Genomic DNA, 60,948 nt, shown 5'->3' on the forward strand with positions numbered 1-60,948 from the left:
TGATGTTACGTATGGAATTAAAATAAAGAAAAGCCTCCATCACCATCATTTCAGCTGGGGTGCTCAAACTTCTACGGAATGATAGCTTCATGTTATTGCAGAAAGTTCTACCATGTACAATAAAGGCTATACATTATCACAATACCAACAATTGTATTAAGAACAGAAAGTTCTTAAAGCTACACTATGGTTTTTTGTTAAAAATAACAAAATGTTACTAATGAGAGAGTGCAACAAAAATCCATCTTCCAAACCATGTCTTTAACCAAATACACTTTGATAAACCTATAATAATGATTTACATTTTAGAGCTGATTTCACGGGAAATTGCATACATACGTCATTCACCTGTGAGTGTTGACATCTGTGACGAGGAGGATGGCGTGGCCGGGCCGTGATGAACCACGTCCGGTGCTGAATCAGTTGATCAGCGGGAGAACGAGATAAGTGGCAGCCAGAGACGCCGGTTCAAGAGAGAGAGAGACACACACACATGGCTGTGTTGCATATGTGTCTGTTTGTCTTATGTTTTCTGTTGTTTTAAGTTGAGTTTTACATTAAACCTTACATTTACTGTTCAGCCGGTTCCTGGCTTTAACTGTTACAGTAGTGTCCCGAAAACTGGGAGGGAGGAGGAATGCACTGTCATGGAGTCCTTGCCGCTGCCATCCACCAGGGAAGCAGCCGCAGCCGTCTGCATGGGAACGGAGGAGTCGCTGCCGGCTGCCAAGAGCCGGAGGAACTGCGGCTATTTTCCGAGAAGGGGAGGAGCGGTTCCATCCACCAGGGCCTGGAGGATTGCATGTATAAAGATACATGCAGTTTTATTTTTTTACAAAAGTTACATAGTGTAGCTTTAAGTAATTATTCAAGACTAGTAAACAGTCACTAATAAAATAACAATAAAAAACAGCAATTAATAGAAATACATAAAAAATTATAGAAACAAATAAGATAATTCTGTGCTTTTTTTAACAGCTTTAAAAGTTTTTAACAGCAGTAGGCTATCAAGCATTCAAGTAAACATTCAGAATGAAATGTAAAAAAAAAAAACTTCTATTGGTCTTTACTGTATGATTATAATAAGTGAATACTTTTTAATGTTACCCAGTCAAGAGTACTAATTTTCTTGTTATAGTTGTTTGATTATTATAATGACACACAAGACAGAAGCAGGTCTTTTAGCTTACATTTATGCCAGGTGAGCGAGGCCTGAGAAATAATCAAGAGATTATTGAAAAAATATAAAAGCAAATCAAAATGATTCAAACTGAACCTAGATAATACACTGCAGTACAATGTATATGTATGCATGCAAGTAAACTCAATAAAATAAATAAAGAATTAATGAACTGTCAGACATTTTACCATTCTGTGTATATAGGTGCAAGCCTGCCGTCGGGGGTTACAAGGGTACATATGAGACCCAGGGAGGCCCATGCAAAGGTCTGTGGTTGACATATAATGGGATCAAGTACAACAATTTACTTACTGTCTTATATCACCGAAAATATAATGTATATGTTTACATGATAAATACATTAATTGTTATCATTAAAACACATTTCACCTTGTCATCTGATGCTGATCCCCATCCCCCCGCTGTTATTGTGAAAATGGTTCGGTCGAAACACCTGGCCAATCAGATGTTTCGGAACACACGATGTGCATTGAGCAGCTAACGTAAAGCGGGGACTGACTAGTGCCAAAATGCCTCACCATCTACCTAATTACAAAAATAAACGTCGCAATTGTCCTGCCTTGTAGGCAGTAGGCATGTAACTGTTTCAAAGTTTCATTATACCGTTTAAATATTCTCATTGACGGTATTGCATGAAGATAAAGACTTGATTTTTTCTGAACTTTTCTAAAATCCTAATCATTTTAATTAATACAGAATCTGCGACATTTAACCGTTATATGATGGGGGCCCATCATATAAACTTGGCTAGATAAAATAAATATTTTAATTGCGCCATCCTCATGGTGCATTAGACTGTCACTCAATTTTAAAGGTGACATGCAGGTGTCGTTAGCGCTGGGCATCAAGAGCACATCAGAAGTTCAGCACGAGCGCAACATATACAGACATTTACGGGCGAGCCTAAACCTTTTTTTCCGCTGTCTGGGATTACTTATAAAAGACCAACGAAGCACGATCAATGTTGATGGCTACCCAGTCTGCGGGAAACACTTCAAACCTTTGAAGTGTTAACCTGGGCAATAATCATTACAAATGCCTACAATTCAATTAAATAAATAATAAAATAACAATAACAAAATATATTTTTGTTATAATCATCTGACTGCTGTTCATGTTTCTTTTTTTTTTTTACCTTGTCGGATTAAGAGAGTGTCCTGATGTTCAATATAAAAAATTAAAGGATTAAAGTTGAAGAAATCCAAAATAACGTTCAAGAATTTGTTATAACCTAAATATTTATCTCTGTGTTTATCAGAAATAGCCTATTTTATAACCAAATATTGAACTGCTTTTAATATTATCAATGCACCTAAATACAACGAAACCCTAATACCGTGATTGCATGAGTTTTGTGACGGTTATCATACCGTTACACCCCTATTCGGCAGCAAAGACAGTGACAGGTCCACATGCACTTGACCCACGTGTGCGCAGTTTGATTGATATCAAACACAGCCCCTAGATGAAAGCCTTTCTTCACTGCCATTGGATACAATTATTTGATTGACATTTTAGATTTGTTTCCAGTGAGATATTATATAGTGACTTTGCTGTTGTAAACATTACTGTTGCTACTCTAGAAACAACATTCTTTAGCAATTATTTAGTAAAAAAATAAAATAAATATAAATAAATCATTAAGAGTAAGACAACGTTCTTTATTAGAATATTTGTTTTTTTGTATCCAATTGGGATGGGGGGGCCCAATTTGGAAAATGTTGTCCGCCTGTCCATAAATCCAGATGGCAGCCCTGTATTGTACAGTATAGACACAACATTAACCTATAACAATCAAGTGTGCTGATAAAGATGTAGTGCACATGACCGCCTGCTGTTGTCCTTGAAGCAGCAATAACAAAATTTGGCATAGGATCCTATAGATAACTTTATTTCCTGTGCAGAGGCGTTGCTGTTTCTCGCGGAAGAGACGCAGCCAATGTAAATCAGGCACCGCTCATGCTCACTGAGGGTGTGTGAACCCGGCGTTAATCAAAATCGTAATTGAAATAACATTTTGATTAATCGCCCAGCCCTTGCTGTGTGTATAGTAAACTTATTCTTCACTATGTATTGAGAGCGGGATTCATTGAATAAATTTATAAGTCATTCTAGCTTCCATGAATGTTTATTTTGTTCATATTTACACTTAGTACAGAAAACTATACTTTTGATTGGAAGGTGTTAGACACGAGATAATATCTGCTTTCTTGCCATTCAGCTTAGAAGCGATTCTCCTAATGCCTTTTTTGCAGAGTTGTGTCCTGATGACTAAATCATCAAAGCTTTTGGCTCCTTAGCAACAGTGAATGCTGCTTTTGGCCTGACATGCCCAGGCCACTCCCCCCATGCAGAGGGGCTGGTCCGGGATAGGGCAACCAGTAGCCGTCCCCTGTAAAGTTAGCCTTGAGGCTTTGCAATGGGGTTCAGTAAAGGCCCAGGCTGGAACTTGAACAGTCCTGTACGAGTATAGGCGTGTTTCAGGATGAGACAGCCCAAAAGTGTGCTGTCAGCAGCTTGAACTGTGCCAGATTCCTATGAGACAGACTACATTGCTGCAAGCCAGGAGTGTTATTGAAGGAGGAATTGCTGCATTTGATGGGAATTTTGGAGCAGGAAGGTTAGTGTTGGCAGTCTTCACATATGCACACAAACAGAGCAGCCAGTGCATTTAGTCTGGTGTAGTGTTTACCACTAATGGGATTGATCCTGAGACATGGAACTGTGAGTGCTGCAAGAGTCTGAATGGGATGGTGCTGAATTGATATTGTGCTTTCCCTGGTAAGGCTCTTTACTTTGATTTGTATTATTTCGTTTTTTGAAGAGATTTTCAATGACATGCTATCTGGAATAAGAAGAATTGCTAGGTTACAAACTTCCTTTATAGATCCTTGGTCAAATGTGTCCTGTCACAACTTCTATGTCATAGGCATTTGATTCTTGAGAGATTTGGTGTTTACCTTTGTTTTATTTGACTTCAATGTAAAATATAGGTTTGTTTGTTTTGCCATATGCCATTTGTGTTATGCCATAAACATATTAAGCATTTTATGTCCCCGCCATGGCAGGTTTCTGTGTAACTAAACATTTTTCCAGACAAGATTCCGCTGAATAGTCAGGCTACTTTAACGAGCAAGAAATAATTAATCACCCATTGTATTTCTCTACTGCTTTTTATACGTTGGACTTTTTATGTGAGTCCAACGTATCAATTTTATGTCCTTTAAAGGTTAAATAAGAGAAATCTATCAATAATTCTCCAGGCAGTGGTAATATATTAACAGAGGGATTCTTGTTTCTTTATTGTCCAGCCCTTGCATGAGCAGTCAGACTCTAAATGACTAAGCACAATGCAGGTTCCAAAGGTAACCTTTCACTCAGTCAGCAAACCAAGGAAGGAATTCAAACTCTGCTTTTGAAATTGAATCCTAGAGAAATGTAGAGCTTTTACATTTCAACAAACTTGTAATCATATTTTATCATTACACCTGGCATAAGATTGATTAACTTAATTAAGAAATTAGCTGCCAGTTGATGATTTAATAGTTTGACTGAAAACTGGCAATTAATATATTTGGTTATATCTTTGAGAGTGTGATTATTACTGCAAGTGATATCTGAAATCAAATCAACGCTCCTTTTAAGAATTTAAGATTCAGCATAATCATTGATGGATTTTTTACTTCTCTTTACTTTTAAAGGCCAAGTTTTCATAATCATTACAAATCAGAATTAGCTGATGATGAATATCTATTGGTCATTGAGTGCTGTTCATTCATGCAAATTCCAAATGAGAATTTCTGGACATTTTTGTACGATCACGCTTAACAAATAGGTTGTTTTTATTTGATTATATGTGACGTAATAAAATTAAACTAATAAAGTTGCTAAACATGAGGAGGATGATCCCTCTTCTAGAATGTGTTATAATTTGAGCCTGTAATTTAAAGCAACGCCCTACAGTCACCCAGTCACAAGGCCTGTTTACCTGGTGGCAGATCACAGTTCTATCATTTAGCACCAACAGAAACAACTCTTAGCTAAGCCATGTAAAAATAGGGTTATAAATTGTGTACATTTTGCTCCACAATCTCAGCGTTCTGTCAATAGTTCCACATTTAACGTGGCATGTCAGTTACTGATTATTCACATAATGTTAATGTAGTGGTTTTGTTGTTTCAAAAGACTGTCTGCAGCAGAGAGATTGTTTCTGCATCTGCATAAACTGGCCTCTCTCCTCATTGTGCTTGACAGAAGTGCATTAGTGCATGCAAGGCCTTTCCCTTAAAGTATGTCATGCCTCTTCCACTACTGTGGAGTATTGCAGTGATGTTAAGTTGAGGCGACAGATCCAAACAATAACTGATGAGAGATTCCAAGTCGGGTAGTCTGGTCCAAAGAAATGTATTAAAGCAACAGTTCACCCAAAAATGGAAACCAGTTTGACTTTCCTCCTCCTGTGGAACACAGAAGGTACTAAATTTTTTTAAATGTTTTGGTTTACCTTTATAATGTTTTCAAAGTCACTTCACTTCACACTTATTCACACTCACAGTATGGCAAGTAAATATTATTATACTCTATATAATGCTAATATATAAAAATCACGCAGATATGGGTCAGGAGCTTCATTTAATTTTCACATCAGCCATCAGAATGGGGAACAAATGTGATCTCAGTGATTTTGACCGTGGCATGATTTTTGGTTCCAGATGGGCTGGTTTGAGTGTTTCTGTATCTGCTAATCTCCTGGGAGTTTCATGCACAACAGTGTCTAGAAATTACTCAGAAAGGTGTCAGAAAAAAACATCCAGAGAGTGGAAGTGTAGATTAGAGAGGTCAACAGAGAATAGCCAGACTGTTTCGAGTAGGCAGAAACGCTACGGTAACTAATATAACTTCTCTGTACAATTGAGCAAAATAGCACCTCAGAATGCACAACATGTCAAACCTTGAGGCGAATGGGCTACAATAGCAGAAGACCATGTCGGGTTCCACTTCTGTCAACCAAGAACAGAAAGCAGGCTCACCAAAACTGAACCATTAAAAGACTGGAAAAACATAGCCTGGTCTGATGAATCTGGATTTCTGCTGAGGTACTCAGATGGTAGGCCCACTGCAGCCTCTGCTTTCTGTTCTTGGCTGACAGAAGTGGAACCCGACATGGTCTTCTGCTGTTGTAGCCCATTCGCCTCAAGGTTTGACATGTTGTGCATTCTGAGGTGCTATTTTGCTCACTACAATTATACAGAGGGATTATCAGAGTTGCTATAGCTTTCTGTCAGTTTGAACCAATTTGGCCATTCTCTGTTGAACTTTCCATCTGCAGAACTTCCACGTACTGGAGGTTTTTTGTTTTTGGCATCACTCCAAGTAAACTCTAGAGAATGTAGTGTGTGAAAAAAACAGGAGATCAGCAGTTATAGAAATACTGGCACCAACAATCATGCCATAGTCGGAATCACTGAAATCAAAACTAATTTCCCCATTCTGATGGTTGATGTGAATATGCTATATGCGAATATTAGATAATGTGACATAATCACATTAAGATGGAGGTGTACAGGTGTACCTAATAAAGTTATCTCTCTGTCGCACCACCATCCGCAGTCTGCCTTTATCACTCTTGGAGGCTTGACAAGCCTGATAAGGGGCTGGGTGTGTAAAATCACAACCCGGTCCCGCCCTATATATATCTGTCACATTATGATATATATATAGATTATAGAGTGCATCTGTTTTCTTTAAAACCTGTAATAACCTGAAGAGGCTGTAATGGTCATTGTGATAGATGTCATAAATCTGTGTGGCACATTTTTTCCTGCACAGTTTTTGAGTGTATATCCACAGAAAGTCCTCTGTGTTTGAAAAAAGGGCTTGTCTGCTGGGCTGTAATCTTACCATAACAGAGCTACAGCTGTCCCTTCTAAGTACAACAAGGTGTTTTCATTTGCACCCAGAACTGCTTAACTAAATATGTTTAGTCCCACTATCCCCTTACCAGTCTCCATCTGACTGATAATTTGTCTTAAACTCACAGCATGTTACATTCAGGCTACTAGAGTGCTCAGTTTCAGTAGTAACTTTCATTAATTGCCCTTTGAATAGACTAGATGCTCCTTCTCTGGTTACACTTTACTTACACTTAGTTTATAATTTGCTAACTTTTTGTTAACACCCTACCAAATACCAAGGATAATAATTGAAAGGTAATCTTTGGTCTCTTTGGGTTTCTCCCAAAAATAAACCATATTTTTGTTATATTAGTTACTAAGAATTTTCTAACAACCTTTTTTTTTTTTTACATTTATCATATTAAAACATTGTAAAACAAATGTTTTATTTCCACAATAAGAGGAGCTGGAAATTGATAACCTATGAGTAGCTGCTTTAATTTTTAATGGTGATTCTCAATAACATATAAAGAATTAAACAGGGTATCAAGTTCTCATGACTCAAAGTAACTGGTTAATGGATTATACAACATCTACACAAAGAGGATCATAATACTTATTTTGCAACCACCAACATCACAATAGGGTTCACAAATTGTTAGTGGCTGGGATGTGGTGTTGCTCTGTAGGTAATAGGCTTGTATCCCCTCTTTCAGATCTAGTGTCCATCCATCCATCCATCTTCAACCGCTTATCCGAAGTCGGGTCGCGGGGGCAGCTGCTCCAGCAGGGGGCCCCAAACTTCCCTATCCCGAGCCACATTAACCAGCTCTGACTGGGGGACCCCGAGGCGTTCCCAGGCCAGTTTGGAGATGTAATCTCTCCACCTAATCCTGGGTCTTCCCCGAGGCCTCCTCCCAGCTGGACGTGCCTGAAACACCTCCCTAGGGAGGCGGCCAGGGGGCATCCTTACCAGATGCCCAAACCACCTCAACTGACTCCTTTCGACGCAAAGGAGCAGCGGCTCTACTCCGAGCTCCTCACGGATGACTGAGCTCCTCACCCTATCTCTAAGGGAGAAGCCCGCCACCCTTCTGAGGAAGCCCATTTCGGCCACTTGTACTCGTGACCTAGTTCTTTCGGTCATGACCCAGCCTTCATGACCATAGGTGAGGGTAGGAACAAAAATTGACCGGTAGATCGAGAGCTTTGCCTTTCGGCTCAGCTCTCTTTTCGTGACAACGGTGCGATAGAGCGAGTGCAATTCTGTCCCCGCTGCCCCGATTCTCCGGCCAACCTCCCGCTCCATTGTCCCCTCACTCGTGAACAAGACCCCGAGGTACTTGAACTCCTTCACTTGGGGCAATACCTCCTTCCCTACCTGGAGTACGCACTGGTTTCAGCTCTAGTGTGTAATTTTTAAATCAGTGTTGACTTAAGCCCTTATTAATTAAAGATTTGGGAGAATATTAAATGTGCAACCTTTATAGCACAAGCAAAAAAGGTCTGAGCTGATCTACTAACAAAGTATTCTAAGATTAATAGCATGTCTTGGCAATTTTTGCAGGTTTCTGGAAATGAAAAATAATTTAGAGGCATGCCTTCAAATGTGCAAAAGGCCAGTGTCGATGAAAATGAAATAAATTGCACCGCAAAGCAATTTATCAAGCCTAAATGTCATTTCAGAAATGGAAACTACAAGAGCAAATTAATACAAATGAAAGGCAGGTTCTAATCTGATTTGCGCTGTGCATAATGCTGTGGAAAAACGATAGGTTACTTATTCTGCAACCCCAGATCTCTGAAACATCAAGTGGAGAGATCCACCTATTGGAGTAACCCTTGCTGAAGCATCCAATTGCACCAAGTCTGGCTTGATGGACAGAAGCACGTGTCCAGTGCCACTGTAAGGCCCTGCCCTTACCTGATGGGACAAAGCAACTGTGTACGCTACTTTTCTCAGTAACCATATTCGCTTCTCATGTAGAAAGCTTGGTGGATCTCCCCACTTAATGTTTCAGAGAACTGGGGTTACAGAATAGGTAACCTACGTGAGATATGGACAACCCCCATTTGCCCTCACTTCACATTAAGGTGCTGTCAGCCAGATGGATGGTCTCCTCATAAAGACGGTGCCTGACACATCCTATATAATAAAAGCAGGCTGTAAAACCCATCAACACTGCAAAATGGGTTAAAGGGTCATGCATTACAGTATGCTTAGTGTGTAACCTATAAGGTATAATGTACATTATACAAGGTTGTGGCAAGGGGGGGCATGGTCATGTGTCGGTCTGCGGAAGAGAGATAGAGTGAGGCTCGTCACCTGATTCACAATGATCTTTTGATGTCTCTCGTTATAGTGATGGCGGAGGGAGACTTAAGAGCCACGCCACAGCATCAGAGGGAGAGAGAGAGACCCGAGAGCACAGCAGCCAGAGTGCGCTACTGTATATACGTGTTTAAGTTTTTTTATAATGATGGTTACAGTCGTTTCAAGGAAAAATACATTGAAAATAAAGAACTGACCTTGAACTTGCTTTGTTGTCTCCTGACTCCTCCATTGCCCGAACTAAAGACTTTATTACAAAGGGCAAGGGCTATATGGGTGAATCTATTATGGGTTTGAATGCCTGAATGCACTACTGGGGTTCTGGCAACATCAAGTCAGTGGTACCTGACAAAAGTGTGGGGAGAAGTCCAACATGCAGCTGAACCATTGTCCTGCAGTGTGACCCCCTGAAACAGGGCATAGGATACAGCAATGCCTCTCATAGAATGGCCCCCAATGCCTGATGGAGGCTGTTGAGCTATATACCAAAGATGTTGCTTCCACAAGCCAATTGGAAAGGCATTGTTGTGAAATAGATTTACCCTTGTTGGGGGAAGCCCATAAAACAAAGAGCTGGTCTCCCTTCCTGATAACCTCAGTCCTACGCATATATTCTGTATATATATATATGGAACACAAAGGACATAAAGCATTCAGCTTCTCATCCTTCACAGCAGAGAAGGGGTGGGTGGAAAGCGTTGAGCACTAATACCTCAATTCTGAATTTAGGGAAGCACTTAGACTCAATCCAGCCTTTATTTCTAAGATAGATTTCTCCATTGCTGAGGAAAATGTTGAACAGAGAGTGCATGCAGATCACTGACACGCTTGGCTGATGCCAGTGCCAGGAGCATAGCTGTCTTGAATGACAATAACTTTCTTCAAGGGCTCAAAAGGCTGCTATGATGAGGCTTCCAGCACCATGGAGAGGTCCCACTAAGAAACAAGTATTTTAGTAACTTTCAATGAAAGGTGAGTACCCTTCATGTATCTATGAATGAGAAGAAGTTGCCCCACTACTGCGTCATTGAAGCCATATTGGCATGCATAAATAGCTGCCAGGTAAACCGTAAAGGAATAGTTCACCCAAAAATGAAAATTTGCTGATAATTTACTCACCCTCAGACCATCCATGATGTATCTGAGTTTCTTTCTTCATCAAAAATATTATTTCATCTGAAATAAAGGATGGTTATTTACTGCAGTAATTTTTTTTTTTATTATTATTTGGAAGAGATTATTTATTTTTTTTTTTTATATATTCTTTTGAAATTGGACCATTTTGATTTGCTTGGTCTCTGATCTGCGCAAGTTTCTATTCTCAATGACGTGCTTCCTGCCTCCTCCACGTGAAGCATGACCTTACCATCAGGCTGACGTCATCCCTCTCATGAGCGTGCGTTACAGAGATGTAAAGAAGCAAACATTTGTAGTTAAAAAGTATATAAGTTTTGTTTTGTTTCTAAAAATAACCAATCATTTGGGTTCAGAAGAACTTTATTTGTCGACAGGAGTCATGTGGATTATTTTGATGCACCCTAAATATGCATTTTGGACAGTCAAAACATTTAGTACATTCACTTGCATTGTTTAAAGGAGGCCTGAAATAAAATCCATGGTAGAAAATTATTTCTCTTTGTCCAAAAGTATGTCGCCGTCTGAATGCTGATATGACACCAAATGGTGTTTTTGGCGTTTGTTGCACCATTTCTCAAATTCCAGCCACTTACAATCATACAATGACCTCATGGATGAGGACCTGATATTTTGTGGTCAGGTTGGACATCTCACTGGCCAACCCCATAGCGCCACCCTGTCTGGGTGAGGATGGTATATTTCTCTGTTCGCCTAAGACAAGAGGTCTGTGCCCAGAGGGCATGGCTGGTTGCTATAAGAATGAGTGTCAAGCTCTGCTCCCTCACTCTGGCTAGAGTGGAAAAAATCAAGCTGAGGGGGAAAGGTATAGAGCAGCACATTGGAAGCATCCTTGTCCCTTAGCGATAAGAACATAGGATAGTGGGCATTTTCATGTGAGGCGAAGTGGTTCTGTAACAGCTGTGGCGTATTATTTAAGTCTGTAGATTTGACTGCTCCCAGCAGCTAAGCAATTTTCATAAATACATTTGATTGAAAAAGACGTGATAAAATGTGCTCACCGAAAAGTTTCTGTTTCAGGTTTTGGAGAGCAGTGTAACTGAAATATACCCAGAAAAGCTTAAACATGCCCTCTGCTGTCTGGAACTGGACCATAGATCACTTAAAGACAGATGATTCTGTTGCACACACCGCTGAGTGTTGTTAAACTCACCGCTGTGTTTTACACATAGAGTGCTCTGATTTTTTTGTCAAATCTGTCAGAAGACCAGATAAAAGTGATTGGCAGGCTGTATCGAATCACCCCTGGATTGTTAAATAGAAGGGATTTTACCATATAATAAACATATTTAAATTAATATATTTCATATTGAATAAAAATAAAATGGTATTTAGTGAGTACAGTACGTAAGTGTGCGTACACTTGGTTCAAGTTCCAAAAGCAAAAGCCTATTTTGTGTCCAAAATATTTGCATATGTAGTTATCACTTACAAATTGGCCATGATATGCACATGCAATTGCTTAAACATATTAGCACCCTTTATTTGGGATCTTTGGAAATCAGAGCCTAGCAGTATTGTTTGGAATTTCTGCACATTTATGTTTGTAACTTATATTTTTCAGGAACATCTGAATGGGCTTCAATACATAATCCTGTGCTCAAACTGGCGAGAAGATTGAATCTTTCTAAAACAAGAGTTCTGATGTGAAAATAACTCACAGCGGCAGGGGCTTGGAGACCACACTTGGAGCCATGAATCTTACTTTCTCTGTTGAGGACAAAAACGGAAATAACTTAATTTACTACTTTACAAGGATTCCCCTGGTTCAGTGAGACGTTCTAGCTGCTTAAGTGGTGGCAGTTCAGACAGTCCTCCTGATGTTGAAATGGAGGACTGTATAAGTGATCCCACTTCTGGGGAAAACCTAAAAATAAGGAAAACCATCGCCAGCACCACCTTAACTTGCACCGATAATGGAAAAACTTCCTCAAAGGAAGTGGTGAATTCAAGTGGCACAATTATTGCTGACCTTGTAAAGTCAAAGATTAACAATTGGAATCAGAATATGTCACTCTTAAAAGTGGACACTAAAACTAGTGATGTAGGAGCGACTGATTTTAAAGAAAGTGTCAGTGTTGAGACCAATGACAGGTGCTCAGAATCCTCTCCTGTCTGTGGAGAACGAGAGTTGTCTGAGGTGGACTCCAGCGAGCCATCACAGCGTGGCTCCAATGAGAATTGCTGCTCTGTGAGCTCTGGTGAGATGGTGATGGGGAGCAACAGTTTTGTCTTGCAAGAGACTGACCAACCACTAAGCATTTCTTTGCTTGGGGAGTCCAAGACCTCCTTGGATATTTCATCTGATTTTGGCATGGTGTTGGGTATGTTACCTGATGTTTGTGAGGGCCTTTGTGAAGATTATTCAGCCAAGGTGCCTGAGGGAGACCCAGAGAATCAGGGCTTGGAGCATACCTTTCTCCAACCAAACAATCATACCATTCTCATAGATGGGGATTTCTTTCAAATGCCTTTAGGTCTCTCTTACTGTCAAAGAGAAACAGAGGATAAGACCTTGCACCTGGGCTCTGAGCAAACTGAATTTGTGACACCTGTTCATCATCACAATATTCAAAAGTTGTCATGCAACACTGACAGATCGAACCACTCAACTCCAGCAGAGGGGAAGAAGTTGCTCCTCACAGCTTCTGAGGATTTAGACATATGTGGCAATGCTCAAACTTCCACTAAAGTGCAGTCTGTAAGTAATAAGACATTTTTCCTCCCATCTCTCTCTGAATCACTTCTCAACAAAGATGAAGGTGATTCAGTGAGCCCAATGGCTCAAGTCATCAATAGGCACCAAGGAAGTGCCTCTCAGAAGTCCAAAACACCCTTGGTGGCAGCAAGAAAAAGTGGTAAAGTAGAAATTAAAAGATTTCCCAAGCCTAACTTCAGTAATATAAAGTCTAAAATCCTGTCTCGTGCCACTAACCCCTTCAAGACATCAAGTGTACCAGTCTCAAAGGCATCATCAAGCTCTGTTCCTCAAGCTAATGAAAATCAGACCGTGGGCCACTCTGCTCAGTGCAAGTCATCTCCGAAGTCTACCTCTGCTGCAGTAAGCCACAATGCTGCTACACCAGCCCAAAGTGTAAAGAGTTCCAGTGCAGCTAAAAGAACACGATCATCCACCTGCCAAGAAAGTGGTCCGGCCTCAAAGTCTCGAGCTTGCCGTTGGCCTAAAAGTGTTACCTCTTTCAAATCAAGTAAAGATGGGTCACAAGAAAATAATTCACAGGTCAATAGGACCTTGAACAACCTTGCTACACCACAAATTCTATCTAAAGGAGATTCTCAGAGTCTTGGTGGAAAGATTAAACCTGCAGATGGTCATGCCTCCTCTAAAGAAGATAATCAGGGGAAAGAGTCACTGAAGGGTCATGGGAAAAATCTGAAAATCAGTCTGTTTGTAAGTATGTTTTCAATTATAGCTTTATATAATGCTGGAAATTGTCTTTTGGATCATTTTAAATTTCATGACCTCACAGTTAATAGAGTTTGTGCACTTTGTAAGAGATACAATTTTTTGTTTTTTGTTCAGAGAACTAAAATTCCAAGGCTTCCTCTACTATTCTAATACTACAGTATATATTGCTATTCCCTAGGCAACCTGTTCATGCATGAAATCAACATGCTTCTGAAAGGTCATGTACCCTGAAATCAACCACATTCAGCCGAATTGCTGAAAAGCTTAGTCCTCCATCAGACATTTTTCATCAATTCCAGCATGAACATGTTTCTCTCTAGCACTACTGATAAGCATGTTACTTGAGCAACATCCAAGACACAAGTTCTGGTCCCATAGTAACCAGACAATAGTCATATTCACATAAACAATATTGAGCGTGATTCAGAGGTTGCATTTTCACTCTAAAATTACATTTCTACTCTACTGATGGTTAGGTTTAGGGTTGGGTTTGTGTTAGGATTAGGAAAATACTTTGGATTAGAATTACTGTGAGTGCACCTTTAATGTGCGCTGCGCTCATTAAACCGTTAACACTTTTCTTTTTTTATTTACAATTTTTAAATTTTTTAAATTTCTCCCCAATTTGGAATTCCCAATTCTTAATGTGCTGTAAGTCCTCATGGTGGTGTAGTGACTCAATCCGGGTGGCGGTGTACAAATCTCTGTTGCCTCCACATCTGAGACCATTAATTCGCACATTTTATCATGTGGCTTGCTGAGCGTGTTACCTCTGAGACCTAGCGCGTGTGGACACTTTATGCTATTCTCTGCGGCATCCATGCACAACTCACCACGTGCCCCACCGAGAGCAAGAACCACATTATAGCGACCGCGAGGAGATTAACTCAATTTGACTCAACCCACCCTAGCAACTGGGCCAATTGGTTGCTTAGGAAGACTGACTGGAGTCACTCAGCACGCCCTGAATTCTAACTTGTGACTCCAGGTGTGGTTGTCAGCATCTTTACTTGCTGAGATACCCAGGCCCCTGTTTAACACTTCTCTTAAAGAGACAGAACAAATTGTGTGCTTGTTTTTCATATCAATGTAAACTCAATGTAAATAACACAAGTGCATATAAAAACATTCAACAGAATGTAGTAAATGTAATAAATGTGTAAATACATAAATATTTTAAAGTACAATCATACATTATTAAATATTTTACATAACTTCAAAAAACACTGTAAATATGAAATAATTTCACAAATACAGATATTTAACAAATATATGCATGGGTTTGATATAGCAGCACTTACATTATTATTTTTATAATATAATTATACATTTTATTTTCATTAGGTTCCAACATTTCAATATGTATAAAATATCAGTGACAACAGCTTGTATAATTAAATATGCAATTTCATGACATTATATAAATTGATAGAATGTGAAATTTGTACATTTGTACAAAAGCTAAAATGTGATTATAAGGATAAAACGTGAAATATGAAAATAAAATGTACAATCTTACATATTATATTGCGCAAAATCATATATATGAATAGAAATTTACTGTGTGTGGTGTGTGTGTGTGTGTAATATATATATATATGATGCCCCCTCTGTTTTCTTAAAATCTTTTTTAGTTTTCAGTTGCATCATGATTACATATAGTCAAAATTCTGGCAAGTAAAAATACAACTTTTCTAGCCAATAGCGATTAATTCTCCAACATGTCCGTAGAGAGTTGACTGTATGTCATGTATGCAATTTCAGGACATCAGATATTTTTAAATAAATAAATTATTATTTTTAAAAAGCTAAAATTTGAAAAATTATATATATATATATATATATATATATATATATATATATATACAGGTGAAACTCGAAAAATTAGAATATCGTGCAAAAGTTCATTAATTTCAGTAATTCAACTTAAAAGGTGAAACTAATATATTATATAGACTCATTACAAGCAAAGTAAGATATTTCAAGCCTTTATTTGATATAATTTTGATGATTATGGCTTACAGCTTATGAAAACCCCAAATTCAGAATCTCAGAAAATTAGAATATTACATGAAATCAATAAAAAAAGGATTTTAAATACAGAAATGTCGGCCCTCTGAAAAGTATAATCATGCATATGTACTCAGTACTTGGTTTGGGCCCCTTTTGCATTAATTACTGCCTCAATGCGGCGTGGCATGGATGCTATCAGCCTGTGGCACTGCTGAGGTGTTATGGAAGACCAAGATGCTTCAATAGCGGCCTTCAGCTCTTCTGCATTGTTTGGTCTCATGTCTCTCATCTTTCTCTTGGCAATGCCCCATAGATTCTCTATGGGGTTCAGGTCAAGCGAGTTTGCTGGCCAATCAAGCACAGTAATACCATGGTCATTGAACCAGGTTTTGGTACTTTTGGCAGTGTGGGCAGGTGCCAAGTCCTGCTGGAAAATGAAGTCAGCATCTCCATAAAGCTTGTCTGCTGAAGGAAGCATGAAGTGCTCTAAAATGTCCCGGTAGAGCGACTGCGTTGACTCTGGACTTAATAAAGCACAGTGGACCAACACCAGCCGATGACATGGCTCCCCAAACCAACACAGACTGTGGAAACTTCACACTGGACTTCAAGCATCTTGGATTGTGTGCCTCTCCATTCTTCCTCCAGACTCTGGGACCTTGGTTTCCAAATGAGATGCAAAATTTGCTCTCATCAGAAAAGAGGACTTTGGACCACTGAGCAACAGACCAGTTCTTTTTTCTTTAGCCCAGGTAAGACGTTTGACATTTGAAGCCCATGTCCAGGACCCGTCTGTGTGTGGTGGCTCTTGATGCAGTAACTCCAGCCTCAGTCCACTCCTTGTGAAGCTCCCCACACATTTGAATGGCCTTTTCCTGACAATCCTCTCCAGGCTACGGTCATCCCTGCTGCTTGTGCACCTTTTTCTTCCACACTTTTCCCTTCCACTTAACTTTCTATTAATGTGCTTTGATACAGCACTTTGAGAACATCCAACTTCTTTTGCAATTACCTTTTGAGGCTTTCCCTCCTTGTGGAGGGTGTCAATGATGGTTTTCTGCACAACTGTCAGGTCAGCAGTCTTCCCCATGATTGTGAATTCAACTGAACCAGACTGAGAGACCATTTAAAGGCTCAGGAACCCTTTGCAGGTGTTTAGCTGATTAGAGTGTGACACTTTGAGCCTACAATACTGAACCTTTTCACAATATTCTAATTTTCTGAGATTCTGAATTTGGGGTTTTCATAAGCTGTAAGCCATAGTCATCAAAATTATATCAAATAAAGGCTTGAAATATCTTACTTTGCTTGTAATGAGTCTATATAATATATTAGTTTCACCTTTTAAGTTGAATTACTGAAATTAATGAACTTTTGCACGATATTCTAATTTTTCGAGTTTCACCTGTATATATATATATATATATATATATATATATATATATATATAATGATAAAATACATTTGTAAAATTTATATTTCTCTAATTTACCAAGTTAGAAGGTCCCCAGTTTAAAAGCATTAGCTGAAATATAATTTATTTTATACTGTATGTGAACAAAATGGACATTATAGATGAAATATGCTCAAATGAACTGGAATTGAAAGCGTGCACATCTAAATCAAACCATGATATTGTGATATATTGAATCGTGATATATGTATCTTGATGTATCACGTTATATCGAATCGTGACATGTGTATTGCTATGTATCTTATCGTGAGGAGTCTGGTGATACCCAGCACTAGTGTAACTGCCATTTTAATTACTGCTGCAAGAGCGCAGAATGCTGAAAATATGCTCCATGTGCACACATAACATCATGTTTACAGATCTGGAGAGAGGAAGGGAAAAAACTTGGCTGTGACTTCAGAGATCCCATGGGGATTGTATTACAATAGCTACTCACATCTCGAGTCTGCTTAAGTTTGAACGGTGATCCCACTCTTCAGCTCTTTTGTGGTAAATGCAGTTGTGAGCATGGAAAGTGCAGGCTTGCAGGCCATGCATGGGAGCAAGTTGCTGACAGGGAAATTCTCTTGCAGGCAGGATCTTCCAGGCCGGCTACAGCAGCATGCGAGCAGAGTAGAGTAAGGCTTGGCCCTCAGCCGTCCCAAGCCAGGACAGGAGGTACCTCTGCTGCTCTCGATCCAGCTGCAAACCTTCAGCCACCACACTCAACTGTGTCTAAGCTCAAATCTGGTACTGCAGGAAAAAATGGCAGCCATACCACTGACATGCCTTCTCCCAGAAACAGACTGAGCACACCTGAGGGTAAGGAAAGATATTTTACTCTGCAGTTTGCTCTTTCTCTCCTGTTTATGTCTGTTTTCCCTTTTGTGGAGTCTGAGTGAGGGCAGGTTGTAGATGCACGTAATTAATTATCTTTCTAATGATCTTTAAGTAGTTTGGACTAATTTGTTTTCTGTGGTTAATGTTATGTGCTATAGAGCCATTCCTGTCAATCTTTTATTAGTGAAAATGTACACTCACCGGCCACTTTATTAGGTACACCTGTACATCTACTTATTCATGCGATTATCTAATCAGCCAATCGTGAGGCAGCAGTGAAATGTTTAAAATCATGAGTGGTCAGGAGCTTCAGTTAATATACACATCAACCATCATAATTGGGAAAAAATGTGATCTCAGTGATTTTGACCATGGCATGATTCTTGTTGCCAGACGGGTTGGTTTGAGTACCTCCTCGGATTTTCAGGTGCAACAGTCTCTAGAGTAGGGCTGGAACAATAAGTTGACGTTATTGACAATGTCGACATAACAAATTAGCAACAGAATTTTTTGTTGTCGAATAGTCGTTTGAAGTCATTTAACATAACATGAGATCATACGAAACTCTAATGATGGCATGCAAGAGAAGCACTGCAGCTCGCACCTGAATGAGGAGAGGAAGAAATCAGCTCACTGTCCAGATGCACTTTAAACTTTCACAGCTCCAGATGATGTAGATTGCAGTGTATGAGGGAATTATACAAAAATACCAAATAAGTAAATACAGTAATGTTATCTGAGAATGTTGAATATAATATAACAAATATAAATATTTTAAATCCTGTAAAAAAAAGATTTATTCACCTGAGAAGCAGCATGTAAGATATTTAGACTTGCTTTTAGAGAATAGATCTTGAATATAAGTATATTTTGTCTTTACTGCACTCGCCAAAGTATAACCAAGTGAAAAAATACACTTATATACAAAATACACTTATGTTTTTGGAATTTTGGGAAACAAAACAAAAACAATAATAATGATAATTTTTAATAGTATTTTTTGAAGTGAACTTTTTACTGAAATAAACTAAATAATTGTTTTTTCCTTCAAATCAGTGAATGTCATTTAGAGGAATTTTTAAAAGATGATTTTGTCTGCTTTATTGTTAGCAAGCATGTTTAAAACAGCCTTTTAAGTCAGGCACAAGCTGAATAATTGGTTAGGAGCTAATGATTAAACATTGCAACAATCACCCGAATAGTAGATTAATCATTCTAATAATCATTTGCTTAGTTATCAAAATAATCATTAGTTGCAGCCCTACTCTAGAGTGTATGGAGTGTAAGGTGTACTCTATAGAGCAGCGGTCAGGAACCTTTTTTCACTAAGGGGCCCATTTTTTTATTTTTGTTAGGTGCATTTTTTCAAAAGAGCCATAGTACAAACGAATAATTTACTATTACAAAGTTTCAATAAAATTAAATGTTTATATTGCCCATAGACTACTCAAAAACACAAAAACAAACAAATATGCAAAAATGTATAGGTAATATGTTGCAATATTAAATCAAGTACACGTGTTTGTAGGTCTCTATAAAATTACTTCATTTTACAATTGTTCATGAAAAATTTTACTTCCCTTTTGGGATGGGCGATATGTAAAAAAGATTTTCATATTAATCGCCTTTAAAATATTGTGATATCAGATTATATTGTCAGCACCCATGCCAAGGGTTGGTGAATATTTTTGCTTTATTGATTTTGCTTTAAACATGTAATTAGGGAGGGATCAGAGGCATCCTTATAATAATTTAATATTATTATTATTATAATTACTACTACTATTATTATTATTATTTGCCCTCTTAATCACGCAAGCATCCGTCAATGAGAACATTTGAAAAATTACTAAAAGCTTACAAATTAAGAACAAAAGACAGTTATAAATGTAAAGATAATAATTATCATAATAAACAAGCCTAATAAATTCCCATTTGTTCCCAAAAATTGTTGCCAAATGTGTGTTCTCATCGAATGTATTTGTATTGTGTTTTGGTAATACAGTTAATGCTGCCTGAAAAAATTAAATAGAACTCAATTTTAGGTTCAAGGTGAACTTGTCTTGTATTACTTTGTGATTTAATTACTTTCGTCTTTGTTTCTTTAATACAAAGATGCCTGTATATATTACAGAACCTGCAGAGTTGCTTTCAGTGTGTAAGAGCGAACTTCTCTGTGGAAATAAAGCAAACTAAACACACAGCACCTCACAAGATGATCAGAGATCATTTGCAGCGTTCTCATAGACTACATTATTCTTGCAAACAGTTTTCAGTCGAAAGAAAAAGGAGTAATAACTCTTTACATGTGCTTATTCCATGAGACAGTTTACCATTGCACACCTCTGAACCAACAGCGAATCTGACACGAGCAATGACGGCTTTTCTTTTGTATGTTCTTAAAAATATAATAAAGTGTTTCTTCAAGCGCATGTCTTTGTGACTGAATGCATTTCTTGTCATGTGTCACTACGAGACGCCTTACAGGTCACCCGCCAGTTGCAGGTAGATGAGCAAAATTACTCACGCATCAAATACCTGCATTTGGACAAGGAGCTCATAAACTTGATTGAGCCTCGTCGCATTTGGAGTGTGGCAGGTGTTATTTCACACCCTGGGCACACATAAAATCAAGGAACAATCATAATTTGCTTGTAGAAAATGCTCTTAACAGCTGAAATCAATAGTTATTGGGAATCGAGGCCCAGAACTAATTTTATTTCGTCATATATTTCTAAATATAAACACGTTTCGCCAAACACGTGTCTTTGTGTCTAATTTCTTGTTATATATCACTCTTAGCCTACAGGTCGCCTTCCAAAGTGGCTGGTACATCAGCAAAATACTCTGCATCCGCATTTGGCTGGTGTTCATTTCAAACCTTGTTCACCAGGAGTAGGCTGTCCGACAAATTCAGGAGAAATGGAATCAAAACCGTTCGAGCTTTGCAATTGCACCCAGAATTTGTGAATTTGGGACAGAACTTTTATTGTGTTTTGTAAAGCTTGTGCTAAATCTGCCATTCCAGATTTTTATAGTGCACTATTTGCAGAACAAACATGTGTGCTCTTATTTGTAACACATGACCTGAAAAATAACGGATTTATTATTTGTCGTTTTCCCATTGCAGATAAGCTCAAAATCCACTTGATTGAGAGCACAAGTGCAATTTCAAGAGAGGCCCATTCCAGACCTGCCCTTTCCACTGCTGCTCCAATAGGATCAGCCTCCAAGCTGACTGGGAAGCCCAAAACAATGCCCAAGAGCTCCAGCACTTTCTCTCAGACCAGTGGACACCCAAAGCAAGGTGAGACTACTAAAGATTACATGAAGATCTACTTTGGGTTGAGCTGGACAGGTTTAATAAATATGGTTATGCTCAGCACAATTGCACAGACCTTTTGAGAGTGCAGAGTTCTAACACAAACAGTACATTTAGTTGCCAACTTGACTGATGTTATCTAATTTATGTCAGTCATTCATGAGGGCAGCATAGAAGCCTAGATCAATCATGACAATTTTAGGAACCATACCACACCAGATTTGTAAGGTGATTTGGACTTAATGTACAATCAGCGGGCTCCAAAGGTCTGCGACTATGGGTGAAAATATTTTTATTTGTATTTATTTTTTTCTTTATAAATTACATAATCAGCACAAACATTAAGTAAAATTACTTGATAACTTATTCATTTTGTATCATAATGTTTCTTTGTTTTAAATTTAATGGAACCTACTGTATATATTACAATTGTTTTTATTTATTTTTTAATATAAAAAAAATATTTTTTCCCAAAACCAATTGTCACACCACCCCAGCCTTGTCAGCGCTGCACTTGTAAAATTTGCATGTACTTGGAGGAAGGATTTAAGAAATGATTGGTTGCTTCAGACACGATCCACCTCATACATGTACAGCATGACCCACATTCCCTGCTAGGTCAGTGGTGTCTTAAGTGGGGGGTCTTTTCCCTAATTCAGAATGGTCAATTCCCAATGCGCTCTAAGTCCTCATGGCGTCGTAGTGACTCTCCTCAATCCACGTGGCAGAGGACCTTCAATCTGCACATCTTATCACGTGGCTTGTTGAGCATGTTACTGTGAAGACGTAGCACGTGTGGAGGCCCACACTATTCTCCGCGGCATCTACGCACAACTCACCACGCACCCCATGGAGAGAGAGAATCACACATTATTGCGACCACAAGGAGGTTACTCCATGTGACCCTACCCAATTTGGTTGTTGGAGTCACTCAGCACGTCCTGGATTTAAATGTATGACTCCAGGGGTGGTAGTCAGCGTCAATACTCGCTGAGCTACCCAGGCCCCCCTTATTTATCCCCTTCTAAAGAATTCAATCTACTTTGACAACTAGATTTTCTAAATATCTTGACTTTGGAATATAACTGCTGCTTAAAGACTATGTAGGGATTTATATTAAGCCAATGACCTGAAATCATTTTGAATGGGAGAATCAGTCATGAATATACAGGCCAATTTGTTCAGTCTAGACAGATGATATGCCAATAGGCAAAGATGCTTTACCTTTTCAATAGTTTGTTGCTCTCATTGGGTGTTGGGCATATTTTTTAATGGATGGAGTTAGTCCCAGATGTCTGCGAGGCAGGGTTTGTTCCACCTCAGTTCACTTGGAGGGATATGAGAAAGCTGAGCATGTAAACATAATGAGGATCTATCAATGCCAACTGCACAATCTTGTTTTCTCTTCATTACGTTGAACTCGCTGTGGGAGGTCATGTCTGCTCATAGAGGGACTTTGACTGAATTTTCAGAGCTGGTTTTTAACAATTCCTCTCTGACTCACAAGCCAAGCTCTTTCCCCCAGTGTGATCTGGCTGTTTTGACATTGCTACTTATTGGATCATATCACTTTTGTATCATTACTTTGTTGACTGCCTTTCATCAGAAGCCTAAGACACAATTATGGAGAAGTAAGTAGAATTGTTTTTCTTTTTCTTTTTTTGGTAGCACTTAACGGTATGGTTCAAATTGTTAACAGTTAATGAATTAGGTGTCATGAAGTAACATAACACCTCATTAATATTGGTTAATGTTAGTTTATAAAAAACAGTTGTTCATTGTTAATGATAGTTGATAATCCATTAATTTATGTTAACATGTACAACTTTTGTTAACATGTACAAAATGTTTTCATTTATGTTGAAATTAACAAGAACCAAGTGGTTTTTTTTTCAGTAAAAAGTATATGAAAGGTACATCCAATATGTAACAAGAGACCTCTTTGTACCTCAATTTATTTAACCAGATACCGTATTTGTTATGTCTGTGTGTGTGTGCTAGCAGACTTTTTTGTGACAGTAGCTGTTGTATGTTTTGTTGTCATGGTATATATATTTACATTTTCAGTATATTTATACCCACTGGCTACATTATTTTGTACTAAAACACTGTAAAATGTAAGTACTGTATATTGGGAATTTATTTTGTATTACTGTTTATTATTATTATTATTATTATTGTATTTTTTTATTATTATTCATTCAGACCACCCAGAGCCTTCTGTTGGAGCCTCAAGTAAACCTCCATCTAACAGGACCACGTTGTTAAGAACCAAGCTTCAGTGTCTGTCAACCAGAGGTGTATCACCAGGTATGACACATGCATGAGAAAACATACTGAACATTAGCTTCTGATAATTAGATGGAGGGCACAACAAGATAAGTGAGGTCAGATTTGGATTATATTAATGTTCAGTTTACTCTAAACCTAATGAGACATCTACTGTGGGAGCAGGATCAACAAACACATCGTCATCAGGTCAAAGTTCAGCTAGATGTTCAGGCAGTCCTCTGAAAACCCATGCCTCAACCCGATCCTTGAGACCTGCTGCTACTCTAACAGGTACGGCTTAATACGATTTTGACCTCAAAGTGTATTACAGCTGAAGGCATCAGAAATCATGCACATGTGCCTTTATAATATACTTTTAATATTATAATTAATATTAACAGTTTTAACAATATCAAATTAACATGATAATTGAACCCTATAAATTCCTTTTTAAATGTTATTTTTGTGTTTACTTAAAAGAGGCTTTGTACAAATAAAACAAATTACAAATTAAAAAATTGAGACCCAGATACTTGTTCAGATATTGGATATATTCACTAAGTCTGTTCATTCTCAAAATGGCAATAATGCAAAAGGGTTACACATATGTCAGGTGTGTTATATATTGGCTGTGTCCCCAGTGAGCAGGATGGCAGTTGGTTTGCACTGTTTGGGCTCAGCTGAAATGCACTATCATCAATGCAGAACCATTATACAGCAGTCAAGACCATAACATAACATAATGCATATTCACAGCTTTTTTGAAAACAGTGTTTATTTTTGCATTTCTGTTGTGTGGCGTGGAAATTACACACTTCAGCGTAAAGAAAAGTCATTGCATTGTTACAAAGATTAAGTCAGGTCTTCGCAGTCTGTGTCGAACTAAATTAATTTAGATATTGTTTGTCCCTTTGCAAACTGTTGCACTAATTATACATTTCAACTTGGTGAAATACTATCCTGACCTTTTTAGGCCTAGGTCAACCTTGGTGGATAGAGAGAGACATGTTGTATAAAATAGTTTTAATAATTTTAGGCCAGACCTATAATAATATGCTTATAGTACCATATCATTGTATTAAGTATGATGGTTAATAGTTACATTGCAAAACCAAAAATAATAATTTACTTGAACATTATATTTTAAATTTAATTCATTTTAAAGTGGGAGGGGAAAATGGAATTTGTAGCTGAACTTCAGGCACCAGAGACGAACCAAACACTTTAGTCCAAGTTTTTTTTTTTATTTTAATGAATGTTCTGCATCCAAACATTTCAACACAGGCATGTATTACAAGCTGGTTTTTTCATCCTTAACTATTTTCTGGAATTTGTGAAATTACATATTCAATCTGATGAATGCAGCCTCTAGTATTTGGACCGCAGCCTGAGCTGTGCATGCATGCATTATTTTCTGCCTTCAACAACCCCTCTTAAACATAATTGCATTTCAAACATAAAATTATAGCTTCAATGGGGTGAGCACTTTTTTGTGAGCTCTTGCTGGTATCATAGGCTTATATTACACAGAGCTTGTTTCTGTGGTAGCTTGGCACTGTTTTGTTTGTAACCACAAGAAACCTGTTCTCATGTCATGTAATGGCTTTTAGAGGTTTCCAGTGAATGAAATGCAACATTCAAAGTGATGTTGAGTAATGTTTTTTTAACCTCATGTTTCTTAATTGCTTCCATGGAAAAGCAATATATATATTTTGTTTTCCTTTGGTGATCTCCCTGAGGGTTGCTCTTCATGCTGTTGCTTTCACTCCAGCCATTTTTAACCCTCCCCCATGTGAAAGAAACCTTGTTGATATATTGTACATGTATGAGACTGAGAGAGAGCAAGAGAGAGAGAGAGCTCCGTATTACAGACTACCCTGTTTACTCCTCCCAGTGCCCTCCCACTCTCCACCCAGCATCCTGCATCTCCTTGGCAGCAAGCGGTGAGCAAGAGATGCTCTGTTTCAGTGGATGAGAGTTTAAACCAATGGATTAATGTTTTCATTTGTCTCTGGGGCCATGTTGTCATAAGCCACTGATCCTCTTTAATCTAGACTGGTTCAGTTCCCTTTTTTTCCTAAGTGTGACTGGTATACACAGGAGAACTTTTTCGCACCTCCCTTCATCACAATCTTTGCAGTTTGTTTGGCTGATGTTTTTTTTTTTTGCTGTAATGCGTAGTGCGCCAAGTCTTTGCATGGGTGCACTCTGAGGCTGTTTCTCTTCTTGTTTTGGCTATATGGGCAATCATTTAAGATGTTTTTATCTCAGAAATTCTCTCTGTCCATCTTTCATGTGAGGCTTACAGCTAAAGGCTTACTCAGAAACCTCCACCTGCTGACTGAATGCAAGAGCACTGTGGTGTGTCAGGCAGGTCCGTTCTCTGGTTTCTATGATTTACATAGAAAAATTGTATGTCATTGGGGCTTTTCCTTCATTCTGCACCAATACCAAAGAGTAAATCTGTGTAGCTCTCAAGGTGCTATCTTTGCACATGTGGTTTTGATTCTATTTTTAGACTGTGTTTCTCTCTGCCAGAGAGTATTTGATATTTGTACATGACCTGTTGGTATCTGATTTCTATCCACAAATAGAGCCTGGGACCTTTATGGACATGTATGTTTGTGCCACAATTTGGGTTATTCTGTGGATTACCTACCAAATCGGTAGATTCAGTAAGTCATTATTTACCTCTTTTTAAGCATGTTGGTGCGCTGGTCTAGATGCCAAATTTTTCTGACTCTCGGAAGGTTAGTTTGGGCTCTGGACTCTAGGATGATGTCTTGTAAACTTTATGACAAGCTAAATTGAAATTTCCCAATGGAAAAGGCAACGTAGCAATATGTTTGTTGGAGAAACTGTTCTTTTTATAGTGATTTTCCAAAAAAGGTCTGTTTGTAACTGGGGGGAGTGACAACATTTGTTCCACAGTTACAATACAGAGATCAAATATAGCCCATATTTAAACTTGATTTATAAAAGGTACTTGGATAAGGTACTCTAAAAGTAATGAATATTTGCTATGATTATAGCTTTATTGACAGCTTGAGCAGCTTTGAAAAGCTGTTTAGCACAGTGTGTCCACCCTTTGGTAAAACAGTTGTTTTAAAGTATGCAATCTAGGTAAATGAATCTTTCCACATCAGTGAGTAGATTTGTATAGATACAATTTCTGTATATCAACCTGAACACATCACTCTTGACTACTAAAATTCAAGCTTTTTAGTTCAGATCTTGGAAATGTGAGAGACTCACATTTTTTTTTTTTTTTTTTTTTCCATTTTGTTAAATGTTTCCTAAACCCCTTTTGTATCACATGTAATCAATGTTTTGGAAAATAATGTTAGGTATACCATGCAAAATTGACTTCTAGTCAAAAAATATATAAGATTTGTAATGTATATTTGCTTAAAACCATGAAACTTGTTTTACCAACCCTAGTAAAAGGAAGTGGAAGGAATAGCAGTGGTGCTTACAGGGAGCACATATCTGCTTCTCAAGAGTGTCTAAATAATTCAGGTGTATTAGACAAGACTGAATTATTCACTTCAGTATGCAGTGAAAGGGACATGAATTGTTTTATTTCTTATCAAAAAGGCCATTTAGCAAAAACTGAAAAGGTTTAGTTAAAGGTGCATTCTGTAATATTCAGAAACCCTTGTTATTAATGACACCTGTGGCCAGCTACCTGTTGCTCGTGCTCATGCACACAGAATGTAAGCTTACCTGTCCAATAAGAACAATGCCAATTCAGGGGCGGTTTTGATCCCCAAAACCGAACAAAGGTCCCTCCAGGAATCAAATACGCTGCCGATGTTCACTCTAGTTTTCACTCGAACACGATCACATTCCCGCTTAGCCAGATGGGATTCAGTAGACAAATGTTTTTTGGCTTACTCTGAGTTTGTGTAGGAGTTGGTTGTGCTGGGAGCCGGACTTTGCTGTATTCTATTTCTAAGATAATGTTACCTTGTGTTGCAGTTTGTTGTCGCTGTTGAATAGCGCAAGAGAAACTATTACTGTCTGAGGAGTAGGCTAATTACTCCTAATTACTAAATAATTACTCTCTGGAGTGTGCATAAACTTCACATCCTTCGCATGAAAATCAGTCTACAGGCTTTAATAAGCAACCTAGGTAGTCCGGGAAAGGCTAGTTTTTTTTAAGTTGCGTTACAAGCCGTTCACACATTGGCAAAAAAAAGTGTGAATATTACATGAAAATTGTTACATATTGCACCTTTAAATTGGCATATTTTTTGCTATTATTTGTTTGAAGACCAGGGAAATACATTTAGTTACACCTTTGGGTCTCATGGTCTTGAGCTAATATCACTGTGAATGTGTGGTTCCTAGTTAACCCTGCCACAGTAAAGAGATTAACCTAAAACATTCTAATAATTAAGGACTAATAAACTGTGTAGTGATTTACAATGGGAGTAAAACGAATGATTTTGGAGGATCTGCATTGCAAAGGCCATGACTGCATAAACTGAGTGCGTAAGGGAATTTTAGAATACAAAATTAACATAATCTGGTGAAAAGATAAAAGGTTGAATTACACCGCATGGTGTAATAATCTCCCAGGACTCCCATGTTCTTTTAGAGATTAAATTAGGTTTGATTATGTGCACAGAGACCTCTGGGGGTAACTGAAGGAATTACAATAATAATGGATTGAGAGACACTCATGCAATAATGTTTTTTGAAATCATCATACATCTGAATGTTTACGCTTAAATGCTTGAAGTTATTTGTGTAGACAAAGATTGTGTGCCTACGCATTTATGTTTTTACAGAGCTAAAATCAATATTGAAAAATGTTTGAAATAGAGGAGTTGCAATGGATTGTGAAGGAAAAGCATCTCAGGTGGACACCTCAGTGTTGGTTCAGAGAATTCCCCGGTTGTACAGAGCTGTCATCTAGGCTAAGGGTTGCTACTTTGTAGAATCTTAAATTAGCTGTTTTATTGATTTATTATTATTTTAATGTATTCATTCATTTATCTCTAATGTCCATACTTCCATTTGTATTATTTTATAGTTTTGATGACTTTACTATTATTCTAAAAAGTTTAAAATGGAAATAACTAATGAGTTGTAACGTATGTGTCCAAAGTTTTGACTGGTAGTGTGTACATTTTCTAATGTTTGAGCAATATGTAATATATTTACTGTACTACAGCATCAAATTATCATAATATGTTTTCAGAGATTTAGGAAACATGCCAAATTGAAATACTGGCTTCTCCGAAAACAGTGCTGCAGCCAGTATATTCTACTTTGAAATGTCCGTTCCGGGCCGGACTTTCGGTTTGTGTTTTGGCCTGTGTGATCCCATCCATTGCACATTTCCCATTAGAATTTCAACACCCCGGGTTGCCAGATTTGAAACAAGTTAGCGGGCAAAACCAGCACACTGCAGCCATGGAAGTAGAGGTCTTCACAGGTCCAGCCTAACCCATGGACCTGAGACACAACCCAGGACCCGTACGGGTTTGTTTCCACGTTTTATACGGTCAGACAGGTCCGGCCCCATTCTATTACTGCAGGTACTCGGTCTGTTTAACATTGTGTAATACTCGAGTCGATCCGAGAAAACCCGGCCATGATCAAACAGCACTGATGATGATGATGCTGTGTGTGTATGTGTTGCAACATTGTAAAAAAGAAATAAAGTGAAAAACAGCAGAGCCACAATGAGCTGAGTGACGTCAGAGGCAGAGCGGATCTAAGGCACACGATAGCAAATTAGCAATGCTAACGTTAGCAGCCGTGGCAATGAACAAGCAACCGTTTTTAGAGTTCAAAAGGGCAAACAGTCAAAGTTATCTTATGCGAGATACAAAAAAACTGCAAAGCTGATTCTAAAAAGTTGCATCACCGTGACGGTAAGTGGACTTTTGAAGCTGAAATAATGAGTGGATTAGCTATGCTGTTTCAATCAGCAAGAGAGGAATCACAGAAAACCTGGATGTATTTTACCAACTTTCTTAGCAAGGAGAATTAATTATATGCATCACAGCCAGGCACAGGGGAGAAAGCTACTTATGTTACATTAGATAAGACATAAAGTTTTGTTTTCACAACTTGTTAATTAACTTGTTAATAGCAATCAGCTGTGAAATCTGTGTGGAGTCCAAGCTAGTTGGATCCGGGTAATACATTTCCTGGTCTCTTTGGGTTTGGGCACATATTTTTGGACCCATGAAGACCTCTACATGAAAGCCAGCAATACATCTAGTTATCATTGACAGAGTTAAAAAAAAATAATTCACATGAGCTGGTTTATAATTTGCAAAAAATAAAAACATTGCAAACGTATACATTAGCTGATCAACTTGCAGTGTAAGGCTCATCGCTTGCCTTTGTCAGTTTGCTTGTTCCTGTTGCATGTCCTCAACCTGACAACCTGCATGATCTTGGAGTCTGGGGAGGAGGGGATGGGGGAGAGAACTCTCTCCGATAGTTTGACTTTGGACTGCAGTACCCATTTTAAACGCTTGATGTCAATGTTACATATTGCTCCTTTTAGGCAGCTGAGGTGGCTTTTTCCATCTAGGCTTGGGTTCACAACATCTGCATCAGAATCCTGCCAAATGTCTACCAATTGAAATTTACTATACACTGGCCCTCTATTTATTATCCATAAAGGCTGCATGACCACCTTAAACACCCATTCTATGCTAGCATTTTCTTGGACCTGTAGACAGCCCTTATTTAAAGTTGACCAGCAGAGGGAACAGAAATGTTTACCTAGCAGTTACATCTTTGGTTTGAATTGTAATGCACCTCTGTATTACTGGTGTGTTGGCTAAAATGATTTATAATACGCTGCACCAAGTGGACAACCTACATTTTTTGCCCTCCAAAAAGTTGCTGCATTTGGTATATGTAAAAACTGACAATTAGGACCATTATTGTTCACATTTTAAGAATCCACAATGCATCTTTATTGAGACTTACTGTATATGCATTGTTTTCATGCATTCATGAACTCAGTGTCTGTTATGTCTGCCACATAAAAGATAATTTGAAATGCCAGTCTTTCATTAAATACCATACCAACAGAGAGGTGTGTACAACTAGAGGTTAAGAACAGCAGTTTAAAAAGCCAAACTGCGCTCATAATATCTCAACCTCTTACATGTGTCAGTAAACGCTATTTGGAAGTGCATTTTGAATCAGGAGTGTTTCCACTCCCTTTAGTCCATGTGATTAGCTAAACAGTTCTATTTATTTTACAGGTGGGTAAATTGAACTGACAGACCTGAAGCCCTCCATCTGTAGTCAAAGCGTGGTTTTCTGCAGTGGTATCAGCCCATGTAAATTTATTGGCATTCTAGACAATGTCTGTTGGGAATCTTTTATTGACATTTGGATCAAATTCCTGAAATGGTTGGTATTCAAAATGCTGTTCAGTGTGTTCACCCCTATTGCCCAGTCGATTCTCAAAGGCCCATCTGGTCAGTTTCCTAATAGTGTTAAAAGATGCATATTTTGTTAACTTCAAATGTTGTCGCTACAAGGGATAGTGTGCTTCCCATCTTGGATTAATTTAGCAGTTGGTTATCTGCACAATTACAAAATATATGTTCAATAGTAATTTAATATTGCAAATTATGAATTGGTGTTTCTCAATTTTTTACACTGGGAGTGTTTTAAAGTCTGTCTAGAAACTGGAATTTGCCATTAATACTCCAGGTCCAGTAAATTTGGTTCAACTCAGGCCGAGACACTTTGATTAGTTTTAAAACCCCAGAAGAGGAATGAAAAACATTTTAAAATGTGATTTCTTTCCCTTTTGAATGTACTGTTGTTTGCTGTGGGTTTCGTCTTTATTTGGCACCCTCCACCTTTTGAGTTTCTCCTAAACGTCTTTACAGATGTAAATTTGGAACTTTAAATCTGTTAATGTTGAAGTGACATTAGAGGAGAAAAGCCTCATGGGTGTTGTGGTCCCACCTCTGCCTTATTAATGTTGGTATTTCAGAAATGTTCAAGGCTGCTCACACAGAGCTGTTATGTAATAACTCAGCTAGGGCATACTAGATTAACAATGTAGACTTTAGGTGTTGGCATTGAAAAAAAATTGTTCATCTACAGCAGGCAACTTAGAAGTGATCATCTTATTTAGGCAGCTTACTTCAAGTACCCTTCCTAAGTAGCAAGGCCCCTTTATTAGAGGGATGCATGCCATGATTACACCCTGGTGTTATATTTATAAGGTGATGTAAATGAAAACCACAGTGGCATAGCCCTGCTAAATTAAGAGGGCTCTGATGGCTCTATTTACAGACAGAACAATATTATCTGGTGATGGACGTACGGTTATCTCATACATGGGGTTGCAGGGTTGGATTGTTGCTTTATATATAGGATCTCTGTGGACCAACATCATCAATGCATCACATCTGTATGACACAGACACAGTTGGGTCTCAGCTCAATGTCTCTTTCCATCCTCTTCTAAGGTCTATGAGTTGAATTGGAAAAACGACTCCAAGGAAAATGATGCTAAATATTGTCACAGCGTTAAATGCATGTTCTCTTACAGTTGACAAGAACAAGTCCAGGACAAGTTCCTGGAACCTGCAGACACAAACAAATGGCCATCCGGATCTGGTACCACCGGAGAGTAAGGCAAGAAGCATAGAGTATTACAAGGTTCAGTGTGAGAAGAAGAATCAGACAATTCAACAGCTGGAAAACACAGTCCGATCCAACAACCATAGGTTCGAGGCTGTTGCTGTGGTCATAAAGCACCTATATGCAGAGGTGAGTATTATAAGCTCATGTCTATAATTTATGGTTATCATTAATTATGCTGCGATGCAGCAGACATGAAGAATGAAATAAGATGGTGTTTTTAATCCGATGTCGAGACCAATGTCATGTTAAGAGTTAGTTATCTTTAATATGTCAATTTATCCTGAATTTAGTCTTGAAACTGACAGCCCAGGTAGTACTGGTTTGCAGTCATGTTTTTGTTTGCATGCAGGCAGTGTAGAGAGGCTCCGTCCTGCTCTCAATTTGTTTCGGTGATGTACTTTCATCAGTTCACGTAACTTTACCTCATTAACAGCACATTCTTAACTGGCTCAATGACACACGTTTAACATTTTTCACATTCATTCTCTGTGTGGTGTGATTTTATGACCTTCCAGAGCTGTGTCAGTCTTTGCCTTTACTTCAGTTGTTATGTCACACCATAATAGGGTGAATAAAGGTGTGTTCAGCCACATTTTGACAGTCATCCCAATAGAGAAATGTGTCCAATTTACCTGAATTCACCCTACTGCTGTACAGGCCAAAAGTGTCCAAATTCACTTGTTTATTAATTGAAATAAACAGTTCTTCTGAGTAATACAGTTGGTTAGCAATGCAATTCACTAACTTTAGGCTGTTTACAGTTACCGAGCAACATAGCACATGAATATAGATTGGGTGTGTCACTACTAGGTAAGGATGCACTGATCCAATCAGTATTGCTACGATACTGACGCTTTAAAACAGATCGGGTATCTGTCCAATGAGCCCGATCCAAATCCGATACTGTGTTAATCATGTTCGTTACTGTCAAGCTGGCATAAATGAACCATAAAAACACAATTAAATTAGTTCATATGAATTGTGCATTTTATTAAAAGCCACTTGAAGACCTGCAATAGCTCTGTGAATCACAACACTCCAGCGCGTCAGTGAATGGTGCTTCTCTGTTTACACACACACTTGCGGCTATTCACACGGTGCGCAATATTTGAGTGCTACTCCCTAATAACAACAAGTGGATGTAGATGCTCAAAAGTTCACTTATAATATGCATTTAAAATGGCACTGGAGGTGCTTTTTTTAACCAGAATTTGAATAAGAAGCGAATAAAACTACTGTGAACTTTCCTACAAACAGACACATACAGAACTTCCTAGAGAGTTCAGAATGTCAAAATAAAAGCATGAAGTTTAAAAGTTAAAGGTGCACGATTGAGATATATTCTATATATTGCTATTATAATATATTATTATTATTGTCATTTATTTACACATTATAAGACATTTTAAGTGAATGGGTTCAAAAAAATAACAGTGAATGATAAGAGAGTTGATATCTTACAACTAAATTGAACAAAAAAAGAGATCTGAATACTTTAAAGTCCAGATACAAGTTGAAAAAATGTGCAAAACAAAAATGGCTTATTTTCTACTTATGACTTATACTGGAATTACTTAATATTAGGTAACAAAGTTGTTCTTAATAAGCTATACGTTTATATTAAATAATGTGTAGTTAGAGGTTTTTATTTCCTTACATATTAAAGAGTACACCCAATTAGTTCCACACAATAATGTAACGATATTCTAAACTGATTATGCAAAAAACAACACTGGTATCAGATCGGGATTGGTATCGGCCAATCCTGAGATTTCCGATATCAGGATCGGAAGAGAAAAAGTGGTAACGGGCATACCTACTACTAGGTCCTTCTTGACCCGACCCAAACGGGATATGAACCGGTGATCTCCGGCATGGGAGCCAGACGGGCAAGCAAGGAGGCAATAAAAGCCACGGCCTCTAGCCTCGGTCGCTAGTGCGTCACTTAAGGCCGGGAGGGTGAGGTTTACACACTGCACAGATATCACGTACCAGCTGGATACTGTTACACGTGGTCACAAGTGTGTGTTTGTTGGCATTTTACAATTGTGAAGACTGTTTATCCAGTCAGAATTTAATCTGTACTATCCACTGTATAAATGCATTTTATACAACTGACTTTTGCTTTGTTGTTTTCTATTGTGTATTCACAATATCTCCACAGCATATTACATTTTCATCCATGCACTTTGCCTACACTACTGATTGTACTAGCAAATACTTCTGTTGTTCTTCTTTTTTTGGTTAAACCAAGGCCGGCCCAAGCCTTTATGGGGCCCCTCGGTGCCGCCAATATGATTGAATATTGTCAATGTTTGATTATTCGCACACTATAAATCTAACACACCCCTTATCAATTTTCTTAGTTGGAGCTGTGTTGCTTACAACATACCAATTTCTGCCTGGCACGATTTTAATTGTAACAGTAGCACACCTATATTTACCCAATCTTGTTATCCCTCTGTTACCAGTTTTGTGTACTTCCTAGAGAACAATTTGCAGCAGAAGCTGCAGACTGCATCATTTCTTTTTGAATAAGTGAGCAGCTCCACTTACATTATTTCCCCATTAATTAATTTTCTGTAGGCCTTCTGCTTACCAGAAGTAAGCAGAAGTAAGTGTAGGAGTGGTGGTGGTGTAGTGGTCTAAGCACATAACTGGTAATCTGATAATCACCACCATTGTGTCCTTGAGCAAGGCACTTAACTCCAGGTTGCTCCAGGGGGATTGTCCCTGTAATAATTGCACTGTAAGTCGCTTTGGATAAAAGCGTCTGCCAAATGCATAAATGTAAATGTAAATGTTACCAGATCAGTCCTTTCTGAGTCGGACAGGATAGATGACAACTCAGCTGGGTCAACTGGAGGAACTGCTGATCCATGGTGTAGGGTGGAAGTTGCTAAGGGGTAGATGTGACATCGATCCCAATGACCACAGAAGTAGAAGGAAATATAAGGAAATTACATTAATAATTATAATTAGAAATATTAATCTCAGGATATTCTACAGTAACTGAGCAAATACAAAGGCTGCTGTGCTATTAACTTGCCACAGCCGCTGAGGTTGAAACAGACATGGAAGGAACAGTAGGATCAGTGGATGCACCTGATGAAAGATATAAAATAATAAATGCTAGCCATGTTAGATGTCATATTATAAGGTAATGCAACTGTCTGTCAAAAACAAAAAAAAGGTCTCACAAAAGGCATGGTTTATCCATATAAATATATTGATCTGGGATTGTTGAAAAATCAGTAGCAATGGCACTTGGGGCTGATGGCATTGGTTGTGCCCCAAAATATTTAAACAGTGCTCCTAGGGAAGTTTCATAAGAGTACATATTTGACAGAACAGAATGTTATTTTAATAATAACATAATAACATAAATTATTATACACAGCAGCAAGTCATCTGTACACCTAAACAACAAATTAATGTAAATAATATTAAGTTGTTGTTATCAGTACCAAGTTTATGGAACAGAAGCTTATTTTTATTACAAAAAATATATACCAAGGAAAGTTATTTTTACACAGAAGACAAAAACTTTAATCTAAAACTAGCAAAGTAATATGTTGTACTATAATATATTAAGATGTCAAGGCTATTTACGGATGTTTAATCAAACTTTCCTAAAAAAGAAGATATGCTACATAGGCTATGTTAACTAACTAGCCAGCTAATGTTAGCTCGTAACATAGCCAGCTACTTAACATATTTCAAACTTAACAACATTTTTCTGCACCAGAGGATATGTCCTTTTTTGTGACATTGCTGTTTTGCTGTCTGAATGTGCTTGCAGCAGCCCGTTAACTTAAATATTGCGTTTTTCTATAGTTATCATTGTCCATTGACATAGTATATCACAAAAACAAAAAACAAAATCAAGCTGTCATTTCATGTGCTCTTGGGGGGCCCCTGGTGGCCACGGGGCCCTAAGCAGCCGCTTTGTTCGCTTATGCCTTGGGCCGGCTCTGGGTTAAACGCTTATATTTTTGTTAATAAATCCTTGAGTTTAATTTTGTACTTGTGTGTCCCTCTCTTTTTGTTGCATCCGTTGAGCTGCGGGTCATAACAGTCCTTGATTAATATGAAAGCATAATGCATTTGACTGTGCGAGTAAATGGTAAAAGCCAATACACTCTCATGGCGAAATCGTCAGGATTCCTATGACTTTTCTAAATTTGGCTAATTCCTATGTTATCATGCGACTGCACTCGATTTAATTCCTACGACTTTCACTGCAGCCAATGATGCCGCAGGACATCGTTTCCATCTAATATACAACAATTACTTGCTTCTGTCATACACAACAGCTTCCTATCATCTTTACACACTCTACTGATTGGTTAAGTTTAGATAGGGATTTTGGGTAAGGGCATAATTTTACTAAGTATGTCCTTAACACCTCGTGCGCAGAACTCATGCTTACTTCCGCATTAGACATCCGGGAATTTGCATTTAATAAAAATATCCTGGCACTTCCTAGCTTTATAATGGGAATGAATGGTACCTTAGATTTTGAAGCCCAAAAAAAACACATCCATCCGGTTCCATGGGGTTAATAAAAGCCTACTGAAGTTAAGCGAAGCAGTTTTGTAAGAAAAATATCCATATATATAACTTTATAATCTATAATCACTGGCTAACGGCCGTCCGTGTGTTCACAAGATAGTCGAGTTCCGGCGTATGATGGGATCATTTTCCTTTTTGGGGGAACTAACACTTTAATTATGGTATTGCCTTTTCTTTTAAAGCACTGAAATCAATAATAGTTTGTCTTTGTTCTATAGATCTAAAAGAGTAGACATCATATTACAAACCATGTCTTTTTGGTCTTCAGGAAATTTGTGGAGAGACGTATATTTTCAATGTTATCAATCAATGTCATGCCAGTTACACTGCAGTACAACACTGAACCAACTGTACTTCTATCCTTTGCAGCCCTATTTTCATTCACATCAAATCAAATACGGTGGCTACTCTGACTAACATCTACAGTATAGTGACAGTTGTTCTCTGTTTTCCATCATTGTCATTTTACTCTTCCCATTTTTATATTTTCTTCTTGTTATAAATTGTCAATGCCAGACAGACCCATTATAGAACAATGCAAATGTAAATTATGGAGGAGAGAACAGCATCGATTGACTTTAATTAAACCAATTGTCTTTGCTATACAGTAGGTGTTTTTGCTTGTATGAGTAATCATATCATATTTCAATATTGAATGAATTTTCAATATTGATTGCCAACATATGTTTAATCTGAGTCCCATCTTAAATTAGTAGTGCAAGAAGCTGAATTATGAGTGTAGTTTTATTTTGGGGACACTGTGTCCTGTATTGGAATCTGTAGCTTAAGAATAGGAGGCTGGGTTTTACCATGTGACATATCTGTGTGAGAATGTACCAGCTGCCTTGATATGGTTAGAAACACACTCACATGCCTAGAATGGTGGAGGGGGCTGCTTCATATCACTTGTTTGCAGTGAACTGTCAACACACTATTTGCATTGCCATAATTTCACTACAAGTGGCCATACATTTTTTGTGAAGCACTGTCATGAATGAACATTGCTTGATAAGTGTATGTGTATGTACAGGTGAAACTCGAAAAATTAGAATATCGTGCAAAAGTTCATTAATTTCAGTAATTCAACTTAAAAGGTGAAACTAATATATTATATAGACTCATTACAAGCAAAGTAAGATATTTCAAGCCTTTCTTTGATATAATTTTTATGATTATGGCTTACAGCTTATGAAAACCCCAAATTCAGAATCTCAGAAAATTAGAATATTGTGAAAAGGTTCAGTATTGTAGGCTCAAAGTGTCACACTCTAATCAGCTAAACACCTGCAAAGGGTTCCTGAGCCTTTAAATGGTCTCTCAGTCTGGTTCAGTTGAATTCACAATCATGGGGAAGACTGCTGACCTGACAGTTGTGCAGAAAACCATCATTGACACCCTCCACAAGGAGGGAAAGCCTCAAAAGGTAATTGCAAAAGAAGTTGGATGTTCTCAAAGTGCTGTATCAAAGCACATTAATAGAAAGTTAAGTGGAAGGGAAAAGTGTGGAAGAAAAAGGTGCACAAGCAGCAGGGATGACCGTAGCCTGGAGAGGATTGTCAGGAAAAGGCCATTCAAATGTGTGGGGAGCTTCACAAGGAGTGGACTGAGGCTGGAGTTACTGCATCAAGAGCCACCACACACAGGCGGGTCCTGGACATGGGCTTCAAATGTCAAACGTCTTACCTGGGCTAAAGAAAAAAAGAACAGGTCTGTTGCTCAGTGGTCCAAAGTCCTCTTTTCTGATGAGAGCAAATTTTGCATCTCATTTGGAAACCAAGGTCCCAGAGTCTGGAGGAAGAATGGAGAGGCACACAATCCAAGATGCTTGAAGTCCAGTGTGAAGTTTCCACAGTCTGTGTTGGTTTGGGGAGCCATGTCATCGGCTGGTGTTGGTCCACTGTGCTTTATTAAGTCCAGAGTCAACGCAGCCGTCTACCGGGACATTTTAGAGCACTTCATGCTTCCTTCAGCAGACAAGCTTTATGGAGATGCTGACTTCATTTTCCAGCAGGACTTGGCACCTGCCCACACTGCCAAAAGTACCAAAACCTGGTTCAATGACCATGGTATTACTGTGCTTGATTGGCCAGCAAACTCGCCTGACCTGAACCCCATAGAGAATCTATGGGGCATTGCTAAGAGAAAGATGAGCGACATGAGACCAAACAATGCAGAAGAGCTGAAGGCCGCTATTGAAGCATCTTGGTCTTCCATAACACCTCAGCAGTGCCACAGGCTGATAGCATCCATGCCACGCCGCATTGAGGCAGTAATTAATGCAAAAGGGGCCCAAACCAAGTACTGAGTACATATGCATGATTATACTTTTCAGAGGGCCGACATTTCTGTATTTAAAATCCTTTTTTTATTGATTTCATGTAATATTCTAATTTTCTGAGATTCTGAATTTGGGGTTTTCATAAGCTGTAAGCCATAATCATCAAAATTATATCAAATAAAGGCTTGAAATATCTTACTTTGCTTGTAATGAGTCTATATAATATATTAGTTTCACCTTTTAAGTTGAATTACTGAAATTAATGAACTTTTGCACGATATTCTAATTTTTCGAGTTTCACCTGTATATTCTCTTAGACAAAAGTAATTTTTTTGGTGTGATATTATGTGATGTGTTTGACTTTTGACACAATAGTTATGACTGCATTAATATTGATTTCTTGTGTTACCTCGCAGGTCTGTCAGACAGATTGTATATCTGAAGTTTTTGATCTACTAAAAGATTATTTTACTTGACACTGAAGTAAAGTTTTATAAAAATGAAGAATCATAGTACATTTTATTGTAAATTGTCTATTTTTAGGTATAATGTAACTGAACTATTTGTAAACTATTTTAAACAGCTTAATTATAATTAGTATGCATGCAGTTTTATGACTTTATAGCAATGGTGCTACTACATAGAATATTTGTACTTTTAAAAATGTATTTGTGACTTTGTTTATATTTGTTTATTTTGCAAGACCATTTGGGGGGTAATGCAAAAAGATGATTTTAAAAATGTCCTCGACACACACACACACACACACACACACACACACACACACAATAGAGATGGTGACCAGTCTCAGCACTTGAAATAAGCATTTTCCCTAATTTATTCACACAAATTTTCTGATGATTGAGGTGTGTGTTTGTTTGTGTGTGTGTGTGTGTGTGTGTGTGTGTGTGTGTGTGTGTGTGTGTGTATATATATATATATATATATATATATATATATATATATATATATATATATATATATATATATATATATACACACACACACACACACACATATATATATATATATATATATATATGTTATGAACATGTTATGCATCAATATCTATGGTTATATATGTAATTTTGTTTTATTACCATTTAATATGAGTTAATAAGGATATTAGCCTTTAGCCTAGTCTGTGAAGCACTATGCAACTTTCAGTTCGCAAACAGAAATAGTTTTCATTGCTAAGATGCTGAAAATTAAGCAAGAAATAGAAAGCACTCTTCCCCTCTCATCTCATTTGGGAACTGGGAAGGTCATTGCACACCTCTCTTCTGTAACATGCACCATTTCCTTGGGCGCCACTCAATCAACCAACTAAATGACAAGCCATTTTTTCTCCTTTCTTCGCTCTGCTTGCAGCGGGTGTCTTTAAGTACTGAAGCACTATAGTCACCTCATTGCCCTTCTTTTAGATAAATTACGGTATTCCTTTATCACTGAGAAGGCAAGTGGTTGGAGGAAAGAGCCAATGAGCTTATTCACTCCGATGTAGAGCGAGACTGCAGAGAGAAGAGGCTGAGTAGCAGGGGTTTGTGCATCTGGGCTGCTGTCTTACTGCATTCTGGACTCAAGTCACAGAGACTGCTGATCATGGGCTGCTCTGGCAGCAAAGTGTGCCTTAATGCTCCCTGCGCTGGACACAGGGTAAAGACATTAACCTCTCCACAGGAACTAGGGCAGAATTAGGATTTGAATTAGGAAAGGTGGGGATGCCTATACAAAGTATGTATAGGTTGTCATTTCAGTGAAATATGTTAAAGAATTATACTTAATACTTTTATAAGGTTTGCTTACATTTTATTCGTTATAATGTATGATCAATTCGTTAAATGCTTGTGGTGTTCTAATACATATGTTATGAATGGGAATGAGTTCATAAATGGTAGTAGGATCTCACTTAGCCTGTGTTGTCATTGATCTTGGGGGAAGGTGCAGGTTAGGACAGCAGCACATGGGTTTTGAAGCATCTTTGTGTTGGTAGGGGAGGCTGACAGCATTGCAGCTGTGTGGCTGGCTGTCCTATATTTTAAAAAGACATAGTGCTGGAGAGAAAGAGAAAGAGAGAGCAGTGTACTGATTTGATCGTTCTACATCAGACACAGCTCCCTAAGGACAGCAGTTAAACCCATTGTTGATGTCATTCATTTCTTTTTAATTAAAATCGCAGAGTGCTCACTTACTGTATAGTGGTGAGTAAACCATAAATCTTTGTGATGCATGCATGAGCATGCAGATAGCTGTCTACACTGTCATCATGATAAACAGTGATGTTTTAATCTGTCCTTTGCAAAAATATAATTTTGAAGTTACAATTGGAAAAGCCGTGCTTTTTCCCCTCCACTACGTTCTTTGAACACAGCTAAGAAGGCTGTATTATTATTAGTCATGCCATTAAAGCACATTAAAGGGGGAGTAATTATTATTACTATTATTATTTTGATGTTTTAATCAATTCTATCATCCCAGCTAAATATGCAGTGTTGTAATTCATTTGATGCTTGACTTGCACAAGTATAAACACTGGTTCTGTAGCACTATCAAAGCATTGCTCTGTTTGTTTGAGCATCAGACCCATCCGACACTGCAGCACTGGCTCAGCTAGTGTTTGGCTACTCGATGGCAGATGGGGAGTGTTCAGGAAACCTGTTTGAAAACAATCAATATTTTAGAATTTCTGTTTGGTGTCACAGAAATGACTTTCTTCACATTCAAATTTAGACTATAAATTATAATATCCTAGCAATCCAGTCCACTGATTCCAGCAACACTTAGGAGGCACACCTTAATTCTCTTTGGAAACATAATTGTTGGCAGATTATATTTCTTGTGAAATCTGTACTGGACTAATATAATACATGTTTTGCACTGTTGAATGATGCACAGTATTGGACTGATTTTCTTTCTGATTTCCTGCAGCATGAGGAGGTGATGAAGAAGTGCAGGGAGCTGTCTCAGGAGCTGATCAACTTGCGTGAGGAGCTGGGTGAGTGTGTGTATGTGTGAGTCATTTTAGAGAACTGGCTGTCCACTGCCTGCTGTAAGAACTGAGAGAGCTTTTGTAATTACGGTAATGTAATATTTTAAATGCTGGTCACAAGTGGTTATCAAAGTTTGTACAGTAGGTGTGCTTTTTCTTGCCATAACAGACTTACCATGAGATTTGAAACTACTGTGATCATCCTGTAGATCAGTGGTCACCAACCTTTTCAAGCTGAAGATCCCTGACCTCGGCCTTAATGAAAGGCAAGATCTACCTATTGAAGAATAGATAGAAAAAGACAGCCCAGATTGTACTTCCAACTTGAGGCCTTTTATTTAGTATTTTAATTGTATTTGAATTTAATATTCATTAAATATTATTTTCTCTTTGTTTTAACTTTAAACTGGATGCAACCATCATATGATCAGATCATATGGCACTGAACTAAAAAAACAAAATGCCATTGTCAGCAATAAAGTGCTTATTCACTGAAGTTTCTGAAGTTACACTTAACATTTTATAAATGAACTGTACTAACAAAATTCTCAACAATCTCAATTAAGCTAAGTGCACTTATGTCCCATCTTATGCAACATCACTTTTCATAATGCCACCAGAAGGCAAAACTGCTGCAGTAATGTTACTCAGTCAGTGTGATGGCTGTGACTGAATACTGCCTGTGAGTCCTCTGAAGTCTGGCTCATAGCTAGAGACAGCCAGTTTGAGGCAGTCAGTGAGGTGTCTGTCAGTAAGGCGGCTCCTGTATTTTGATTTGATTATTTTCATCTGTGAAAATGCCATTTCACAGAGGTAAGTTGATCCAAAGTAGGCACTCACTTTTAGTGCACATGCAGTGAGGAGAGGAAACTTCTCTCTGTTGACAAGTCCCCAAAAGTCACTGTCCCTTGATCTGGCTTTCAGCTCAATGTCATTTTGCAAATCAGCCATCTCCATGTCAACTCCACTTGACAAAGAAAATACTTGCTGGAATTTGGCTGCAACCTGTTCTATATCAATGAGCATGAACGGGTTTGAAACAAACGCAGCAATACATTCCATTTCGTTTAACTCACCAAAACGCATATTGAACTCTGTTGCAACTTTTTCCAAGTGAGCACAGTATTTCTCAGGGTGAAAAACATCTTTGTCTTTAATGCTCTGTGACATTTTTTCCAGGTTGGGAAAGTGTGTTAGCCTCCCGTTTTTAATATGTGTGATCCAAACACCGAGCTTAGACTTAAAAGCATTTACTGCGCTGATCATGTGGGGTAGGTGTCGGTCTTTTCCGTGGAGCTCGTTGTTGAGTGTATTCAGCTTTGCGGTCAAGTCTGTGAGAAACCCCAGGTCACACAGCCACGCATCATCTGACAGTTCCTTGTGCTCCTCGTTTCTTGCAGACAGAAATGTCTTTATTTCAGGCAGTAAGTCAACAAACCGCTGCAGCACTTTCCCGCGACTCAACCAGCGCACATCAGCATGAAGTAGTAGGTCTCCGTACGCGGCATCGAGCTCATCCAGTAACGCCTTGAATAAGCGACGCTGAAGTGCTTTTGCTCGTATCGAGTTTATTAGTTTGACCACCAATGACATTACGTGAGAGAAGTCCACGACTTTCCCTGCCAAGGCCTGCTGATGAATGACACAATGATAATTCTTGAAGTCGGGAAAATCAGGGTCATTACGGCACAGTGCTATAAAACCAAGGCGCACACCACGCATCGCCGGTGCTCCGTCGGTTGTAATTGCTACCAGTTTATGGATGGGGATATCATTTTCTCTTACATTATTTTTTAAACTCATTGTAAATATCCTCACCTCGCGTTCTCTCCTTTAAGTGCAAAAGAGTGAGGAAGTCCTCTTTCGTTGTAAAATCCTGGAAAGCCATTCTAACAAAAACAACAAGCTGAGCTGTGTCCACTGCATCCAGAGATTCGTCGAACTGCAGTGAAAAATATTCACAGAGTGACAAGTCCTTTAACACCTGTTGATCCACGTCCTCTGACAGTGACTCGACCCTCCTTGTCACTGATGCAGGGCCGAGAGCAACAGCACGGAGTGAGGCTTTTATGTCGTCTTTGTTTTTGAAATCCTTGAAAATAGTCTCTGCAGTAATGACCATTGCTTCCTTGAATAATTCGCCATCCGTAAAAGGCTTTTTGTTTTTAGCCAGAAAGTGACTTACACGAAACGATGCTTCAGTCGCAGCCTTATTTTGATCAGAAGATTTTGTAAAAAGTGATTGCTGGGCCTTCAACTCAGATCTCAGCTCGTCAACTTTCCTTGCACGGATGGCGCTCTTTGGCGGGTAGCGATCTTTAAATTTCGGGTGGTTGGTATTGTGGTGCCGCTCCAAATTCCCTCTTTTACATAATGATTGTTTTTGGTGGCACAACATACATACACACTTATCTTTTACCAAGGTAAAAATAAATTCCTGTTCCCATTCTGGATGAAAATGGTATGTTTTTGCCTTCTTTCGTGTAGCCTCCGCCATTCTAGTTTGACTGTTACCTCGCGGACGCGGGCTATCACCATGGAGATCCATATTGACGTTTGCGACAGTTAACTTACGGGCGCTCTTCTCTTATCTGATTCGTCACTTCATTGAAAATAAATAAAGCAGTTGGATTAAAAAAAAAGATGCATGCAAAACGTATTTTTTTCGGGAGCTACGGGCGCTCTTCTCTTATCTGATTGGTCACTTCATTGAAAATAAATGAAGCAGTTGGATTAAAAAAATGTTGGATTTTTTTTCGGGAGCTACTGGGACAGTGATAAAGATCTACCAGTCGATCGCGATCGACGGGTTGGCGACCACTGCTGTAGATACTAGTCAAAATTCTGCAACATCTGCTCAGTGTTTGATTTTTGTTTTATCCACAGCTTATAATAATTGTGAATTCATTAAAAATATAAATGTTGTATGGGAATTATGTAGTGACCAAAAAAGTTAATTTATTTTAACTTGAAAATAACAACCCTTCACCTAGATTACAGCTCTACACACACATTCTCTTAACCACCTGTGATGCATTTTAAACAGTATTTCAGTAGTTTAAATGTATGCTGGGCACCTGCTTGCTTCACCATCTGGTCCAACTCACCCATTTAAAAAAAAAATGTTTTTTGTAAAGTTTCAGACATACAGTTGAAGTCAGAAGTTTACATACACCTTAGCCAAATAAATGTAAACTCAGTTTTTCACAAGTCCTGACATTTAATTGTTGAAAACATTCCCTGTCTTAGTGGGCGGCATGGTGGTGCAGCGGTTAGCACTGTCGCCTCACAGCAAGAAGGTCGTGGGTTCAAACCCTGGTTGCCCCGGCCTTTCTGTGTGGAGTTTGCATGTTCTCCCCGTGTCTGCGTGGGTTCTCTCCGGGTACTCCGGCTTCCTCCCACCATCCAAAAGACATGCAGGCTAGGATAATTGGTGTCTCCAAAAAAATTGCCGTGGATGTGGTTGTGGATGTGGATGTGGATGTGGTTGTGGATGTGGATGTGGATGTGGATGTGGATGTGGATGTGGTTGTGGTTGTGGATGTGGAGGTGAGTGTGAGTCTGTGTGTGGCCCTGCGATGGACTGGCGACCTGTCCAGGGTGTCCCCTGCCTTTCGCCCAATGTTAGCTGGGATAGGCTCCAGCCCCCCCGTGACCCTGTAGACAGGATAAGCGGTTGACGATGGATGGATGGATGGATTCCCTGTCTTATGTCAGTTAGGATCACTACTGTATTTTAAGAATGTGAAATGTCAGAATAATAGTAGTGAATGATTTATTGCAGCTTTTATTTCTTTCATCACATTGCCAGTTGGTCAGAAGTTTACATATACTTTGTTAGTATTTGGTAGCATTGCCTTTAAATTGTTTAACTTGGGTCAAACTTTTTGGGTAGCCTTCTACAAGCATTTCTCAATAAATTGCTGGAATTTTAACCCATTCCTCCAGACAGAACTGCAGTCATGTTTGTAGGCCTCCTTGCTCGTACACGCTTTTTCAGTTCTGCCCACAAATTTTCTCTCTGATTGAGGTCAGGGGTTTGTGATGGCCACTCCAGTACCTTGACTTTGTTGTCCTTAAGCCATTTTTCCACAACTTTGGAGGTATACTTGAGTTGATTGTCCATTTGGAAGACCCATTTGCGACCAAGCTTTAACTTCATGGCTGATGTCTTGGTATATTCTTCAATATATACACATATTTCTCCTTCCTCATGATGCAATCTATTTTGTGAAGTGCACCAGTCCTTCTTGCAGAAAAGAATCCCCACAATATGAAGCTGTCACTACCATGCTTCATGGTTGGGATGGCGTTCTTCGGCTTGCAAGCCTCATCCTTTTTCCAAAGTACAATTTTTGTTTCATCAGAACAGAGGAAATTTCTCCAAGATCTTTGTCCCCATGTGCACTTGCAATCTTTAGTCTGTTTTTTATGGTGGTTTTGCAGCATTGGTTTCTTCCTTGCCGAGTAGCCTTTCAGGTTATGTCGATATAGGTCTTGTTTTATTGTGAATATAGATGATTGTCTACCTATTTCTTCAAGCATCTTCACAAGGTCCTTTGCTGTTGTACTGGGATTGATTGGCACTTTTCGCACCAAGCTACATTTATCTCTAGGAGACATAATGCGTCTCCTTCCTGAGCCGATGATGGCTGCGTAGTCCCATGGTGTTTATACTTGCATACTATTGTTTATACAGATGAACGTGGTACCTTCAGGCATATGGAAAGTTCTCCCAATGATGAACAAATCTTGTGGAGGTCCACAATTTTTTTTTTTCTGAGGTCTTGGCTGATTCCTTTTGATTTTCTCTTGATGTCAAGCAAGGAGGCACTGAGTTTGAAGGTAGGCCTTAAAATACATCCACAGGTACACTTCAATTCAGTACACATCCTATCAGAAGCTAATTGGCAAATTGTCTAAAAGATTGACATCATTTTTGGGAATTTTCCAAGCTGCTTTAAGGCACAGTAAGCTTAGTTTATGTACATTTCTGACCCACTGGAATTGTGATATAGTCAGTCAAAAGTGAAACCATCTGTCTGTAAACAATTGTTGGAAAAATGACTCATGTCTTGCACAAAGTAGATGTCCAAACAACTTGCCAAAACTATAGTTTGCTAATATTAAATTTGGTTTAATGACTTCAACCTAAGTGTATGTAAACTTCTGACTTCAACTGTATTTTCTAGGCTTGAGATCAAAGCCTTTTTCAAGCATCAATAATCAGAAAATTTTCCTGATGATTATCAATCTATATTGGCATTTGTTTTACTCATTGCAGTAGTCTTTGTCTATTAATACATATTTCCCAACCCAATTTTAGTGTGAGAGGCAAGCTCTGGTTTAATTTCCTCTAACATGTTTCGGAAAAAGGGACACCAGTGGCTGCATATCACCAACTATAAACTTAGCTACACAGTTGGATATCTTCTTGGTGGGGTGGCCAGATGTCCCGTTTTTCCTGGTATACAGTCCCGTATTCAAGCACTTTTTCTAATGTCCCGACTTATTCTGAAAAAATCGTGTAAAATTTCTCTATCCCCTATGCAGCTTTCTCAGTCACGTGAGTATTCTAATCAAAATTAGCCAAGGATACGGCTTGTAAAACCAATAAAATCACATGTGTTATTTGAAGTACATGATTGGATTAAACTATCCAATCACAATCCCTATCAATAGATGTCCAGTTAGTGAACTGATTGAAGAGTCAGTTTGAAAGAGCTCACAGATTAAATTGCGTCTGGAAAAATGTCAAGGAAGCATGCATGTACATTTAAGGAGGATCTTCAAAAAGAGTTTAAATGTCTAAAAAATGAGTCACAGACAGAGACTAGTAAAGTGAGTTGTGAGATTTGTGGTGCTCGCTTTTCCATCGCCCATAGAGGACGCACCGACATCGTGCAGCCTGTTCAGACAAAAAAGTATGTGGATGCTGCTAAAATAAGTGTCACACCAAGTGTTAGCCATTTTTTTTGGTGAAATAAAGTTCAGAATCTGACAGGGTGCACGCAAGTGAAGGACTTTTTGTTTATCATTCGGTTGTGCACAACCACAGCTTTGCACATTCATGACCTGAGAAATGTCTTGCAGTCTTAGCCAAGATCGTGGAGTTTGTTTTATGCCTGCTTGGGACATCTGCATCTGTGGAGCGTGTATTATCATTAATTAATGCAGCATGGACACCGTGTTAATCTCAACTCAGTGTAACAGCCATGAAGGCAATGCTTTTCATACATCTTAATTTTGAACTGGACTGCTCTGCATTTTACATTAAACTCTTGATTGTCAAGCTCACACTGAGAAATATTACTGCCAGCAAAAAGTACAAGGTTACAACAGTTACAGATGTGGATACGCCCTCTACTTCACATTGATCTGCGCCTAGGTAAGGATATGTCAATTTAATTTTTGCTGGGAGGGGGCTGTCCCGTTTTCCACAAGCAGGAATCTGGTCACCCTACTTCTTGGCCTGTGTCAAATCAATTGATAATCTGTTCATGTGTGTGATATTGGCCAGCACCATCAACCAAGAATCTAAAATGACTCTTTCCCCCTTTTCCCATAACTCTCTAATTTGTTTATAATAATAATAACATTATCCACAAAGAAACACTATGCGAAATTAGTTTTAAAGATGCACTCAGTAACTTTTTTTGTTTGTGTCATCTTGGACTTACAGAGACATCTAGTGGTGTGGATTTGGAATAGTTTTCAATTACAGATGTGTAGTGAGAATCACCCTAAAATGAACTGAGCCTTACACAAGACACCAAAATATGTATGTGTGTGTCTGATTATTAATATCAGACTGCCCCTCCCTCCCCCCTCGGGGCAACAGCTAAGGAGTTTCACCTTAACAGTAACAGAATGTTCCAATTGGGCCATTCAATACATTTTAAATTATGTAAATTGGAGGGAGTTGGTCATCTGATTAATCTGTATCATCAAAACAAGGAACACACAGTTGTAATAAAATTAGTTTATTTACAAAAAGATAAACAAGAATAACTAACAAAAACTACAAAATGGTACTAATATGCTAAAAGATAACAAATTAATAGGTAAATAAAAGTGCATAGGATGGAAAAATGTGGATGAACTGTATGTAGCATACCTCCAGACCCACCATCTCAAGGCAGCAAAGAATGATTTGTCTATAATGGAATGTGAAGGTCCCTGAGGTCATACTTGTGTCTGCAGATAAGGAAAAGAAAACATGTAATGTAGTACAGAGTAAGAGTCAGTATTTTATTTAGCAGACATCTGATGCATTGCACAAGCTCAGTTTTCAAGTAGTAATATGAGCTGTGAAATCAAAGAAATAATATTACATTTTATGTTAATGTTCTTTTGTGACTGACACTAGAAAGGCTGTATTGGATGAAACTTTTAATAATTTTTCCACCTTTTCTAAAAGTGTAAATCCTGAAGATTACTTTTCTTTACCATTATAATCACGGCTTGAGCGTATTAGCACATTCCAGCTACTCTGACCATATTTAAGACCTCCATAAATATTCTTTAGTCCACCTGAGAGTTGTGACGAAATAGAAGCTCCATTTATCAATTTACACACAGAAAGCTTCAAATATTCATTTAAGCTAGTCACCTAATATGACCGGGGTGATGTCATTGTGATTGCTTTAGCTTGGTATGTTATTTGGCACACACCCCTATTTCCCTTATTAAACAAAAGTGTTTTTTAACATGGGACAACTGCTCTCTGCTCATGAAGTGAGTGCTGTCTTTGCACAAAACCTACTACAACTGTTGATTTGATTTGATTTGAGCCTGTTGCTTGGCATGTGACTTCTTATTTTTCCTCATATCCTGTTGCAGAGTGTTAACTACATTACTGCTACTTGTGCAACTAGTGTGTTTATTGCTATATCAAGTTTGTGATATATATATATATATGCACAGGTATTTTGCTGAAAGTCAAGCTATGACCTGTTTGTCCCTTTTTCTTTGAAGAAAAGAAACATTCTCCTCCATAACTGTCTGTTTTTCCTCCCACTCACATTATTTTGATTATTTATAGGCCTTGAGCTGTGCTCTGCATCATAAATATAACCTATAATAGAATTACACTGCAAATTCATGAAATACATCAAGCCATTAGTGAGCTCTGGGTCTGGTCCATCTACTGTGTGTGGATCTGATCCTGTCATGGCTTTAACTGCATCCTGTGCAGCAGCATGCTCATTAGATACTGTGTTTCATCTAGCCACTACAAGCAACTGTTTAACTATTCTGCTTTTGAATCATTAGGATGCTCTTATAAAGAAAAACTTTGTTATTTTTATTGCAGAATATGGATGATTACATTACAGTGCCATTGTGTGATATGAGCTAAGTTTTTCTTTAGAGAACAGGAGGTGTTGTGTTAAAGGGACAAATGGAATTGACCAAGTAATTTTGCTAATGCGCTCTTGACCTTTTTTATAGCTGTTGTTGAGGTTCAGTGAACAGATGAGATGAAAATCTGTGATAAGAACAGTTCTAAAATAATTTATGAGCAAATGTTTTTTGTTAAATCACATATGAGTGTTAACATTTTTTGTTATTCTACATGTAGCTTTTATGGCTTCATTAACTGAGAGACTAGATGGAATATTTGTTGATAAGAGACAGCTGCCTGGTTTTGTGCTTTTGTGTTATGTCACCATAATGGCCAATATGGATCTTTATGGACATGTAGTTTAACTACTAAGGACCATAGAACATCTAACCCTCAAGTGGTCCCACCAGACTAGCCCACTATTTTATGAGCTGGATGACTTGACAGCACAGGCATACATTACAAATGCAGGAGCAGCTGCTACATTCAACTTTCCACTTTGTGCATAAACTATAGCAACACTGTACCACAGTCCTGTCTGCAATGTTGTGAAGTGCCAACTGTTTCTAAGAGTTGGGCAAAGACAGCAAATCCTCAAAGGGGAAATATCTGTGACACAATTGTGAGTGAGAGCACATATTGACGGATTGGGAAACGTTTGTTCATTGCATCACTGTGGATTAGTATTGTTTCTTGTGTCAAAGTACTTTCCATTAGTTTCATGTAACAGTTGAAACTTTATATACAGAACTGCTGAAGATACCACAACTGTAGTGACAACTGGGAATCAATGCAGAAAACCTTTGTAATGAATCATAGCATCCAGTGTTGTCAGTGCCTGATGTCAAAGCAGCAAATGGAGTTACATACATGATGTCTTGGCCTTTCACATTTGCTCTGGTTATTCCATTGCTGTCTAGATATAGCATATCTATATTTTCAAATCACAAACTGGTGCATTAGATATCCGATAACCAACTATTTGTCATGACAGAGGATAGCTGTCATCATGCCACAGCATAAAAAGGCAAACCTCTAGATCAGGGGTTCTCAACTGGCTTTGCTTTAGAACTCAATTTAAATAAATGTTCAAACAATCAAACATTAAAATAGCCATAAACTGTAACGCCCCAACAAATATGCTAAATTATTAACATGACATAAGCTGAATTGGAAAATTTACAAAATTGTAAATGCATAAACAACATTGTAACTTATTTACTATCATAACACATGGTTAATAATACAATATTTATCCCAGTGTTTATTTTCCCATAATAATAGTACTTTGGTGCAAATAACCAATTTGCACCAAAGTACTGGAGTTTGATTGAACACACAGCATTTGTTGTGTCAGCAACAAAGGAAAGTGTTTTCTCCTCTCTTTATAATTTGGTGAGCCTTTCTAATTTGATATCCCATCTATGCACTATTGTATAGTTAGCTGCATTTTATTATTTGCATTCAGCTTCAGAACAGATCTGGGACCCACCAGTTGAGAACCTCTGGTCTTGAAACTATTCTTTTCCCTAGTGATCTCGGCTCACTCATGTGAGCGTCAGGAGCTGGAGAAGGAGGAACTGCGTGTGGCCTTTGATGGAGTTCTGCAGAAAATCCAGGAGCAGCACTGCTTGGACATGGCTGACCTGGAGGAGAGGCTGAAGACCTTTTACTCCACTGAGTGGGAGAAGGTCCACCAGACCTACAAGGAAGAAGCTGACAAGTGCAAAGCTCAGATGGAGCGGCAGGTGTGGAGAACAATGAGTTTGACACACTTATTGTTGGATGCACTCTATTGCAGATATCTTATGCTGTATGAAAGGGGAACTTAACCCAAAAACAAAAAAATGTAATAAAAAAATTAACCCTTGTGTTGTATGACTTTTCTTCAGTGAAACACAAAAGGAGATATTGTAAAGGACATCCAAATAGCTAATTTCAATACAGTTTATAGTCACTCACTTTAAAGATTAAAGGACCATAAAAGTAGTCCATGTGAGTAAGTAAAAATTGTCTCTGTAAACTTAAATTTCAGTTTGTTTCTCAACAAAATTATCTATTTATTTTTCTGAAACTTCTGGATCCTTTTTAGCTTTAAAGTGAGTCACCAACTGTCATTGTATTGGAAATCAGTAAACGGGTCTTTCTTTAAAATATATCCTTTTGTGTTTCACAGAGGAAAAAAGTCACACAGGTTTAGAAAAACAAGTGTGTGAGTAAATTATGACAGAATGTTCATTTCTAGTGGAACTAATACTTTTTAAGATCTTTTTGTTGATACTGTTCTTTCCCAAAACTACATGCATTAATTTCAGGTCTCAACGTCTGGGCTTAATCGTGACTTTTTAGTTGTGTATATGTATGTCTATTATTAGATTTCTAATTATTAGAATGATTTAAACACCAAAATAAATCAATTATGTAATGATATTATTTGTAAATGTTTAGCTGGAAGAGTTACGAGCAAAAGATGAGGCTTTCAAGGAGGAACTGGGAGTCAGCCATATAGAGGAGGTAGACAGCCTTAAACAACAATTTGAAGCATGTTTTAAAGGTAAATAATCTTGTTTTTTATATTAACTATATCTATATCTCTGTGTGTGTGTGTGTGTGTGTGTGTGCACGTGCGCGCACACATGTGGGCGTGTTTGGGTGGTTTTACGAGGACTTTTTTTAGGTTACAAACTGGTAATTACAAGGGTATTATGCTATAAATGTGGTTTATGAGGACATTTCTTGTGTCCCCATAATTCAAATCGCTTAAAAAAAAAAACATACTAAACAAAGTTTTTTGAAAATGTAAAAATTAAAAAAGTCTTTTTGAGGGTTAGGTTTAGGGGTAGGGTTAGGGAATAGAATCTATAGTTCGTACATTATAATAATCATTGTCTATGGATAGCCAACTTGTGTGTGTGTAAAGTTTGATTTATTATTATTCTGACTTTTCTCAGAACTCAAACAGTCCCATGAAAAGGAAATGCAAACCATTAACACAACACTGAAGCAATCAAAGGAAACATTATCTGTAAGTCGGCGACCCAAATTTAAAACCTCCTTACAAACATTCCTGTTCACCACTCAAGATTTTTCTTTTTAAATGATACAAAGGCCTTGTAAAAACTTTAAATATATATATATATATATATATATATATATATATATATATATATATATATATATATATATATATATATATATATTAACATGTTAAAATCAACAAACCTTTTTATATTATGTATTTCTTCTTACTCAAATTCAGGAGTTCATTACAGAGAATAACACCCTTAAAGAAAAACTGAAGGTTGAAGAGAAGAGAAGGAATGGTCTGGCTGAACAAGCCCAGGTACAGTACATTAACACTCACAACCACAGCTCTGCTGTCAGTCAAACAGACTGTCATCAAAGTGGCATTGATGGCACTGTTTGCAATTCTAAGCAACACACGTTGCTTGGAGTAGACTATGCATTTTCCATGAATGGCAGATTAATATTAGATGACAGTGTGACAATAGCAACATTGCAGTTCGTAAATGATGAAAATAGCTGCCCGAACCTAACTACACTAAATCATTCCACAGTTTATAATATAAAACTATCAGATGTGAACATGGTCACATGATAAACTTTAACATTGATTCCAGTGAATGAAAGATGGTACATGTTCCTGATCTCTCTCTCTCTCTCTCTCTCTCTCTCTCTCTCTCTCTCAAGGACTCCCACACCCTGTATTTGGAGCAAGAACTTGAAAGCCTTAAAGTAGTGTTGGACATCAAAAACAAACAGATCCATGAACAGGAAAAGAAACTCATGCTGTTCGATAAACTGGTGAGCTAAATCATCTCTTTTGCATGAAGCTGTTAAAAAGATAATTTCTGGAAGTGCAAACTTACATTTGTGTAGACGGAACACTTAAGAGTTTCATTTAATTCAAGATGGAGCGGAATGTGAAGCTGGATGAATGCTTCAAAAAGATCCAACAAGAAAATGAGGACCTCAAAGCCAGAATGGACAAACATGCTGCTTTGTCGAGGTAGTGTACTGTGTGCTGTCTTTCATAAATTCAAGATGCAACACACCTGAGGTTTTCAAAAATGATAGTTTGTAATCCCTCTGTCTCACTTTTTACACTTGGGTGTTTTCCCCTGTGGGCTTCAGACCTGTAGAAATGGAAGTCTTTGAAGTCATTGTATGTGTTCCTGGGTAGGAGAGAATTGGTGAACTTCAACGATGATGCTTTGACAGTTTAATTTCTTTTGAATGTTGTTTGTGCTCTTATAGGGGTAGGAAAGGGGTTTGTTTATCACAGTTAAGCTTGGTTTGCCCTGCTGCAGGCCCGTCGCCAAGGGAGGGCATTGGGGGGCAGTGCCCCCCCAAATGACTTAGTGTGTTCCCCTAATCGTTTGATATTCAAAGTCTACGATTGTGATCATTTTCACTTTCTCATCAAGTTGTTTCAGCAGAACTTATCTCACAGGAACAGTAATCTCTACAGCGGTAGATATGCATAACACGTACACATTATCTTCAGAAATGATTCAGAAAATTCATTACTCAAGGCATTATTACACAGAACGTAACTTGAAATATAATTATATTCATAAATGACTGTTAAAACATCCCAAAACAGCACCCAAACATTGCAAAGACCTACTCCATTAATTATTCAAATACAACAGCCAATGGCAAGTCTCCAGCAGCAGACCTTTCAATATGTTATTTTTGTGTTAGTAGTTTTATTTATTCAAATTACAATATGCAGTTTGTAAGTATATATATATCATATAAATCATGCAATTCATTTAGTTAAGCATAGAGAATTGTTTATACGTAATTCCTTTGCGCAGCTCAGCTGCGCATTGCATGCGATCTCAGAATCAAATTTTGGCGGTTTTGTAGACCTACAGCAAAGCTATGGATATAAGAAAGTGGTTTAAAGATTCGTCGTTGACAAAGACGACTTTGACCAACAACAACGTGTGTGGAGACGACTCTGGAGCTAATGAGATGGTAATTGAGAATTTGATCATTAAGTCTTACAAGGAGATCATTTCTTTGCTTTCGGAGATCGACGCAGAGCGCACATATGGTGCTGAGGTGAGGATGGAGGCCATTGGGCTTTTGAGGGAAATTTCTCAGCCTGCGTTTATGTTCATCAAACACTTTGTAAAGACAGTGTTGATGTTGTTGGATGGCCCTAACAAGCTTTTGCAAAGTGAGGACATGGACCTGTTGACTGGGTTGGAACTGGTCGCGAGTGCCTCTAAGTGTCTGAGTGAACTCCGCTGTGAGGCCAAGTTCACAGAGCTGCGGGATGCGGTCACCGATTTGGATGTTACTTCCGCACCTTCAAAACGGCAGCGCACAGTAAATAAGAATTTACACCAGTATTTCGTTGAAGAAACAACAGGACAAAAGGACAACGACAAACCAGAGCTACGAAGCTACGAAGGCTTTATTACAGTGCACTTGACACACTTCTTGGAGAAATCAACCATCGCTTCGGTGAGCGCAACACACAGCTTGCGCAATCGCTGATTGCTTTGAACCCAGAGAGCGATCAATTTTTGAATCCGAAGTTACTTCAGCACATCATTAACAAAACATTTGTCATTAACAAAATCAACCATCGTTGAGACAGAATGTATTGTTGCTAAACAGTTTATTTCTACACAAATAAACAAAGAAGGAAACGCGAAACTGACAACACAAAATCTCCTTTCAAAGTACCACAAAACATTAGAAGCAATGCCAAGTGTACTGACAGCTTTGAAGACCGGATTGACGCTTGGTGCTTCAACCGCAATGTGTGAAAATTCATTTTCAGTTTTGAGGAATGTATTCACCGACCACAGACTTTCTATGCGTCACACACGCAAGGCCCAGCTCATTCAGCTGGCATTTGAGAAGGATCTCACTCGGAGATTTCACTCGGAGACCCGCCGCCTTCAACTATTTTAATCAATTGTGAATACAATTTCATTGCTACATTTTTATTGCAGTATGTTATGCATTGCTTTTATTATTGTTGTGTTGTTCTTGGATCCAGCTGGTTAGCCATGCTCTTTTGCTTTCATTCAAAAGAAAAAATATCCAGAGAGATACAAAGAGAAAGAAAGAGAGAGAGAGAGAGAGAGAGAGAGAGAGAGAGAGAGAGAGAGAGAGAGAGAGAGAAAGATATAGTGAGAGAGGATAAAACGTATTGCTCAACAAGAGCTGAAGTCTCTGTGTATAACAAAAAAAAAAAGAATTTTATTGCAGTATGTTATGCATTGCTTTTATTATTGTTGTGCTGTTGGTGGAAACCAGGAGCTTCTGTGACTCGTGTTTATGAAGTGTTGTAGAGTCATAAATCAAATTGGTTTTGGTGTAGTTTTAGGTTGGACTTGTAATGATATGCATTACGTTGATTGTGCTTGTTACTCAAGAAAGCCACTAGATGGCACAGTGTTGTGTATGTGACGAACAATGCAGATTAACAAAAAATATAGGCTACTAGAAATGTTAAGAGAAAATAAACAGAAACGTTGAGATCATACGGTGAAGTATTTTATTTGAATAATTGAAAAAAAAACAAGACTATTGTGGTCTATTTTAAGTTATAGCCTAATATGGGTTGTTGTTTTGGTCTGTCTCAGATCATTAAAAAAAGTGTGCCCCCCTATGAAAATTAAATGCCCCCCCATTTGGTTTGTTCTGGCGACGGCCCTGCCCTGCTGCCAGTGTAACCTTATATTCTTTAATCTTTTAGAGCAGCTACGCAACATTTTATCTTGTGTACCTTCACAGCTCCATCAATGAGGCCCAAAGAACCCCTTCATTGACAAAGCCAAAAATATTAACCTTTTGAAATTATTGGTATCATCTAGTGGCCTTTTTTTGTTCACTTGGTGATTCACATTATAAAAAGATTCACCAAGTAGCTTTATCTCTCTTAAGACACATGAGTTTGTCTAATTACACATTTTGAAAGCTCTAGGGGCAATTATTGAGAAACGTTCTTCTTCGGTGGAAGAAAATGCTGTTTTGATGTGGATGAGAGGCAAAATGAATGTGTTTTCAAATGAAAACATATAAGTGTGGACATAGCCTAATATTGCATTAATGTAATTCCAGAATTTCTAGAATTGGAAGAGCTTGTTTGTAGAACTCGTAATTTCAAATTGTAAACCCTGAATTTCATGAAAGCTCTGACTTGACAGTCATAACAACATTTAAAAAGAACCAATGTGGCAACGGCCTCAACAGTTAAAGCCCTTTCTTTGTTCTTAAAATTTTGCAGGAATATATAGAGGTGAATTAATACTGATCAATATTTTGCTGTTAACAGCAACAAAGCCGTTATTGCGTTATGCCATAGAAACTAAATATTTCCAAGGTCCTGGGACATGAACAGCTCCAAGTGGAAACTAACTATCTCGTTACAATGTGTCTAATCTAATGTATCTATGACCTTTAAAGGGATAGTTCACCCAAAAATGAAAATTCTCAAAGTGAAGTTGATGTTTGGTCTTAATGTACCCAAATTAAGATTTTAGAAGAATATCTCCATTCTGTAGGTGCATACAGTGCAAGTGAAACATAAAAGTAATCCATATGACAATAGTGTTTAAATACATATCTTCAGAAGAGATATAATAGGTGTGGGTGAGAAACAGAACAATATTTAAGTCCTTTTTTACTCTAAATCACCACCTTAGTTTTCACTTTCAGATGTGACAGTGAAACTAAACAGGCACCACACGTGACTTTCAGATGTAAAAGTGAAAGTGGAGATTTAGAGTAAAAAAGGACTTACATTTTGATCTGTTACTCACCCACACCTTTATATCGCATCTGAAGAGATGGATTCAACCACTGGATTCTGTTGGAGACCTGTGTTTCCTTTATGTGATTTTGGAGCTACAAAGGTTTTATCACTATTCACTTGCAATGTATGGACCTACAGAGCTAAAATATTCTTCAACAAATCTTTATTTGTGTTTGGCTGAAGAAAGTCATACACATAGAATGTTCATTTTTTTCATTTCAATTTCCCTTTAAACTGATCCACAAGTCTCATTCTCATAAAATGATAATCTACAAATATTTTTGTTTTTCATCTCCAGAAAGAAACTGATTAAAATTATTACATTTATCGCAATTAGTTGTTTTAACCTATTGACAGACCTGAAATTTTAGACAATTTTCATTTCATCGGTTTAACATAGCAAAAGCAATATCTATAGAAATACTACCTTGAAGCTGTTAAGTGCCTGTATTAATCGTGTCTAATCTTATCAAGTTTACCTGAGTGCGCAGCCTTGTTTCTTTCAGACAACTGTCCACAGAGCAGGCAGTTCTGCAGGAATCTCTCCAGAAAGAGTCCAAAGTGAACAAACGACTGTCTATGGAAAATGAAGAGCTGCTCTGGAAGCTTCACAATGGTGATCTGAGCAGCCCACACAAGGTCTCCCCTTCACCCTCCCTGACTCTACAGTCACCACGCAACTCTGGGATGTTTTCCAGCCCTCCCGTCTCGCCCAGATAACAATGGCCTTCAGCTTCCAGGAAGCATCTTCATGGACTTTTCAGATGGAGCACTTCCTGTATGCTGAAGCTGACATTAACTGTTGGTCTGGACCATTTCAATGGCTGAAAGCCTCTCCAAAATGAAATTGGCTGTCAATTAACATTTGTACTGATGAATGAGTTCAAAAAGAAAAAAAAAACCTGAAGAAAATATTGTACAGAAGAACTTACCAATGAGGTCACCTTTGTTCTTTTGCCTTTCATGTCTGATTATGGAGGAAAAAAGGAATATCTCAGGGCTTGATAAGTTGTCTCTTTCCTGCTTGGGTTGCTTTTTTAGTGACTTTAACTGGCAGTCTGTTGTCTTGAATGGTTATCTCTGTAGAGAACTGATATCAGAATCCATGAATTGAAGGCCTTTTTGACACCAGGCGCTTTAAAGTGTGCCTGCATTTTACAGGATTTTCCTTGGATTTGGGACAAATGTCCAAGTGCCAGTCTGACATTGGAAATTTCCCAGATGTTTGACTTTAACCCTCAGATTTCAGGAGAACAACATTAACTTTTTTTAGAAGTGCTTGTTAGATCTATCAACTCCAGAAACAATGCCATAAACTGATGCAGGTCACCATTTAGTTAAACTGAAATACTCAATTGATGAAACTGATCTCAATCAGGTGTTCACAAAAACGTATGCAACATTTTTGTGTCTTATATTCTGTGTAATTTCTTTCTTTGACTTGTATATGGGGAATTTGATCAACTTTTGTTTAGTTCATGAAAACTTGTTGCCTGTTATGTCATGCAGTTCAAGATGTTCTTGAAGGCCTCTAATGCATGTTTCATCACTGTTGAAATGCTCTCTAATTATATGCTTCATAGGTGAGTTTTGATCAAATGATTGACGCAGAATGAACTCTGGTGATCAAAAAGCTTGAATGTTCATAACAATGCCTGTATAAGCTATTAAAATGGGATGAATTATCTATTTCTTCAATCATGATTCAGTCAATGATGAGAAATACAGTCTAATCATAGTATGCTGTTAAAACTGAGTGCTTTAATATTGAAATGGCATTATGTCATAATGCAGCCCTTTGACTGAAAGCATGTATTATTGGGAATCTGCTCTTTTTTTCCATAACGGTATCTTATTGAATACAGGTTTTGTATATTATTCGGTATTATTGAGTCCTGGGAGACAGATCTAGGTGTTTTTTTTATTATTATTTTTATTATGTCTGTGTTAATGTTTTACGATGAGACCAATGTAAATGTCTGACTGAGCATCTTCCAGTGGCCTCAAGAGCACCCCCACTGCCTGAAAACCTGCACTGCAGATCTTAATTCAAGCTTTTACAAACCAAAAAATTTATATCGGAGTAGAAGCAGTTGAGCTGATTTTTTATATATATATATTGGTTGCTAAGCTGTTTGTGTGGATGTTGGTGTGGAACTGGAACTTGAAAATATGCAATTAATAAAGTCATATGTTGAAATTTAAATCTCAAGTCTCTTATTTTTTTGACCAATAGCAGATGGGAGAGTGTTCAGGAAACCTGTTTGAAAACAATTATTTTACCAATTCTGTTTGGTGGTGCTAAATTACTTTAAAATTCACTCTTGTAAGGGGAAATTCTTCTGTAACTTATTGTTGAATAGCTTGAAATTCAATACCAGAAAAGTAGAGACTGG

General features: G+C 38.0%; 1 protein-coding gene across 3 annotated transcripts; it reads left to right on the forward strand.

The window, feature by feature from the left end:
* The first annotated feature begins 3,655 nt into the window (after positions 1–3,655).
* On the forward strand, positions 3,656–60,745 carry LOC127617221 (microtubule-associated tumor suppressor 1 homolog). Of its 3 annotated transcripts, none has more exons than XM_052089156.1 (15): positions 3,656–3,982; positions 12,147–13,994; positions 18,072–18,300; positions 21,449–21,625; positions 23,846–23,950; positions 24,095–24,202; positions 32,465–32,685; positions 42,341–42,407; positions 52,279–52,493; positions 53,194–53,299; positions 53,697–53,770; positions 54,005–54,088; positions 54,457–54,570; positions 54,678–54,775; positions 59,059–60,745. In XM_052089156.1, the coding sequence occupies exons 2-15, from the start codon at positions 12,411–12,413 to the stop codon at positions 59,270–59,272; spliced, it is 3,396 nt and encodes a 1,131-aa protein (XP_051945116.1). In that variant the 5' UTR covers positions 3,656–3,982; positions 12,147–12,410; the 3' UTR covers positions 59,273–60,745. The 3 variants fall into 3 exon arrangements, with proteins under 3 accessions (XP_051945116.1, XP_051945115.1, XP_051945117.1); XM_052089155.1 differs by having other exon boundaries at positions 3,656–3,821; XM_052089157.1 differs by lacking the exon at positions 24,095–24,202 and having other exon boundaries at positions 3,656–3,821.
* Positions 60,746–60,948: the final 203 nt, after the last annotated feature.

This window comes from Xyrauchen texanus, chromosome 23 (assembly GCF_025860055.1).
Source record: "Xyrauchen texanus isolate HMW12.3.18 chromosome 23, RBS_HiC_50CHRs, whole genome shotgun sequence".
NCBI classification, from domain to species: domain Eukaryota; kingdom Metazoa; phylum Chordata; class Actinopteri; order Cypriniformes; family Catostomidae; genus Xyrauchen; species Xyrauchen texanus.

What these genes read in the sequence shown, in the direction of transcription:
- LOC127617221 (XM_052089156.1), top strand. Translation starts at nt 12,411, where the DNA reads ATGGAGGACTGTATAAGTGATCCCACTTCTGGGGAAAACCTAAAAATA. An exon ending in CAGACTGAGCACACCTGAGG is followed by an intron (nt 18,301 to 21,448) that starts GTAAGGAAAGAT and finishes TTCCCATTGCAG; the next exon opens with ATAAGCTCAAAATCCACTTG. An exon ending in GTCTGGCTGAACAAGCCCAG is followed by an intron (nt 54,089 to 54,456) that starts GTACAGTACATT and finishes CTCTCTCTCAAG; the next exon opens with GACTCCCACACCCTGTATTT.